The sequence below is a fragment of the Papaver somniferum genome, chromosome 3 (assembly GCF_003573695.1).
Source record: "Papaver somniferum cultivar HN1 chromosome 3, ASM357369v1, whole genome shotgun sequence".
Taxonomy (NCBI): domain Eukaryota; kingdom Viridiplantae; phylum Streptophyta; class Magnoliopsida; order Ranunculales; family Papaveraceae; genus Papaver; species Papaver somniferum.
This window is the reverse complement of record NC_039360.1, coordinates 99,111,970-99,184,058: the sequence shown is the minus strand read 5'-3', so window position 1 is coordinate 99,184,058 and position 72,089 is coordinate 99,111,970. Positions and strand designations below refer to the sequence as shown.

Below are 72,089 nucleotides of genomic sequence, written 5' to 3'. Positions count from 1 at the left end.
CGGAGATTAAATCTCGAGAAAATATTAGAGAAGATAGTACTCAATCATGATAGAAAACAGCAAGATCAGAACACGCAACTACAGAGAAAATAGTTGGGTCTGGCTTCACAATCCCAATGAAGTCTTCAAGTCGTTAACCTACAGGGTTTCGTGAAAAACCTAAGGTTAAAGGAGAATCGACTCTAGTCGCAACTACTATCACACATGAGGTGTGGGGATTATGTTTCCCAGCTGCTAGAGTTCTCCTTTATATAGTCTTCAAATCAGGGTTTGCAATCAATGTTACCTTTGTAACAAAGCATTCAATATTCATCGTTAGATGAAAATCTGATTAGAGTCAAGATAATATATTTCAACCGTTAGATCGAACTTAGCTTGTTACAAACAATTGAAAAGTGACTCCATTCAGATATGAGTAACCAAACCTAAATGTGTACACCTTTGTTGGATCAACAATAGTTAACCGAAGTTATCCATATGAACACTTTCATATCAACCATATTCATCTTAACCATAACTAGTTCAAATGACTCAAATGAAACTAGTTCTAGAGTTGTTCAATTGTTTATATTCTCATAGAAGTATACAAGACACAATTGAAGCAAAATCGATTTTGATTCACTTGAATCAAGTCATGAACATTATAGCCACGGTTTGCAAAAGATTGCATTACTTATTATATAAATGTATTAGTTCATGAACAAACCGATTTTAAAACATAACCTACTCAAGTATGCAAACGGGTCGACATACCTAAGTAGCCGGACTTAATTTGGGTTCGCCAGTATGTGAAAAGGTATGCATACCTTCCAAACTCAGCAGAAATTCCCGGACCTGAAGCTCAAGCCAGTACGTGTATCGGTATACGTACAAGTTTCCCGGACTTTCACTAAACCAACCAGTACGCATGCGGTTATGCATACTATGGTTCACGGACTTGGATTACATATATGCAAGTACGCATACTATGCTTTATCCAGTCATGGTTAAGTGTTCTGAACTCATCTTCAATCATTTAAACATTCTAAGAAGACGATAATAGATGTCTCACACAAACTATTAGCTTCAAAACAATTTTCATGTGATCGAATTATCAATACGAAACATTCCGAGTCTACATCAAATGACTGTCTCACACAAATCATGCAAGATGTTACAAGGCGATTTTCACATGATCATCTTTTGACTTTCGTCAAGAATATATGATGAACTTGGTTAAAGGGAAAGCTTATCAACACATATTTCGAGAAATATGTAAGCGAGTTAAACTCAACTCAAAATATCAAATGTGTATAATTGAAGTTTATATAGCTATACGACTTTTGTCTCAAAATAGGAGTGTTGATGGTGGTTTTTAGTTCAGGGTTAAAATTGTAAAACCTTGCATTTAATATGCCGTTACTCTGTAAAGAGACAGGCCCATGTAAATTGACGAGTGTTCAACCTCTCCACTGGCGCATTTATTGAGCAACTCAATATATTCACATGAAATTTATCCAGAATGGTGCATGTAGCAACAATCCAGATATCCTGTAAATTTTGGCACCTTGCCTGTATTATTCAGTTAATATAAGTTTCTTTAAATACTTTATGTGCTATGTTCCCCGGTTGAACCCTTAATGTTGATATGGCATGACAACTTGTGTTCACTCACATCAGAGTAACACGAATTTCCAAGTATCAAGGTTAAGGTCCTTGCATAAAAGTATTCAATCGGAAAGCATACTGCTTTCTGGAAATAAAAGAACTCTGTGTCAACACATAGAATTCAATCAATTTTGTGATAATTCGCAAGATTCAGATATTACCCTAACTAATTTGCAAAATTAGGATTTTGCGCCTTGCGCAGTATATTAGACCTCGCATGTCGAAATTAAGCCTAGGCGAACTAGGAAATTAATCCTCCATGGATTAGTAGGTGCAAAATCCTACCCACAATCATGAAACAAGGAATAAAATGAGCCGCGGAATAGGAGCAGCAACACAGGGAGGTGTGGTTAAGCCAGCCGGCGCCACTTGCAAGTGGCCACACCTCATGCTTCTCGAACCGGCCCCTATTTCCCGTCGACCAATCAGGTCGCCTTAAACCCGCCACACACACATGAGTTGTGGTTGGGCCCATACTTGACGGCCCTATTTCCCATCGACCAATCAGGTCGCTTTAAATCCGCCACACGCACACTAGAAGTGTGGCCACACCCATGCTTGACCGACCCCTCTTTTAATCGACCAATCAGGTCGCTCTAAACCTGTCACAGTATCAAAAGAGGCAAAGTTGCGCCAGATGGTCACAATGCCAAATTGGCTTTCCAAAGTCGCGCCAACACGCTAATTGGCATGCCAAACATGCCAAACGTGCCATTCCGCTCCGACATACTAGTGACATGTCGAACATGCCATGTCTCGCCAAAACGCTAATTGGCATGCCAAATGTGCCACTTCTCCGCAGTAGCATGCCGATCGTGGCAACATGCCATAAATAGCGCGCCAACGTGCTAACCCATTTCTTGTTCGTGGCCAAACGCCATAACATATTCCAAATAGGGTATTCTAAACACGGCTCTGCCTTAGTGGCATCAGTCGAAACCCTATTTTCCAGTCGTGGCCCAATTACACCACTTTGGCCCTACAACATACCACGAGCCATGTAGGACCCGCCAAACCCTAAAAACGTCACCATTCTATAATCACCAGTGGCCATCCTTGCGCCTGTGGTTATTCCCATATTATGGCCTGCCATAATTCCTTTAATTTGGCCATGACACCGATTGCATAAAGCGCTACTATGCCGCGGCCATGCCACACACGCTAATTAGGGTTTCGATATGCCAAACCCTAATTTGGCCAAAGTTTCCACGCCAACTAGGTCAAGTAATTCTCCTAAGGCCTTAAGTATGATATAGCAACATGGCCAATGTTGCCAGAGCCATATTTGGGTCTAACACCAATATGCCAAAATAGCTTCCATGGTTACGCAAGGCGCCACTATGCCACGGCTACGCCAGGCGCCACTGGCATGCCGTTATATGCCACTACACCATTGACATGTGCCAATAACGCCACTGTGCTACCATCAGGCGCCAACAGAATGTGTCCATAATCAATGGACACCCTTTCTCATGAGTTACGATCTCAGCCGTCCATATTCACCACAGAATTGACAGGCCCGTGGCAAGTTTTGGGAGACCAACTAAGACAAGCCAAATAGCATCACGTGTTATTCTCCTGTGGAAAGTCTCCTGACTTTGACTTGCCGCACGTAGCAACCTGCTACATTTTTCCATAAAAACACTCGAGACATCAAACATGCACAAACTGGGGGATGCTCATCAGGGTATTTGTCTAGCGGTTTACAGCGTGCGGCGTGAAACACACCCATTATAAGAAAGTGTCAGAAAGCAGGGCAGTTGGTGGCGGTAAGAAGTAGTGGGTCTAAACTAACCAGTTTCCTCCATGGTGGGAACGTGGTCTCTGGCATTTACACATAACCCCACTTCTCCATTACTCAATCACTCCCACTTTCTTCGAGATCAAGGTGTGTTCGATATGACTTGTATAAATAGGTTTTACCTATTTCAACAAAAGAACAAGTTTCGGTAAGAACAACAACACAATATCCATAAAAATACCAAAGAACTGATAGCTTTCATTCCGCAAGCCAGTTCCAAATTATGATGCAAGTCATAAAGTAACCACACCTTCAGAATTAACCATTCTGGTCTTAACACCTTCTTCGCTTCCCTCCCTAAGACCAGCCCTTCTCTTTCACTTTGTGACCGAAGCAAGATTGGAACGACCATTTCTTGGATTAGGACAAGATTGTACAGATTGATCTCTCGAATCTAAAGCACTCCCGTGCAGTGCATTTGTTTTAGGTTTAGATTTTTTTCTCATCCACACACCCAAATTTACCAAAACCAGCAGAAACAAATTTTACCCATAAACAAGGAGATATAGTAGATAGACTTTTGAGTGATAGATGAGTTCAAGTCTCCACATACCTTTTGTTGATGAAGTTCCACAAGCTCCCCTTAGTAGTTCTCCGTCTTCAATCAATGAGCGTCGTGAAGTCTAATACTCAACTACACTTTCTATCCTAATCCGAGACTTAGCTATAAGTAGACTAGAAATCAAGACTTATAGTTTTGACAACTAAACTTGACAAACAAGCTTGAGATAGCAACGCTTGCGAGTTCAACCGAGCAGTTCTCTAAAAATCTCCCCCTTTGTCAATTTTAGTGACAAAACTATCAATGCATATGGATTACAAAATAAATAAACTTTGTATATCTCAATCCAAATGCTTGATTTCCTTGGTTCTTCAACATTACTTGAAATCTTCGTCACTTCCAAGTACTCCAGTGATTCTAAACGTGTTCAACTCAGCATCATTGTTGTTGAAGATCTGTAGCTATAAAAATGAGAAACCAATAGCTCTCAATCATTGTTATACAATGTCATAGTATTATTACACAGCATCAAAGTCCAATTGTGTCACAACTTTGACAACAATACTATGGTGATATGTATCACTCCCCCTTAGTCAATACTTCATCTCACACGAAAACCACTCCCCCTTACATAATGATCTGTAAACCATATGTATTTGTAGTGTGAACTACACATTAATTCTCCCCCTTTTTGTCAATATAAATTGGCAAAGGTACGAAAACTAGTGGGATCCTAATGAAATTTCCATAGAGACACTTCATGACCAAAAGAGAACATATCAACTTTGTTTTGATGATTTCACATAGTCGAAACTAGTGTATTCATCAAGGAGTTATAAAGATACAATAAAACTCCTACAATATTCCACACCCGCATTCCCCACAAAGATTTGGAAATTAAGTACAAGCTCAATTAAGAACTCTCCCCCATAATATGTCATTCTCGAAGGAACAACAAGAGCGACCTTACTTTCACAAGAAAAAAAGAATTTCTTTGGACATTAACAAATCATGTGAAACATGAATTTGTATCCAAAATACTCAATTAAATTAACCACAAGAGAACCCATGAGTAATTTAATCGGAAATGCTCAACATAAGAGAACTTATGGATCCGCACAGTATTTACACAAAGTTGTGGATCAGGGAAAGACCAATATTGTGGAATATTCAAAGATTCATTCTATTTTTTATTAATATTTGCATAGAAACATGTAATAGACTTAATCTTTGTAGACAAAAGTTCATCCTATCTTCCATCAATATATGCATATTGACATAATATGCTTAACTTTTGTTGTCAAATGTTCATTCTATCTTTTATCAATAAAGACATATGATAGACTTAACTTTTGAGCAAATATGGGACAATCATAGTTCACGGGCGCAAACAAATAAAACCATAAAGATTAATACTGCAAAATTATCTTCCAAATAAACTTTAGAATTTAAATACATAAATCTAAAAACATTGCAAGATGGAAATCGTTGGAAATAGCTATGTGTACTCACAAATAATTGTTATTCCAAACCCTAGTTATCCTTCTTAAAACACAAGAATAAATTCTCATAAGAAGTTTCCTAGACACTAAGGCATCTAAAAAATTCTTTATCGTCCCCGAAATCTTTGTTGTCAGCAGCCATTGGAACATAAGGTTCATGAAGAAAGGAGTCATTTCCAACAAACCTTCTTGACTGATGCCGAACCAGGGCCTTCTGAATTTCGAGAGTCCTCAAAACAATAGCCTTTATTTGCTGAATCTCCTTTCTTATTTCCTTCAACTTTTCAAGAACCCCAGAAAAATTTTGTAGCTTAGAAGGAACATCTCTTGGTTTCCTCACATTCCTCCTTTTTCTTTTCAAAGTTGAAGGTACTTGAGATTTATCTTTTTCCTTCATGATTGATGGCTTAACAATCATATTAACATCTTTTTCATCAGAAGACATAATGCTTGGATTCTCCATACCAGTATGAGATTGTGAGAGAAATCACAAATCATACTCAACAAGCCATCTTGTGATAAAAAGAGTTTTCAAAGAAGGAAAAAGGAATGTAGGGTTACAGAACCTTTATATACTAAAGGATTCACGTACTTCACAACTCACAACCCTAAAGAAGGCAGAATTATCGATTTTAACCCTCTTTTATATATTGCTCAAACAGAATAAAGTCCTTTAAATATCAATTAGATATGAAAAGATGGAAGAATTCCAAAAAGGTGAAAACAAGACCAAAAAGAAGAAATATGAAAAATCATTTCTCTTTTCCTAAAGCCTGAAGTGTGCAAACCCTTGTCTCTTTTTGAACCAGGCACATGAGACAAGATACACAACCAACACATTTAAGTTGTGTTGGGGTGAACAATAATTTGTCCACCATAACCTTCTTGAATGGAATTCTTAGAACCCTGTTTCACAGACTGTTTAGACCGAATTCTTTTCTCTAGTGGTCTAATTTTTTCTTTGGAAATTAACTTCTTCGGGGAAGAGATGAGACTACATACCTCAGACGATTTCTGAACAAGTTTGATCTTGTTTGCTAATCGATTTGCTCTTCGTTGAAGTTTGTCGACATATCTTATCTTATGTTTGTACTTGAAACATTTGGAGAGTTCATGACCCTTGAGAGTACAATAATAACATGTCAATGTGGAGGATGGTTCATACGTCATGGTTGTGCAGGCTGCTAGACAAGTGGTAGAACCTAAAAGATTAGAAACAGAATTTCCAGTAGACAAAGAGAAGTCCATTTTATCCTCCAAGGTGGTTGAAGTTTCCCCTGGAAGAATATCGATATTGATGTACGTATTGCTACAACTATCAAAATCAATATTTTCATAGAGGAGTGCAACACTTGATTTTTCGTCTTCATAAGAATCATAGTGATCAGACATTTCATCAAGAGTTGCAGCAATACCTTTGTTTCCAGTGTATTTTCTACGATTTGGACACTCATTTGCAAAATTACCAAAACCTTTACACTTGAATCACTATGGCATATCCTCATCATCAGTATCATCAACATCCTTGTTTTTAGGAGGAACACGATTACGAGGTTTAACTGATGACTTAGGTTTATCTCAACTGAACCGTTTACTTCTTTTCAAAAGAAGATCTCTAAACTGTCTTGTGATCAAAGAGACTGACTTGTCAAGATCTTCATATGATGAATCAGTCTCAGAAGGATCATCTTCAGAGATGCCAACACTTTTACTTTATCAAGTAATTTAGTGTTCTTTTGTGCTTTGAAAGAAATATCCTTTCCAGATTTGGATACATCATGCTCATGATCAAAGATCTTTAACTTCCAAACGAGAGTATTTCTGGAAAGCACATCAAGGGTATTTCCTTCAAAGATGGCATGTGTTAGAGCACTACTTGGTCGAACTCGCAAGCGTTGCTATCTCAATCTTGTTTGTCAAGTTTAGTTGCCAAAACCATAAGTCTTGATTTCTAGTCTACTTATAGCTAAGTTTCCCATTAGGATAGCAAGTGCAGTTGAGCCTTAGACTCCACGGTGTTCATCGATTGAAGACGAAGAACTACTCAAGGGAACTTGTGGAACTTCATCAACAAAAGGTATGTGGAGACTTGAACTTATCTATCACTCAAAAGTATATCTATTTTATCTCCTATTTTGAGACAAAATTCGTATTGCTATATAGATTTCAATTATACACATTTGCTATTTCGAGCTGAGTTTATCTCGCTTATCTATTTCTCGAAATATGTGTTGGTAAGCTTTCGCTTTAGCCAAGTTCATCTTTGCTCGTGACGAAAGTGATGTTGATTGTTTCAATAACTTGAAAATCGCTTTGATGAAAATAGTTTGTGAATAACAACTATTTTAACATCCTCTAAGAAAGTTTCAATTCGAAATGAGAGTTTAGAACATGTAACCATCTTTGGATATAAACATAGTGTGTTATCACATTTGTGTAAAAGTCCAAATCCGGGAACCCAAAGTATGCGTACCCGTACGCGTACTGGCGGTTGTTGGAAATCCGGGTGAGTATGCGTACGGGTACGCATACTGGCGGAAAGTTCACGTCCTTGAATTTATGCTGGAGTTTGAAAATGAAAAACAAACTCAATCCGGTTACTTAAGTATGCGTACCCGTTTGCATACTTAGGTAGGTTACTTTCTAAAATCGGTTTGTTTATGAACTAAAACATTTATATAATAAGGAATGCAATCTTTGCAAACCGTGGCTATAATGTTCATGAATTGATTTGAGTGAATCAAAAACGATTTTGCTTCGATTGTGTCTTGTATACTTCTATAATATCTAAGCAATTGAACAAGTCTCTAACTAGTTCATTTGAGTCATTTGAACTAGTTATGGTTAAGATGAATAAGGTTGATATGAAAGTGTTCATATGGCTAACCACTGGTTAACTATTGTTGAAACAACTAAGTGTACACGTTTAGGTACGGTTACTCAAACCTAAATGAAGTTACATTTCATTTGTGTATAACAATCCAAGTTCGATCTAACGGTTGAAAGATATTATCTTGAATCTAATCAGGTTTTCATCTAACGGTGAATATTGAATGCTTTGCTACTAAGGTAACTTAGATTGCAAACCCTGAGTTGAAATCTATATAAAGGAGAACTCTAGAAACTGGAAATATAATCCACCACACCTCCTGTGTGATACTAGTTGTATAATCTAGAGTCCATTCTCATTTGACCTTAGGTTTCTCACGAAACGTTGTAGGTTAACAACTTAAAGACTTCATTGGGATTGTGAAGCCAGACCCAACTATTTCTCTGTAGTTGCGTGATCTGATCTTGTTGTTTCTCGTGATTGAGTACAATGGTAAGATTGGATTGAGATATATCTCTCCGATAGGCAAGATATAAAAGTAGTCACAAACACCTTCGTCTTATCGTTTGTGATTCCGCAATATCTTATTTCGTCAATCAATTAAGATTATTGTGAGGTGATTGATAATTCTAGGCTGTTCTTCGGGAATACAAGTCCGGGTTATCAATTAGTTCTTGTTCACCTTGATTTATCAAAATACGGAACAAAAACTCGTAGGTAAATCTGTGGAAGACAAATTTATATATTCAATAGACTTTTCTGTGTGATACAGATTTGTTTATCAAGTCTTCAACTTTGGGTCATAACAACTCTTAATTGTGGGTGAGATCAGCTAAGGGAATCAAGCGCGTAGTATCCTGCTGGGATCAGAGACGTAAGGAGCGCAACTGTACCTTGAATCAGTGTGATATTAATTAGGGTTCAACTACAGTCCAGACCGAAGTTAACTTTATAGGCTAGTGTCTGTAGCGGCTTAATACAGTGTGGTGTTCAGATCTGGACTAGGTTCGGGGTTTTTCTGCATTTGCGGTTTCCTCGTTAACAAAACTTCTGGTGTCTGTGTTATTTCTTTTCCGCATTATATTTTGTTATATAATTGAAAAATCACATGTTGTGCGTTGAATCGATCAATTGGTAAATCCAACCTGTGGTTGTTGATTGAAATTGATTGATCCTTGAACATTGGTCTTTGGTATTGTTTAAGTTATCTCTCTTATATTCAATCGGGCTCAGAAATTATTATTTGTTTGATTGCGGATTGAATTGAGAGATTGAGATATAACTCTTTGATATACTTCTTAAGATTGAGTCTAACTGTCTAGTTGATTCTCTTGTAAATATATTGGAGTTAGTCCATACAGATTGCTAAGCAAAATATTGAGTGAGGTTGTTAGACCCCCGCTTTTTCAATTGTTATCAGAGCAGGCAAACACGTTTAAGACCTCATAAGTCTGTGTTTGTAGCAATCTGATTATTATGGACGAGTCTATCTCTAATAACGTACAAGTTCAGAAATTACCAGATGATTCTAAAAGCTTGGATTCACCTGAGAGAACTGTCGCATCTAAGTCAATATCTAAACATTCTCTTGATGTAAAAACTGTTGATTGAGAAACACTCCTAGAAGAACAGTTGGATGAACTTTCTGATGAAGGTGTTTCCGATATTGATAGAGATGTTGATGAGGAAGTCTCAGTGTATGTTAAGTTTTTGGATTCGTTGAAAATGAAGAAGATTACAACTTCTCATGTCACACCTCTTCTGACTCCTCTATGTCGAGAAAACAATAAATTGAAAAGAATTTACGGAGGTCTTTATGGTCGGAATCGCTCTTGCGAATCGGTTCTCAAAGATACCGAGGAAAACCTGAGGAGAAAGTCACTTGAATGTGATCGTGTTTAGCAAAATTACTTCTTATTGGAAGAGTAACTTGCAGAAATTGAAGGAACAATTAACTCTCAGCAAGCAAGTTTTGATGACAGAGAAAGCGTTTTTCTCGCTCGAGAAAAACGCCTTGAGGCTGATTTAGCTGCTACTCTTGATAAAATCAAGATGTTTGAAGATGACTTGAAAAATTTCAATACTAGTTCAAGCAAATTAACCACTATGCCAGGAGAAAGTAAAAATTATCGTGATACACGAGGATTGGGCTATAAGGGAATAGATGCTCCAAGTATTAGCAAAGAGGTAAAATTTGTCAAGGCTAGTGATTCTTCTCAACAAAAGGTTTCCGCTTATGGAAAAAGTGAAATACCTTCACCGACAGTTAAGGTTCAAAAGAAAAAAGTATATCAACCTCCAAAGTCAGCACATGCAGATCGAGGTAAGAAATTTCCTTATGTTTGCCACTATTACGGAAATAAAGGTCACCTGGAAAGGAGATGTCGTTTCCGTATAAGGAATGAGAAACTTCATGATGTACTTGTTTGGGCATCACAAGAAGTTGTGAAACCAAGATCATATGTTAAGACTAATTCCCTTAACATTACAGGTTGTAACTGTCCAACCTTTAGGAAAATGAATCAGTGTTGTGATAAACCTAGTTTTGCCTATAAACGTCATACGAATATTTTTCACAATCGTAATGGTTATCAAAAGGATAACTTCGTAAAGACGAAGACAAGATCAGATGCTCCCAATTGGAGAAAGACTAACTTGAAAAAGAATTGTCAATCCAATTCTCTTCCGAGAATACTTGAAGAGAGTAAGGGGAAGAAGGTTCCGGTTGTTCCTAAACGCACTCAGAAGTTGATACCAAAGAAAGTCAATGATGTTTTGGGTGTTAAAAGGAATGATCTCCCAGAAAATTCCATGACTATATGGAGAAGGCAGTATCCATGATTTTGAAACTTAAAAATTTCTTTGGAAAGATGGGTTTGGACGTGAAAGGTTCTAAAAGCGATTTATTTCATGATAATCCAAAAGTCACCTGTGGTGAGCAAGACATTGTTCACCTCAACACAACTTGATTGTGTTGTAAGTGCATCCTCACTAAGGAATTCCCTTCTATGTATACGGTGAGGGAAGCACGAGAATTGGGGCACACAGATTATGTTCGGTAAGGCTGTAGAATTCGATTGGATTCTTCTAAATTGGTACGTCTATAAACTTGAGCAATATGTGTGTTTTTACTTTTTTAGAGTACTTATAATGATCCATGTACCTTGCTCATCGTTCATTTCTACTTAACTTGATCTGTGTGTAAGGTTCTTATATGTTTAGGTTTGAAAATAGTAGTTCGTGATGTTTGGACTTGATGGTACACATACCAGGTATGCATACCATCATTTAAAATCAAAATCCATGAATTTTAGTACGCATACCCGTTTGCATACTGCTCCAGGTCACGAAAATTCTTTTGCAAACCCGTATGCATACTGGCCTGTAGACGTCGATACTCGGTAAACTCGTTTTGGCCGCAACTTCTTCGTCCAAATTCAGAATGACCTCATTCTTTTTGCATTATCTTCCTCTTTGAATTCTCTGCAAAATCGTGATGAGAATTCTTGTATTTGGATGAGTTAAGATAGGTCTTTGTCTTTTCTCTTGTTTTTGAGTGTTGTGCTCCGTTTCGTCGCAGTTGTTCCACTTCTCTTGGGCTTGAGCACTTGGATTCTTGGAGTACTACTATTCTAAGCTCATTTGTAGCTTTTACAAGAATGTTGTTGGTAAATCACAAAGAAGGAAGCTCAAGGGAAGTAGTACGCATTTCTACGGGATGCGCACAAGCATCTTATGTGAACTATGATGCATAGTCTTTATTGACTTTGTATGTTCTTCTTTGTTAAGAAAATCTTTTTGTACGCCTTTGGTAGATATTCTTGGTGTAAATCCTTGTGAAAAAGATTGATTCTACCTTTTAAGGACAAAGATTGATTTTGCAGTATTAATCTTTATGGTTTTATATATTGCAACTTGTTATGGGATATGTTTGAGCATTGCTCGGTCGAACTCGCATGCGTTGCTATCTCATGCATATTTGTCAATGTTAGTGATCAAAACTATAAGTCTTGATTTCTAGCCTATATAGCTAAAGGTCTCGGACTAGGATAGAAAGTGTAGTTGAGCTCAAGACTCCATGGCAATCATCATACAAGATGAAGGACTACTCAAGGAACTGCTGGATCTTCATCGACTAAAAGGTATGTGGATACTTGAACTTATCTGTCACTTAAAAGTCTATCTACTTGTTTATGGGTGAAACTGTTTCTGCTGGTTTTGGTAAATTTGGGTGTGTGTGGATGAGAAACGAATCTAAACCCTAAACAAATGCACTGCACGGGAGTGATTTTGATTCGAGAGATCAATCTATACAATTCTGGCCTAAACCAAGAAATGGCCGTTCCAGACTTGCTTCGGTCACGAAGTGAAAGAGATGGGGTTGATCTTAGGGAGGGAAGCAAAGAAGGTGTTGAGATTGTGAAGGTGCTGGCTATTTATGACTTGTATCAGAATGATGAACTGGCTTGCACAAATGTAAGCTATCAGTTCTGGGTGTTTTCTGAATACTATGACAAAACTTGGTTTTTTTCTGCCTGTGTTGTTTGGAAATAGGTGAAAGACCTATTTATACAAGTCATTGAGTGCAAATCCTCATCTCGTAGGAAGTGGAGGAAGTGGAGTGATGGAGTAGTGGGGTTGTGTAGGTGATTACATGATCACGTCTTGGCCCACTTCCCTCATCACCTTAACCGTCCATGCCTTCTGGCACGTTCTTGTGAATGGGCGTGTTGCACGCTGGTAGGCTTCTAAAAGGTCCTAAAAATTATCCCCTGCCAAAAACTTGGTGGGCCCGGAGATATGTATAAAATTAAGCGCAGAAAAACGCGGGCCTACAGTAATACCGCAAGTGCACGGTCGTCAGTTGTAGCTCGTGCAAGTACGGGTCGATCCACAGAGACTGGGTGTGTTTTGGAATGTTTAGCTATTTGGGTTCTAAATTGTTGTTGTTGGGCTTTGGGTAGGAATGGATTTTGGTAACCAAAGGGTTATGATTGTGCTTTGGGCCTTTGAGTTCTTTGGGAATGAACTGGGCTTTAGCTTTAGCCTATCAGTACACTAGGCTTTGGCCTTAAACTTAGGCTTGGGCTGAACTGGGCCTCACAGGCTTTTGGGAGCTAGGCCTTTTCTTGTTCTGAACCTATTTCCGGGCCTTTGGTTGTGAACTAAACCTTGGGCTTTGTACCTTTGGAATTGCACTGGGCCTTGGGCTTTAAACCTTTGGTTTCAATGAACTGAATTGGGCTCAGCTTTTGAAGTGAGCTTTGGGCTCAATTGGCTTGGTTTAGCTAGGCCTTTGGGCTTAGTAAACTGTGGCTGGGCTTTGGAGAGGAAACAGCAGCAGCAGGGTAGCAGACAGCAGCAGCAATACTGCACAGTAGCTGCTCAAGCAGTGCAAGTAGTAGCAGCAGCAGAACAAGGAGAAGAGATGGCAGTGCAAGTAGTGGTGGCACTAAGCCAAGGTAACAGTGGCAGAACAAGGCAATGAAGAACAAAGGCAGTTAACAGGAAAGACAATGGAGAAAATTTACAAGACAATGACTAAACAGGCAGAGAACAATGCAAAATGAACCAAGGCCTAAGCCAAGGGCATGGGAGATGGGAAGCTAACAAAGCAAAGCTAAGGCATTCTTCTAGAGTGGGAAGAGAACTAGCTTGCTCATTGTCACTAGTGAGCACTAGTTTCTCCCAATGCTCAATCAAATCAGTGCAACCTAAGCATACAAAAATGGAATGGCAAGATAATCAGCTTGCTATGAGCACTGATTTCTTCCATTACTCAATCAATTCAGTGCTTCAAAGGCTTCTAGCCTAGCATTAACAGGAACATAACAGGAACATTAACAAAGGAACATTATCAAAGGAACTTATCAACGCAATGCATCAAAACAAGCACATTAACAGGGTAAACACTAACAGGATTAACATTAACAGGAACAACTTAGGATGGCAAAACAGGAACAACACATGTAAACAACACACATTAACAGGAACAACACACATTTAACACTACTAAACAGTGAATGAAAATTGCAAAACAAGAACCCTAAGAAATTAACAGTGAAATTGAAATTGGAATTAAATTAACCTAACCCAAATTGGGTGGAAACTTGGCTAGTCCAAGAACACCCCTAACAGTGATACCCAACCCTCAATTTATACCCAAACATTAAAATTAGGGTTTCCCCCAAATCCCAAAAATTAGGGTTTAACTTTCATTACCCAAAATCGAGGAATTGACTCTCTTATCTTCGACCCATTCCTCCTCTGATCTTCCTGCTTCCTCTGCTGTGTTCGATTGATGTCTAGAGCCTCATCTATTTTAGTGATTTCCAACCTAGGGTTTAGAATGGTGAGAAGTCACTAAAATAGATGGCTAGAGAGATAAAGGAACGGACTGGGGAGGTACTGATGATGTTGATGAAGAAGTGATGGTGTTGCAGAGGTGAGGTGGTGGCTGGAAATGGTCGGGGAAGGTGGTGGCAGAGAGGTGGCTCTGCAAATGTCGGGGAAGAAGGAGCTCAGTTGATTTTGGGAGAAGGGATGCGTTTGTTTAGGGTGTAGGTGTTCGGTCGCTAGGGTGTGAGGCGGGATCATCTGAAGTTGATGCGCAGCGAGGAGATACGTTGGATAATCAGTTACTAATTGAATCGATCGACACGATGTAAAAAAGCTCTGAGCGACCGTTGGATTAGGTGATACAACGAAGCTGACGGCTCCAGATGGGGTTAGGTGCTGTAATGTAAGGCGGAGATATCAAACTTTGATGAACAGCAAGGGAGAAACCGTTGGATTCAACTACCATCTAATCTGAAGGCTTGGAATTTCAGCGCTGTGGTGCTTGGCAGAGACTTCCGATTTTGATGCTCTATGAAGGAGCGACCATCGGATGCTTCTGAGAACTGATCTGATGGCTGAGAACGGAGGCGTTTTTGTGTGTAGAAAATGAGGTCGTGCGCACCATTCTTCGCGGCTTCCTTGCGTGATTTCTCCCAGCTTTTCACTACTTTTCTGCTCTTTTCCGCTCCGCAAGTCATCCAGACTTTATTTATTACCTAAAAATGCAAAATTAAGTAAGAAAAATATTTATTCTTGAAAACAATGAAAATACAGAATATGGGATAAAATGTAGAATTAATGATCAAAAGATGAGTTAAATGCCAACAAAAAGGGATAAATATATACAATATTTGGCACTCATCAAATACCCCCAAACCTGAATTTTACTTGTCCTCAAGTAAAACAAAACTAAGGAAATCCTAACTATACCACTGTCGCTGGTCTCTCGAATGCATTTAGCGTATGCACTAAGCCTTTTAAACCACTAAGTGTCCCTAGTGGACGAGTTGAAGTCTCGTGAAGGTTTACCAGAGGTGTACCTACAAAACCTAGGTCAAAATATAAGCTCAGATTCCATCAAATGTGACATGTGCAAGTCAGTTAAGCTCACAGCAAAATGGAGATGTCAATCTAGCTATCGAAGGCACAATCCTAACACTGATAACAAAAAAAGACATGTGATAAGAGTGTAAAGTGTATCTACACATGTGTAAAGAAAGATCTGAAGTTATGACTACTAATCACCAAGAGATAGTTTCTCAGGCTAAGAACCAAGGTCGAAATCTAGCTAGCTGTCCGGACTTTACGAGAATTGTGAATGAGTTGGAGGTATTTCACAATTACTCGCGTTGTACATCAATGGCATACACCCTCCTTGCTTATTACAATGAAACAACAAAAAACTCTTTACATGACTCTTATTTACATTGACTATCTCTTTTTATTTTTGGAACAAGAGATGATGGAATTGATAAATACTTGATTTTTTGTATTTTTCTGATATTTTTTTTTTTTTTTTTTTATATACTCGTTTTTTTTTTTTTTTTTTTTTTTTTTTTTTTTTTTTTTTAGGAAACACTTTTGATACATACAAAAAAAACAAAGATTACATGACACTTTGCAAGAGGTAGCCCTTTTTGATGCACCCAGTTAAATTCGATGGTTGTCTTTCTTAATGTAACCTCCACCTTCTATCCCAACCAACCAAAGAACAAGCTAGTCAAGTTTCGTTCAGTATTCTAAAGTGATTGGCAATCGTAACTTCCTATCAAACACCTTGAAGATCGAGGCCATACATGTATTGGTAGATCGTGCGCGTGCAAATTTCTTATCACTATGTGAATTGTGCTAGAATCAGGGTGCCTAAATATCTAGACTAAGACTCCTAATAAATACATATTTGCACAAGAGTCAACATTTCAAGGTAAATGAGCTCCATTTTTATGATTTTTCAATTTTTTATTTTTGATTTTGATTTTTTTTTTTTTTTTGGAATTTTTCAATTTTTTCAAAAAGAAGAAGGAGTTCGTTTTCAATTATGCAAATTATCATGGTATCTACTCTATACCCCCAAACCTAAACTAAACATTGTCCTCAATGTTTCAAAATATGGAAAGAATTATAAAACATATATGAAGAGGACATGCTGAGTAGAGTAAAAGGAGAGAGAATACCCGATTTCGGCGAAAGCAGAATTAAACTCCGTTATTCAAGGCAAAAATCCAACATATTTCAGCCGAGATCATATTGGATTAGCAAAATATATACAAAAGGAAAAAAGTTTTTAAAAATTTATCTACTGATTATATACAAAAAATTCACCATACACCAATCTAAAGAGTTGAGGATCAACCCAAAAGAAAAAGTGTAGAGACATAGAAAGTTTCAAAACACTAAAATTGGACTTAAATGGGAGTGAGAGTGAAAAACCGAATGAATCACCCCTAAACCAAATTTTTCAACAGGTTTACTTTTAAGCACAAAATCTTTAATTTTAGGGGTTCAGGATTCAAAAGGTCTAACTCATAATGGACTGTTTTCGGGATGGGCAAAGAAATGCATTCCAACTGTGGCTCTTTAAAAGTGTTATATTTTGAAGCAAAATAGTCCAAGAGGACTTGGGAAGCACACAGTTCCAATCCTAGATTAGGAATTTTCAGAAAAATCGGTTTGACAATATGGGTACAAACCAAATCTAGGTTGGGTGGAAGGCCATCAGATTGTGACTTAGGTAGAAGAATAGGCATATCATTATCAATCAAATCAAAATCTCTAACTCATCTACACATGTCACATCATGCTCACAATCATCAATCAAATTGGCAAGATCACAATCAGAATTATCAACATCATCAACAGATTTATTCTCGTGTATCGGCACATCAGGGGAAACATCACATGGAATACTAGAAGAAATATCATGCATTAAGGTCGGGGCAGAGAAGCCTAATGTATTTGAACCCAAAGGTTCCATAACATTTTCAGTATAGACATGTTCTTCTAACATAACATCATAATCATCATCATCATCATGATAGGGATTTTGCAATCTAGGATAATTTTCAATCCTAAGGTCGGAGCTATTACAAGAATAAAACTCTAATTCATGGGGGTGACTCATATCATGTGGTGTTGTTCCTGTTTCCCTAACGGATTCCCATTGATGGGTTTTCTCTGCAATCTCGGCTAAAAAATTCCATGCATCATCCACAGATTTATCAATAAACTCACCATTACACATAGACTCAACCATGGTTCGAGATTTAAAGTCTAGTCCCTCATAGAGGATGACGACAAGTCTCCACTTCTCAATTCCATGGTGCGGACATTCACTCAACAAATCATTAAAACGTTCAAAATAGTGAAAAACAGTTTCCTCATCCAATTGGACAAAACAATTGATACTTTGACGAATAGCGATGGTCCTATGATGTGGAAAGAATTTTTTGAAAAATAGATCTGTGAGTTGGTCCCAAGTGTGATTGATTGTGGTCTCAAACCGTAAAACCATGTTTTGGCCCTTTCCTTTAAAGAAAATGTAAACAAACGCAATTTCAGAGAGTCTTCGGACATATGATCAGGTTGCATAGTCCGACAAATTTGTTCAAACTCTCTTACATGAGTATAGGGGTTCTCAGAATCGAACCCTCGAAATATAGGAAGTATTTGTATCATGCTTGCATTTATTTTAAAAGGGTTATTGGTTTGAGGTAATACAATACATGATAATGGAATTTTTATTGACGGATACATGTATTCATGGAGAGCATGAGGTTGGCCCATTTTGAAATGACACAAAGCCCACTATTTGGTTTTAATGGGTTTTCAAAAATTTGGTTTTTTTATGGGAAAATTTTGGTTTTGATGGGATAATTTGAAAAAGAAATTTGGTTTTAAAATGGGAGCAAAGAATTTTTGGTTTAAAATGGGAGCAAGTAAAATTTGGTTTTTTGAATGGGAGAAAAGTAAAATTTGGTTTTTTTTTTTTTTTTTTTTTTTTTTTTTTTTTTTTTTTTTGGAAAAAGGAAAAAGTAACGTAAATTTTTTTTTCTTTTTTTTTCTTTTTTTTTTTTAACAAAGAAAATAAAATTTGGTTTTTGAATGGGAGCAAGCCCACTGTTTGTTTTGCGTTTGCTTTGGCTCCGCTTGGTTGAAAACTTTTGGTGGAACTGAGTCCAAAATCTCGGCCTAGAATTTGGGTACTCGGCCCACTAACGAGTTCAATTAGCGTGATCGGTTACAAGCTCAGCTGGGTTTAAAAACCCAGAATACAAAATACAAGTCCAAATTAAACAAGCCCACAAAAATTAAATACAAGCCCACAAATTAAACAAACAAGCCCACAAATAAATTATTACAAACCCAACAGAAAATAAAAGAAGCCCAAAAATTGGCTTTAATATTACATGCCCACAATTAAAAAATTGGAAGCCCACAATTCGGGTTCTCTTAAATGGGTTACCTTTTAAGCACAGCCCAGCTGCTCTGATATTGTTGCAAAAACCCAGTTGGGTTTTGGTTCTTTTCCTTGGTGGCGTCCCAGCAGAGGAAAAACAGGTTCAGAACAGCAGGTCCAACAGCAAATGAAGTGAAGCAGATGCAAATGCTATGCAGTGAAATGCAAAATAGCTAAGAAAAACACAAGAAAAACACAACACCAATCCCCGGCAGCGGCGCCAAAAACTTGGTAGGCTTCTAAAAGGTCCTAAAAATTATCCCCGGCCAAAAACTTGGTGGGCCCGGAGATATGTATAAAATTAAGCGCAGAAAAACGCGGGCCTACAGTAATACCGCAAGTGCACGGTCATCAGTTGTAGCTCGTGCAAGTACGGGTCGATCCACAGAGACTGGGTGTGTTTTGGAATGTTTAGCTATTTGGGTTCTAAATTGTTGTTGTTGGGCTTTGGGTAGGAATGGATTTTGGTAACCAAAGGGTTATGATTGTGCTTTGGGCCTTTGAGTTCTTTGGGAATGAACTGGGCTTTAGCTTTAGCCTATCAGTACACTAGGCTTTGGCCTTAAACTTAGGCTTGGGTTGAACTGGGCCTCACAGGCTTTTGGGAGCTAGGCCTTTTCTTGTTCTGAACCTATTTCTGGGCCTTTGGTTGTGAACTAAACCTTGGGCTTTGTACCTTTGGAATTGCACTGGGCCTTGGGCTTTAAACCTTTGGTTTCAATGAACTGAATTGGGCTCAGCTTTTGAAGTGAGCTTTGGGCTCAGTTGGCTTGGTTTAGCTAGGCCTTTGGGCTTAGTGAACTGTGGCTGGGCTTTGGAGAGGAAACAACAGCAGCAGGGTAGCAGACAGCAGCAGCAATACTGCACAGTAGCTGCTCAAGCAGTGCAAGTAGTAGCAGCAGCAGAACAAGGAGAAGAGATGGCAGTGCAAGTAGTGGTGGCACTAAGCCAAGGTAACAGTGGCAGAACAAGGCAATGAAGAACAAAGGCAGTTAACAGGAAAGACAATGGAGAAAATTTACAAGACAATGACTAAACAGGCAGAGAACAATGCAAAATGAACCAAGGCCTAAGCCAAGGGCATGGGAGATGGGAAGCTAACAAAGCAAAGCTAAGGCATTCTTCTAGAGTGGGAAGAGAACTAGCTTGCTCATTGTCACTAGTGAGCACTAGTTTCTCCCAATGCTCAATCAAATCAGTGCAACCTAAGCATACAAAAATGGAATGGCAAGATAATCAGCTTGCTATGAGCAATGATTTCTTCCATTACTCAATCAATTCAGTGCTTCAAAGGCTTCTAGCCTAGCATTAACAGGAACATAACAGGAACATTAACAAAGGAACATTATCAAAGGAACTTATCAACACAATGCATCAAAACAAGCACATTAACAGGGTAAACACTAACAGGATTAACATTAACAGGAACAACTTAGGATGGCAAAACAGGAACAACACATGTAAACAACACACATTAACAGGAACAACACACATTTAACACTACTAAACAGTGAATGAAAATTGCAAAACAAGAACCCTAAGAAATTAACAGTGAAATTGAAATTGGAATTAAATTAACCTAACCCAAATTGGGTGGAAACTTGGCTAGTCCAAGAACACCCCTAACAGTGATACCCAACCCTCAATTTATACCCAAACATTAAAATTAGGGTTTCCCCCAAATCCCAAAAATTAGGGTTTAACTTTCATTACCCAAAATCGAGGAATTGACTCTCTTATCTTCGACCCATTTCTCCTCTGATCTTCCTGCTTCCTCTGCTGTGTTCGATTGATGTCTAGAGCCTCATCTATTTTAGTGATTTCCAACCTAGGGTTTAGAATGGTGAGAAGTCACTAAAATAGATGGCTAGAGAGATAAAGGAACGGACTGGGGAGGTACTGATGATGTTGGTGAAGAAGTGATGGTGTTGCAGAGGTGAGGTGGTGGCTGGAAATGGTCGGGGAAGGTGGTGGCAGAGAGGTGGCTCTGCAAATGTCGGGGAAGAAGGAGCTCAGTTGATTTTGGGAGAAGGGATGCGTTTGTTTAGGGTGTAGGTGTTCGGTCGCTAGGGTGTGAGGCGGGATCATCTGAAGTTGATGCGCAGCGAGGAGATACGTTGGATAATCAGTTACTAATTGAATCGAACGGCACGATGTAAAAAATCTCTGAGCGACCGTTGGATTAGGTGATACAACGAAGCTGACGGCTCCAGATGGGGTTAGGTGCTGTAATGTAAGGCGGAGATATCAAACTTTGATGAACAGCAAGGGAGAAACCGTTGGATTCAACTACCATCTAATCTGAAGGCTTGGAATTTCAGCGCTGTGGTGCTTGGCAGAGACTTCCGATTTTGATGCTCTATGAAGGAGCGACCATCGGATGCTTCTGAGAACTGATCTGATGGCTGAGAACGGAGGCGTTTTTGTGTGTAGAAAATGAGGTCGTGCGCACCATTCTTCGCGGCTTCCTTGCGTGATTTCTCCCGGCTTTTCACTACTTTTCTGCTCTTTTCCGCTCCGCAAGTCATCCAGACTTTATTTATTACCTAAAAATGCAAAATTAAGTAAGAAAAATATTTATTCTTGAAAACAATGAAAATACAGAATATGGGATAAAATGTAGAATTAATGATCAAAAGATGAGTTAAATGCCAACAAAAAGGGATAAATATATACAATATTTGGCACTCATCACACGCCGCATGCTGTAAACCGCCAGACCAATACCCCAGTAAGTATCCCCCAGTTTGTGACATGCTTGATGTCTCAAATGAGTGGATCGTGGGACCCACAGTAAATAGCATACGGTGCTAAGTTAAATAACAAGTTATTTAAGAAATTGATATTCACGAAATATCGTGTATGCTCGATGCATGTAATGCATTGAAAACAATCAATATGTATGAAGCATCACTGTTTTAAAGCTTAATGGAGTAAGTCGCGGATTAAGCGTCTTAAAATAGCAGCATGTTCAAAACATCTTCAAGGGATCGTTCGAAGGCCGCATGGGCGGGCCATCCCTTGGTCGATCACTCCCTATGGTAGAGTGTCGTACGGTGATCACCAAGGTACCTCATTGGTTGTTTAACTCTTAGCTTAGGCTGTCTGACCAAGCTGGCAAAGTTGGACGGGCGAGATGATCTACGACACATATTTGCGACCGTTGATGGATTTTTAGGGTTTTAAAGAGGTGCGCAAACATCACTCTTTAGCTTGACCGAAATCAAGCGTGGACAACGTTTTTGGTGGGATCGACCGGGTATGCGTGTAGACGGCCTGCCGGTGTGCATGTCCATACCACTTTGGCTAATGAAGGTGCGATCAAGGCCACTCAAGTCGACTTGCAAAGATGAGTGGCCGTGATCGATTTGCGATAGAAATCCTTTGACGCAAAGGATTTGGGAACCGCGTGACATGCCTCCTTTGGGTGTGCGTTTCGAGGTGCTCGACCATGGTTGGCCTAGGCCGATCGGCCACACGCATAGGTAGGCCCATGGTGACCACGTTGATACTCTTAGTACCTCTTAAGTCTATATCTACACCCTCTGTTTAGGCTGGCGAAGATGGATGGACGTGATCGAACTGGAACAGTTATGCAGCGCCGCAAACCCTAACTAGGGTTTTAAAACAGTCACGCACGCGTGACTTTGGCTAAGCGGTTTGGCAGGATATGATTCTCCTTTGGGGAGACCGACCGTGTGGGGCCCATGTTGGGCCGACGGTGAACACATGTGTACCTGTATGATGGTCCTAGGCGCGATCTAAGACATCCAAATATGCTGGCTAAGTTGGATGGTTGAGATCAATTTAAAACGCTAGTGTGATGACCCTCGAAAAGCCTCACGCCCATCGTGTTTTGGGCAAACGTTCATGACTTTATGGCCATGTCCTGAGCAAGCCGATCATGTAGGGATAGAGTGGCCCGCCAGTGTTTGCATTGGCGCTTCAATGATCATTCGCGGGATGATCTAAGCCGTCCAACCAGGCTGGTGAAGTTGGACGGTCGTGATGATTTTAAGACTGCCTTGAACAGTCTAAGCTCGTCGAGCTTCTTCGAAAGCAGCGCAACCACCCTATTTTAGGGCTGGCATTTGACGTGCTGGGAGGAGTTCGTGTGATGTTCGACCGGCTAGGGCATAAACGGGCCCATCGGTGGTCATCACGATGATCACCTACTCTTTCCAGGGTTTGGCTAGGCTTGTTAAATTGCGCGGCCAACTTGTGTGGCCGTGATCGTTTCTGAGACTGATATGGACAGTCCAGATTTTCTTTAAGAAAATTAAATGCGTTCGATCGAGCTGAAAGTGCATCGACTCTAAATTCTCTTTGTCAGAGAGTAGCCTGTACGGGTATGTGGAGACTTGAACTTATCTGTCACTCAAAGTCTATCTACTCTATCTCCTACTCTTGAGGCAAAAGTCATTTTGATATATAGACTTTCATTATATACATTTGCTATTTCGAGCCGAGTGTAACTCGCCTATCTATTTCTCGAAATATGTGTTGGTAAGATTTCGCTTTTACCAAATTCATCTTTACCTAGTGACAAATGTCATGTTATGTTTCAATCACTTTGGAAATTGCTCTGACGAAAAATGGTCTGTGAATAACGGCTATATAACGTCCTCTGAGAATGTTTCAATGATTGAAATGAGAGTTTAGATTACATAACCATTGGTAGGATATAAGCATTGTTGTGGAAACACATATATGTATAAGTCCTTATTCCTTGAACCAAAGTTTGCGAACTTTGTTGATCAAGAGAAACGGAATGTAGCGTGAGCCAAGTCCGCGAACTGGCGGAAGTTCTCGACCCGAGAATTTCTGCTGGAGTTTGTGAACTCCTTCTGTGAGCTTAAGTCCGCGAACCCAGTCCGCGACTTGAGCAGGTCATCTCTAAAATCGGTTGTTCTTGAACTCATGTTCATATAAACTAAGGAATTCTTTTGCAAACCGTGGATATAAAGTTCACGAACCGATTCGAGTGAATCAAACCGTTTTTGCTTCGATTGTGTCTTATGTAGTTACATAAGATCTAAGCAATTGAAAAACTCTCTAACTAGTTCATTTGAGTCATTTGAACTATTTATGGTGAAGAAAAATATGGTGGATATGAAAGTGATCATATGGCTAACCATTTGGTTAACTATTGTTGAACCAACAATGTTAATGTTTGGGAACGGCTACATAAACCCAAAATTGGACATTTCATTTATGTGTAACAAGCGAAGTGTTTGATCCAACGGTTGAGAAATATTAGCTTGAATCTAATCAGGTTTTCATCTAACGGTGAATATTGAATGCTTTGTCACCAAGCTAACATTGATTGCAAACCCTGATTTGAAAGACTATATAAAGGAAAACTCTAGCAATTGGGAAACCTAATCCCCACACCTTACGTGTGATACTAGTTGCATAGCTAGGGTTGATTCTCCTTTAACCTTTGGTTTCTTCTTCTAAAACCAGGTTAACGAATTAAAGAGTTCATTGGGATTGTGAAGCCAGACCGATACTACTTTTCTTGTAGTTGTGTGATCTTATCTTGCATCTTCTACCGTTACGAGTACAATTGTAATAATTGGCTCGAGATTTATATCTCCGATAGGCAAGATAGAAAAGTAATCAAAAACACTTCGTCTCATCATTTGTGATTCCACAATATCTTTTTTCGCTGCATCGATTAGGATTATTGTGAGGTGATTGATAATACTAGGTTGTTCTTCGGGAATATAAGTCTAGTTTATCAATTGGTTCCTATTCACCTTGATTTATCAAAAGACGGAAAAAAACTCGTAGGTATATTCGTGGGAGACGGATTTATATATTACCGTAGACTTTTTTTGTGTGATACAAATTTGTTTATTAAAGTCTTCGACTTTGGGTCGTAGCAACTCTTAGTTGTGGGTGAGATAAACTAAGGGAATCAAGTACGTAGCATCCTGATGGGATCAGAGACGTAGGAGCATAGATGTACCTTGGATAAGTGTGAGATTGATTGGGGTTCAACTACAGTCCAGACCGAAGTTAGTTTGGAGTAGGTTAGTGTAGCGGCTTAATACAGTGTGTGTTCAATCTGGACTAGGTCCCGGGGTTTTTCTGCATTTGCGGTTTCCTCGTTAACAAAATTCTGGTGTCTGTGTTATTTCTTTTCCGCATTATATTTTGTTATATAATTGAAATATCACAGGTTATGCGTTGTTCAATCAATTAGAATATCCGACCTTTTGGTTGTTGATTTAAATTGATTGACACTTGGATATTGGTATTTGGTGCCATCCAAGTTATCTCTCTTGTATTTGATAAAGACTCGCAGATTTCTATTTGCTTGAGTATATATATCAGATCGAGAGATTGAGATATAAACTCTTTGATATACTTTTTGTCTAGATTGAGTTTGACTGTCTAGTTGATTCTCTAGAAAGTATATTGGAGTTTGTCCATACAGATTGCTAAGCGAAATACTGGGTGTGGTTGTTGTACCCCCACTTTTTCAATTGGTATCAGAGCAGGCAAACACGTTTAAGACCTCATAAGTATGTGTTTGTAGCGATCTGATTATGGACGAGTCTATCTCTAATAACGTACATGCTCATAAATTACCAGATGATTTTCAAATCTTGGATTCACCGGAGAGGACTGTCACATCTAGGTCAGTATCTAAACATTCTCTTAATGTAAAACCTGTTGAAGTCTGGTAAACACGCCTAGAAGAACAGTTGGATGAACTTTCTGATGAAGGTGATTCAGATATTGACAGAGATGTTGATGAGGAAGTCTCTGAGTATGTGAAGGTTTTGAATTCGTTAGAAAAGAAGAAGATGAAAACTTCTCATGTCACTCCTCTTCTGACTTCTCTCTGTCGAGAAAACAAGAAATTGAGAAGATGTTACACAGGTGTTTATGTTTCGAATCGTTCTAACGAATCGATCCTCAAGGATTCTGAGGAAAACCTACGTATGAAGTCACTTGAATGTGATAATCTTTATCAAAAGTACTTTCTGTTGGAAAAGAAACTTGCAGAATCTGAAGCAAAGTTTAACTCTCAACAAATTAGTTTTGATGACAGAGAAAGTGCTCGTCTCGCACGAGAAAAACGCCTTGAGGCTGATTTAGCTACTGCTCTTGATAAAATCAAGATGCTGGAAGATGACTTGAAAAAGTTCAATACTAGTTCAAGCAAATTAACCATTATGCTAGGAGCAAGTAAAAATCATTGTGATACACGGGGATTCGGCTATAAGGGAATAGATGCTCCAAGTATTAGCAAAGAGGTAAAATTTGTCAAGGCTAGTGATTCTTCTCAACAAAAGGTTTCCACTGATGGCAAAAGTGAAATACCTTCATCGGTAGTTAAGGTTCGAAAGAGCAAAGTATATCAACCTCCAAAGTCAGCACATACAGATCGAGGTAAGAACATTCCTTATGTTTGCCACTATTTCGGAAATAAAGGTCACCTGGAAAGGAAATGTCGTTTCCGTATAAGGAATGAGAAACTTCATGATGTTCTTTTTTGGGCATCACAAGAAGTTGTGAAACCAAGATCATACGTTAAGACTAATCCTCTTAACGTTAACTGTCCAACCTTTAGGAAAAGGAATCAGGGCTGTGATAAGCAAAAATTGGCCTATAAACGTCATACGAATCCTTTTCACAATCGTAATGGTTATCAAAAGGATAACTTCGTAAAGACGAAGACAAGATATGATGCTTCTAATTGAATAAGACTAACTTGTAAAAGAATAGTCAATCCAATTCTCTTCCGGAAAATCTTGAAGAGAGTAATGGGAAGAAGGTTTCGGTCGTTCCTAAACGCACTCAAAAGTGGATACCAAAAAAATTCAATGATGTTTTGAGTGTAAAAAGTAATGATCTCCCAGAAAGTTCCATGACTATGGATAAAGCAGTATCCATGATGCTGGAACTTAAAGAGTTCTTTGGGAAGATGGATTTGGATGTGAAAGGTTCTAAAAGCGATCTCTTTCATGATAATCCAAAAGTCACTTGTGGTGAGCAAGAAATTGTTCACCTCAACACAACTTGAGTGTGTTGTAAGTGTATCCTCACCAAGGAATGCCATGTTATGTATATGGTGAGGGAAGCACGAAAATTGGGGCGCACAGATTATGTTTGGTAAGGTTGTAGAATTCAACTGGATTCATCTAAAAATGTATGTCTATAAACTTGAGCAAGATTTGTGCTTTTTTCTTAGAGAACTTATAATAATTCACATACCTTTCTTATCGTTCTTTTATACCTAACTTGATCTGTGTTTAAGGTTCTTAAATATTTAGGTTTGAAAATAATAGTTCGGGATGTTTGGACTTCTTGGTACACATACTTGCCTGTAGACGTCGATATTCGGTAAAACATTTTTGGCCGTAATGTCTTCGTCCGAACTCGGAATGACCTCATTCTTTTTGAATTCTCTTCCTCTTTGATTTATCCTCAAAATGGAGATGAGAATTTCTGAATTTGAATGAGTTAAGATTGGTATTTGTCCCGTCTCTTGTTTTTGAGTGTTTTGCTCCGTTTTGTTGCACTAGTTCCACTTCTCTTGGACTTGGGCACTTGTATTCTTGTAGTACTACTCTTCTAAGCTCATTTGATTCTTTTACAAGAATGTTGTTGGTGAATCACAAAGAAGGAAGTTCAAGAATGGGAAGTAACACGCATTACTATGGGATTCTTGAATATTCACGATAATTTTTTGTGAACTATGGTGCATGGTCGTTAATGACTTTGTATGTTCTTCTTTGTTGAGAAAATCTTTTTATACGCCTTTGGTAGCTATTCTTGGTGTAAATCCGGGCGGAAAACATTGATTCTATCCTCTAAGGACAAATCATCTTATATGTGCATTACGCGTTTGTCTTGATGCCTAGGAAACTTCTTATGAGAATTTATTCTTGTTTTTGAAGAATTACTAGAGTTTGGAATAGCAATTTTTGTGATTTCACATAGCTATGTCCAACGTTTTCATCTTCATGTTTTTAGATTTATTGGTTTAAATTCTAAATTGTTTGGAAGATGATTTTTGCAGTATTAATCCTTATGGTTTTATATATTGCAATATTTTTATGGGATATGTGTGTTTACATCCGTGAACTATGATTGTCCCATACCTTGTCAAAAGTAAAGTCTTTCGTATGTCGATATGCATGTATTGATAAAAGAATGAATAGACTTTTGACAAATACAAAAGTTAAGCCTATCATGTCAATTATTGATGGAAGATAGGTTAAAATCTTTTATTTGCAAGGATTATGTCTATTAAATATCGTTATGCCAATAGTGATGGAAAATAGAATGAATCCTTGTGTATTCCGCAGTAATTGATCTTCCCTGATCCATATTTTATGTATTATTGTGAGGCTCCGTAAAGTGTCTTATGTTGAGCGTTGAACGACCAAGTTGATTATTTTCATGATTAGCTATGTTGTTCCATAAGGTACTTTATATCGAGCATATTCAACTAAATTAATCATCTTGTTTGGTTATTTAGTTGTTGCTCCGTAAGTTTTCTTATGTCGAGCACGACCAATTGAATTGATTACTTTTGTGGTTAGTTTGATTGTGTATTTCGATTAGATTAATTATGGGTTCTCTTGTGATTAATCTAATTGTATATTTTGAATCTCCATAAGTTCACTTATGTTGAGCATTTGTCGATTAAATTAATCATGGGTTCTCTTGTGGTTAGTTTAATTGAATTTTTTTGGATTCAAATTCATACTTGTATGTGATTTGTTATGTCCAAAGAAATCCTTCTTTTCCTTCGAAATTAAGGTCGCTCTTGTTGTTCTCTCGGGAATGACATTTTATGGGGGAGAGTTCTTTTGAACTTGTGCTTAATTGGAAAATCTTTGTGGGGAGTGCGGCTGTGGAATATTTTAGGGGTTATCTTGTATCTTTACAAACTCCTTGATGAATGCATTTAGCTTCGGCTTTATGATTGCATCTAAATAAGATGATATACTTTTGCTTTCTTTTGGTCAAGAAATGTCTCTTTTTCTGAAATTTCATTAGGATCCCGTTCTTGTAGCTTTGCCAATTTTATTGACAGAAAAGGGGGAGAATTAATATGTAGTTCACACTACAAATACATATAGTTTTCGGATCATTATGTAAGGGGGAGTGGTTTCCATGTGAGATGGAGTATTGACTAAGGGGGAGTAATACATATCACCATAGTATTATCGTTGAAGTTGTGATACAATTGGACTTTGACGCTGTGTAATGATACTATGACACTGTATAACAATGATTGAGAACTATTGTTTTCTTGTTGTTATAACTACGGATTTTCAACAACGATGATACTAAACTTACAACCTTTGGGATCATTGGAGTACTTGGAAGTGACGAAGATTTCGAATAATGTTGAAGATTAGGCATGTGGAATAGGAGCTACAAAAGTTAATTTATTTATTTTTTGTATTCCATATGTATTAATAGTTTTGTCACTAAAATTGAAAAAGGGGGAGATTGTTAGAGCATTGCTCGGTCGAACTCGCATGCGTTGCTAGAGCATTAATATATATATATATATATCAAATCGATAGATTGAGATATAAACTATTTCTCTGTAGTTGCGTGATCTGATCTTGTTGTTTCTATCGTGATTGAGTACAATCGTAATATTGGCTTGAGATTTATATCTCCGATAGGCAAGATAGAATAGTAGTCACAAACACTTTCGTCTCATCATTTGTGATTCCACAATATCTTGTTTCGTTAATCGATTAAGATTATTGTGGGTGATTGATAATTCTAGGATGTTCTTCGGAAATATAAGTCTGGGTTATCAATTGGTTCATGTTCACTGATGAGTGCTAAATAGTGCATATTTATATATATTTTTGTTGGCATTTAACTCATCTTTTGTGCATTAATTCTACATTTTATCCCATATTCTGTATTTTCATTGTTTTCAAGAATAAATATTTTTCTTACTTAATTTTTCATTTTTAGGTAACAAATAAAATCTGGATGAAGTGAGGAGCAAAAAGAGCAGAAAAGTAGTGAAAAGCCGGGAGGAATTACGCAAGGAAGCCGCGAAGAATGTTGTGCACAAGACCAAGAGGGTAGAAATGGGCTCAAGAAGGAGGAATTGTTCTTAAAGAAGTTATGGGCCTGGCATACCCAAGGCCCAAAACCCTTTCTCAAACCCATTTCCACTACCCAAGCCCGTATCGGATTTCAGCCGTCAGATTGAAGCATCTCAGCATCCTACGGTCGCTCCATCATCGCACATCAAACTCCGAAGCTCCCGCTTTACATCGCAACGCCGATCTCCATCTTGGGCCGTCCTTTTCGTTGCATTCCTCCATCCGACGGTCGCTACCCACAGCCTCCCATCTCATCGTTGGATCCACCTACCATCGTCACATCCTACGGATCAGCTCGCCAAACATCGAATCAGATGTTCCCGCTTCACACCCTAGCACCGATGCCTATACTACCACCCAAACACCTCCTTCTTCCCAAAACTTCATCTCCTTCTCCCGACAGTTGCAGAGCTCTGCAACTCCACCACCTCCCCTCTCTGCCGCTGTCACTTCCGTCACCACCACCAGTTCCATCACTGCCACTACTATCTCTTCACCGACAACACCCCCATATCCCTAGCCTAGTTATTTTCTTCATCTCACAACCTCTGAAACCCTAGGTTTTGGGGTGAGTAAAATAACTCGAAATTAGGGGACAATAGGAGCAGAGGAAGAGCATCAAGGACTAGAGGAGGCATGGGTCGAGCAGATTTTGGGAGTTTGTAAGTTAAATTTTGGGTAATAATTTAAACCCTAATTGTACTGTTGAGTGAGGACATTTGGGGAAAATGGGGTGTAAACCCTAATTTGATAATTTGGGTATAAAAGGGAAGTGATGTAGGATGTTAAAACTTGTTCTTGGACTAGCCAAGTTTCCACCCAATTTGGGTTAGGTTAATTCCAATTTTAAATTGCACTGTTAATGTTTAATGTGTATGCTCTGTTAATGTGTATGTTCTCTGTTAATGTGTATGTTCTGTTATGTCTTGTAATGTTCTCATGTTGTTCATGTCATTCTTAGATGTGTGAAATGTTCTAGGATAGAATTGAATCAAGGTAAACCACATTTTACTCTCACAGTGCATATCATGTATGCTTTGTAGTTAGGATAAAACTATGTGATATTACCACAACTCATACCTTATTGACATTGTCAAATTCTCTGACTAATTGTGCTTTAGTCAGACATTTAGTGCTTAGGATTGACACTTTAGTTGTGATTCAACTGTCCATTGGTGAAACACCTTAGGTAAAAGGCAGGCTTGAACCTTTACCTTTACCTGCTTTAAGGAAGAATTGGCATGATCATTTGAGTTCATCCTCTTGTCTTCACTGTTTTGTTTTTATTTGTTTTTTTTTCATGTTTAGACTCATTCCATTGTTTACTGTTTTCTTTCTTCATTTGCTATTTTCTTCACATCACTGCCCTTGGCTTAGGCCTTGGTATGCAACTGTTTCTTTATCACTCTTGTTCCTGTTCTTTGTGTCTTTAGTTTCTTTTCTGTTTTGCATTTTCTTCACTGCTTGAGCAGCTGCAGTACTGCTGCTGTAACCCTTGCTGCATTGCTGTTGCTTCTTCTGTTGCTGCTGTTGCCACTTCTCTGCACTTTTTTCTGCAGCTGCTGCTGCCTCCTGCCTCAGCTGCTGTTGTTGCTGCCAAACTGCTGCAGCTCAAGCTACACTGCTGCTGCCTTCCTTTTCCTGCCTGCTGCTGCTTCCTCCCCTAGACCACAGTTCACTCAGTCCATCCAAAGCTCACTTCACTCCTGAGCCCAAGTCCAATTCAGTGAAACCAAAGGCTAAAGGCCCAACCAACTGAGCCCAAAGCTCAGTTCAATCCCAAAAGCCTCTGAGGCCCAGTTAAGGCCAAAGCCTAGTAAACTGTTAAGCCCAATTCACAGTTGAACTGTTGAGCCCAAAGCTCAAATCAGTTCACTGAAACCAAAGCCCATATTCCACACTTCTGAGCCCAAGCTCAGTTCAATCCAATTCAAAATCATTCAAAGACCAAACTGAGCCCAAGCTCAGTTCATTTTCTTGTGAACAAACCCATTAGCACTCAAGCCCAAATTTAAACCAAAAGGCTTCTAAGCCCAAAGCAAAACTAGGAACCCAATTAGCTAAAACGCTTCCAAAACACACCCGATCTCCGTGGATCGACCCGTACTTGCACGAGCTACAACTGACGACCGTGCACTTGCGGTATTACTGTAGGCCCGTTTTTATCGCATCATTTTTATACACTCTTCCGGACCTGCCAAGTTTTTGGCGCCGCTGCCGGGGATAATTTTTAGGACTTTCCGGGGCCCAACAAGTTTTTGGCGCCGCTGCCGGGGATTGGTGCTGTGTTTTTCTTGTGTTTTTCTTAGCTATTTTGCATTTCACTGCATAGCATTTGCATCTGCATCTGCTTCACTTCATTTGCTGTTGGACCTGCTGTTCTGAACCTGTTCTTCCTCTGCTGGGACGCCACCAAGGAAAAGAACCAAAACCCAACTGGGTTTTTGCAACAATATCAGAGCAGCTGGGCTGTGCTAAAAAGGTAAGCCTAAACCCATTTCATTGAGAGAACCCAACCTGTGGGCTTCCAATTTTTTTTATTTGTGGGCTTGTAATAATTAACCCAATTTTTTGGGCTTTTTATTTTTCTATTTTGGGTTTGTAATAATTTATGTGTGGGCTTGTTGTTTAATTTGTGGGCTTGTATTTATTTTGTGTGGGCTTGTTTAAATTTTTCCATTGGACTTGTATTTTGGACTCTGGGTTTAAACCCAGCTGATAACCGATTGTGGGCCGCAGCCTTCCTTCCATTTCATTAGAGGCTTGCACAGTGGGCTTGCTCCCATTCAAAAACCAAATTTTATTTTTTAATTTTATTTTTCTTTAAAAAAAAAAAAAAAAAAAAAAAAAATATTTCTACTTTGCTCCCAATTTTAAAACCAAATTTTTACTTGCTCCCATCTTAAACCAAATTTTTATTTTTACTCCCATTTTAAACCAAATTTTCAAATGTCTCCCACCAAAACCAAATTTTTCCCAAAAATCCAAACCCTTTAAAAACCAAATTTTCCCAAAAATCCAAACCCTTTAAAAACCAAATTCTGAGCTTTGTAACATAGTTACTTAGCTTTTGAGCCAATCATGTCTGGATATTGGTCTGCTCCTGGAGATGGAAATAAAACTCTTAGAGAACTTGCTTATGGGCATCTGCCACGTTATGAACCTTCCACGGACCATGATGTCAATAGTCATAGGAATTATTATGGACATTTTCAAAGTCCCCGAGCCGCAATACATGAACCCTAATGACTATTCATACATGCATCATTCGCCACAACGTGAAAATGAACACTTTGCTAGTGCCTCACTCACCCAATCATCACTTATGGATCAAATAGAAGCTCGAATCACAGCTTTAGAAATGCAATCACATGAGGAATCTGTCACATCTAATTTTCTTAGGCAACCTGAAATCTATGCATGTCCCGCATGTGGTAGTTTAGACCACCCTGTTGAGAATTGTCATATTTTGCATAATTTTAGGCAATCTAGAGAAAATCCAAGGTATGAAATGCCCATAAATTGTGAGAATGGTAGTCATTGGGACCATAATCAATCCTTTGAGGGTTGCGATCAATCTTTTATAAACCCTAATGACCATGCACACATGTACCAATCACCACAATTTGAACATGAAGAATTTTGTACTCCCATGAATTTAGACTCCACCACAGAAGCTTTCAGACTCAGTGAGCAAAACTTCGATAGATCTACATCACGAATTAAGGCATATTTAGATCAGATTTTGCTTCACCTACAAAAGGAGGAAATTCATGAGGAAATGTATGTTGTCCCTAATGAAGTGTCTAGTCCCATTCATGTAAATGATGATTATGAACCTAATTTAGAGGAACATGAATCGACTAATGACACCACCACTTTTAATGAGGACCAATATGCATGCTACCATGATGATGATTATGATGATATGATGATATGTTAGAAGAACATGAAAATATTGTGGAACCTGTTGGTTCAATAACATACGGCTTCTCGCCCTCGACCTTCATGAATATTGTTTTTTCTAATACTCATTGTAATTCATATGATTTTGATATTGACATGGGATTCGTACAATTATTCTGTGAAGATGAGCATGACATAGGAATAGTTGAATCTTCTGTAGACACTAATATGCATGAAAATATATTTGATGTGTCTGATTCTCTACCTAGGTCACATTGTGATATTTCTCCTGATTTGCCGATGCATGAGAATAAATTTGTTGATGATGTTGATGATTCTAAGTGTGAACCTGCCAATGTGATTGATGATTGTGAGCATGATGTGACATGTGTAGATGAGTTAGAAGATTTTGATTTGATTGATAATGATATGCCTATTCTTCTACCTAAGTCACAATCTGATGGCCTTCCACCCAACCTAGATTTGGTTTGTACCAATATTATAAAACCAATTTCTCTGAGAATGCCCAACCTAGGTTTGGAACTGTGTGCTTCCCAAGTCCTCTTGGACTATTTTGCTTCCAAATATAATACATTTGAGGAACCACAGTTGGAAATAGCATGTTTGCCCGTCCCTAGCACAGTTCATTTTGAGCTAGACCTTTGCATGATGAACCCCCAAAACTGCGCGATTTTGTTTTCAAATTATATCTTCTGTAAAATCCAGGTTTGGGGGTAGCTCATTTTGTTTCACAGTTTCACTTGCGTTTCTTTCCTGTTATTATTGTGTGAAGCTGTTGAAATGTCTACACTTCGTCTTTTGGGTTGATCCTCAACTCTTTAGATTGTTAGTGTATGGTGAATTTTTTGTATATAATCCAGTAGATAAAATTTTAAAAACCATTTTGTTCATTTTGTATATATTTTTCTAATCCAATATGATCTCGGCTGAAATATGTTGGATTTTTGCCTTGAATAAACGGAGTTTTAATTCTGCTTTCGCCGAAATCGGGTATTCTCTCTCCTTTTACTCTACTCAGCATGTCCCTTTCCATATGTTGCATTTTAATTCTTTCCATATTTTGAAACATTGAGGACAATGTTTAGTTTAGGTTTGGGGGTATAGAGTAGATACCACGATAATATGCTATAATTAAAAACGAACTCCTTCTTCTTTTTGAAAAAAGTGAAAAATTCCAAAAAAATTTAAAATTCAAAATTCAAAAAAAAAAAAAAAAAATCATAAAAAATGGAGCTCATTTACCTTGAAATGTTGACTCTTGTGCAAATATGTATTTTTATTAGGAGTCTTAGTCTAGATATTTAGGCACCCTGATTCTAGCACAATTCACATGTGTGATAAGAAATTTGCACGCCACGATCTACCAATACATGTATGGCCTCGATCTTCAAGGTGTTGGATAGGAAGTTACGATTGCCAATCACTTTAGAATACTGAACGAAACTGGACTAGCTTGTTCTTTGGTTGGTTGGGATAGAAGGTGGAGGTTACATTAAGAAAGACAACCATCGAATTTAACTGGGTGCATCAAAAAGGGCTACCTCTTGCAAAGTGTCATGTAATTTTTTGTTTCTTCTTGTTATGTATCAAAAGTGTTCCTTGTTCAAAAAAAAAAAAAAAAAAAAAAAAAAAAAAAAAAAAAAAAAAAAAAAAAAAAAAAACAAAAAAAAAAAACGATGTATATATTCAGAAAAAAAAATATCAGAAAAAAAAAAAAAAAAAAATACCAAAAAAATCAAGTATTTATCAATTCCATCCTCTCTTGTTCCAAAAATAAAAAGAGAGTAGTCAATGTAAATAAGAGTCATGTAAATAGTCATCTTTTGTTGTTTCATTGTAATAAGCAAGGAGGGTGTATGCCATTGATGTACAACGCGAGTAATTGTGAAATACCTCCAACTCATTCACAATTCTCGTAAAGTCCGGACAGCTAGCTAGATTTCGACCTCAGTTCTTAGCCTGAGAAACTATCTCTTGGTGATTAGTAGTCATAACTTCAGATCTTTCTTTACACATGTGTAGATACACTTTACACTCTTATCACATGTCTTTATTTGTTATCAGTGCTAGGATTGTGCCTTTGATAGCTAGATTGACATCTCCATTTTGCTGTGAGCTTAAACTGTTTTGCACATGTCACATTTGACGGAATATGAGCTTATATTTTGTCCTTAGGTTTTGTAGGCACACCTCTGGTAAACCTTCACGAGACTTCAACTCGTCCACTAGGGACACTTAGTGGTTTAAAAGGCTTAGTGCATACGCTAAATGCATTCGAGAGACCAGCGACAGTGGTATAGTTAGGATTTCCTTAGTCTTGTTTTACTTGAGGACAAGTAAAATTCAGGTTTGGGGGTATTTGATGAGTGCTAAATAGTGCATATTTATATATATTTTTGTTGGCATTTAACTCATCTTTTGTGCATTAATTCTACATTTTATCCCATATTCTGTATTTTCATTGTTTTCAAGAATAAATATTTTTCTTACTTAATTTTTCATTTTTAGGTAACAAATAAAATCTGGATGAAGTGAGGAGCAAAAAGAGCAGAAAAGTAGTGAAAAGCCGGGAGGAATTACGCAAGGAAGCCGCGAAGAATGTTGTGCACAAGACCAAGAGGGTAGAAATGGGCTCAAGAAGGAAGAATTGTTCTTAAAGAAGTTATGGGCCTGGCATACCCAAAACCCAAAATCCTTCCTCAAACCCATTTCCATTACCCAAGCCCGTATCGGATTTCAGCCGTCAGATTGAAGCATCTCAGCATCCTACGGTCGCTCCATCATCGCACATCAAACTCCGAAGCTCCCGCTTTACATCGCAACGCCGATCTCCATCTTGGGCCGTCCTTTTCGTTGCATTCCTCCATCCGACGGTCGCTACCCACAGCCTCCCATCTCATCGTTGGATCCACCTACCATCGTCACATCCTACGGATCAGCTCGCCAAACATCGAATCAGATGTTCCCGCTTCACACCCTAGCACCGATGCCTATACTACCACCCAAACACCTCCTTCTTCCCAAAACTTCATCTCCTTCACCCGACAGTTGCAGAGCTCTGCAACTCCACCACCTCCCCTCTCTGCCGCTGTCACTTCCGTCACCACCACCAGTTCCATCACTGCCACTACTATCTCTTCACCGACAACACCCCCATATCCCTAGCCTAGTTATTTTCTTCTCCTCACAACCTCTGAAACCCTAGGTTTTGGGGTGAGTAAAATAACTCGAAATTAGGGGACAATAGGAGCAGAGGAAGAGCATCAAGGACTAGAGGAGGCATGAGTCGAGCAAATTTTGGAGTTTGGAAGCTAAATTTTGGGTAATAATTTAAACCCTAATTGTACTGTTGAGTGAGGACATTTGGGGAAAATGGGTGTAAACCCTAATTTGATAATTTGGGTATAAAAGGGAAGTGATGTAGGATGTTAAAACTTGTTCTTGGACTAGCCAAGTTTCCACCCAATTTGGGTTAGGTTAATTCCAATTTTAAATTGCACTGTTAATGTTTAATGTGTATGCTCTCTGTTAATGTGTATGTTCTCTGTTAATGTGTATGTTCTGTTATGTCTTGTAATGTTCTCATGTTGTTCATGTCATTCTTAGATGTGTGAAATGTTCTAGGATAGAATTGAATCAAGGTAAACCACATTTTACTCTCACAGTGCATATCATGTATGCTTTGTAGTTAGGATAAAACTATGTGATATTACCACAACTCATACCTTATTGACATTGTCAAATTCTCTGACTAATTGTGCTTTAGTCAGACATTTAGTGCTTAGGATTGACACTTTAGTTGTGATTCAACTGTCCATTGGTGAAACACCTTAGGTAAAAGGCAGGCTTGAACCTTTACCTTTACCTGCTTTAAGGAAGAATTGGCATGATCATTTGAGTTCATCCTCTTGTCTTCACTGTTTTGTTTTTATTTTGTTTTTTTTTTCATGTTTAGACTCATTCCATTGTTTACTGTTTTCTTTCTTTCATTTGCTATTTTCTTCACATCACTGCCCTTGGCTTAGGCCTTGGTATGCAACTGTTTCTTTATCACTCTTGTTCCTGTTCTTTGTGTCTTTAGTTTCTTTTCTGTTTTGCATTTTCTTCACTGCTTGAGCAGCTGCAGTACTGCTGCTGTAACCCTTGCTGCATTGCTGTTGCTTCTTCTGTTGCTGCTGTTGCCACTTCTGCTGCACTTTTTTCTGCAGCTGCTGCTGCCTCCTGCCTCAGCTGTTGTTGTTGCTGCCAAACTGCTGCAGCTCAAGCTACACTGCTGCTGCCTTCCTTTTCCTGCCTGCTGCTGCTTCCTCCCCTAGACCACAGTTCACTCAGTCCATCCAAAGCTCACTTCACTCCTGAGCCCAAGTCCAATTCAGTGAAACCAAAGGCTAAAGGCCCAACCAACTGAGCCCAAAGCTCAGTTCAATCCCAAAAGCCTCTGAGGCCCAGTTAAGGCCAAAGCCTAGTAAACTGTTAAGCCCAATTCACAGTTGAACTGTTGAGCCCAAAGCTCAAATCAGTTCACTGAAACCAAAGCCCATATTCCACACTTCTGAGCCCAAGCTCAGTTCAATCCAATTCAAAATCATTCAAAGACCAAACTGAGCCCAAGCTCAGTTCATTTTATTGTGAACAAACCCATTAGCACTCAAGCCCAAATTTAAACCAAAAGGCTTCTAAGCCCAAAGCAAAACTAGGAACCCAATTAGCTAAAACGCTTCCAAAACACACCCGATCTCCGTGGATCGACCCGTACTTGCACGAGCTACAACTGACGACCGTGCACTTGCGGTATTACTGTAGGCCCGTTTTTATCGCATCATTTTTATACACTCTTCCGGACCTGCCAAGATTGAGATATAAACTATTTCTCTGTAGTTGCGTGATCTGATCTTGTTGTTTCTATCGTGATTGAGTACAATCGTAATATTGGCTTGAGATTTATATCTCCGATAGGCAAGATAGAATAGTAGTCACAAACACTTTCGTCTCATCATTTGTGATTCCACAATATCTTGTTTCGTTAATCGATTAAGATTATTGTGGGTGATTGATAATTCTAGGATGTTCTTCGGAAATATAAGTCTGGGTTATCAATTGGTTCATGTTCACCTTGATTTATCAAAAGACAGAACAAAAACTCGTAGGTATATCTGTGGGAGACAGATTTATCTATTCAATAGACTTTTCTGTGTGATATAGATTTGTTTATCAAGTCTTCGACTTTTGGTCATAGCAACTCTTAGTTGTGGGTGAGATCATCTAAGACAATCAAGTGTGTAGTATCATGTCGGGATCAGAGACGTAAGGAGCGCAACTGTACCTTGAATTAGTGTGAGATTGATTAGGGTTAAACTACAGTCCAAACCGAAATTAGCTTTTTAGTAGGCTAGTGTCTGTAGCGGCTTAATACGGTGTGGTGTTCAAATCTGGAATAAGTCCCGGGGTTTTTCTGCATTTGCGGTTTCCTCGTTAACAAAAATTCTGGTGTCTGTGTTATTTCTTTTATGCATTATATTTTTTTATATAATTGAAATATCACAGATTGTGCTTTGTATCGATCAATTGGTAAATCCAACCTTTGGTTGTTGATTGAAATTGATTGATCCTTGAACATTGGTCTTTGGTACCGTTCAAGTTATCTCTCTTATATTCAATCGGGCTCAGAAATTATTATTTGTTTGATTGCGGATTGAATTGGGAGATTGATATATAACTCTTTGATATACTTCTTAAGATTGAGTCTAATTGTCTAGTTGATTCTATTGTAAGTATATTGGAGTTAGTCCATACAGATTGCTAAGCGAAATATTGGGTGAGGTTGTTAGACCCCCGCTTTTTCAGCATGTTTCTTAGAATTGTATCTAGATGGCAATGATCTGAGAATTTTCATCACAATGTCCTTTTCAGGAATAGTCTTACCCAACGCAAAAGATGCATTAACAATTTCAGACACTTTGTGATTAAACTCATCAAATGAATCCTCATCTGCCATACGAAGGTTTTCCCAATCATAATTTAGGTTTGAATCCTAGCTTCTTTTTCACAGGTATTCCATTCAAATACGGTTTCTAAGATATGCCAAGAATATTTAGACCGACTGCACGTAGTCACATGGTGCTGAAGATCTTGGGTAATGGCATGGATGATTGCATTCAATCCGTTAGAATTTTGCTTTGCAGCAAGAATCTCGACAGTATCATAATCACCAATATCCTTTGGAACAGTTACAATGCCTGTTGTAACAACCGGAGGATCATAGCCATTAACATCGTAAACCCATGATTGAAAATCACATACTTGAAGAAAGGCACGCATAACAATTTTACACCACAAATAATTCGAGCCATCGAAGACTGGCGATACGTTTATAAAGATAGCACTTCTGTCCATAGAGTCATATCGCTACAAACACAAACTTATAAGGTCTTGAACGTGTTTGCCTGCTCTGATACCAATTGAAAAAGCGGGGGTCTAACAACCACACCCAATATTTCGCTTAACAATCTATATGGACTAACTCCAATATACTTTCAAGATAATCAACTAGACAGTCAGACTCAATCTTAAGAAAAATATATCAAATAGTTATATATCTATTTCTCAATTCAATCTGCAATCAAACAAATAGGAATTTGCGAGCCCGATTGAATATAATACTAGTAGAAATATGGCTTTTGGTAACAGTTAAGAATTGTTACCGTATAATTTCTGTAACAGTTTTACTTTTTTCTGCGGTGTTACTAAAGCTCATGTTACGAAAAGTTTATAAAAACTGATACGAAATCGTTACAAAGAAATGTTGCATAAATTTTGAAAATGTCATTGTTAGTAGTTTTCAGTATCAGTTTATACAAATTTATGTTGTTGAATAGTTACAACGGTGATTGTTTTTAGAAAAACTGTTGCGATTGACAGATTATTATAAAACATTTGAGAACAAACAGTTATTGTTTTCAGAGTAATTATAACATATCAATTCTTAAACTGTTACGATACTCCCATATAATGACATTTTTTGGCAGAACCCGTTACTATATGGATGCTTAAAATGACATTTTAATTTATAAGGTGTTATGGTAGAGGATCGGCCGACTGGACAGGGGATTGGGCTAGGTCTGTTCAGGGGAAGGCTCACTGATCAGTTATAAATTGATGGATACGGGCAAGAAAGGTGAGCCCAGTGGGCGTACAGTGTAAATATATTTAGGAACTGGGACAATGGTTCAGGTCTGGCCCCTCAAATGTACTGGACAAAATAAAATAGTGCACAAACATAAATAAGTGAATGCATTCAGGATATCTCAAAATTCTTCATAAAATCAAACATCTTAAATGTCAATATCCTTATAAAAAGAAAAAAATAAATAAGTAGTCACAATTATTTAAGAAGAAAAAATAGAAACAACAAGCTTTAGATTAACCATTATTTGAACAGAGCGTCTTCTGCGTAATCAATCCATATCTCCCACTATATCTTTTCCTTTCAAATTATCAATCCATATCTGCCACTCAATCGTTCTCTCTTAAATATGGTTTGATGTGATCGATCTGTTCTTTGCGGACTTCCATCATATCTCCCTCGTCGTAATTTTTCTTTGGAAAATACTGAAAATAAGTAAGAACTAGTTATTATTGCTAGTTGAATATTATACTATGCATGTAGAATATAACTTACCATTAATTGCAGGCTCAGAGCTTTGTCTCTCCACAAGTTCTTTCATGTACCTCATAATATAAAATCCAGATTCACTTGTATGCGTTAATACTATTCAAATTCACAAGTTATTAACACTAGGTTAGCTTGTTCACCTTCTCTTCATAAAATAAAAGATTGAGTTTCCTTTTCCTACTTGTGGACAACCTTTCAAAGCCCAGGATGCATATGAAAATATTTTTAATATATTGGATAAAATACTTGATGAGACTGAAGTTCATATGTAAACAGAAAAATAAATTAACCTCTTGATAATGTTATCAAATTCAGAGGTTGTTGTTTTGCCACCAGCTGGATCTAGCCACAATGCCTTCCGAACACTAAAGTTAATAACCAATGAGACCCAATGATGTTGCCTGCAATAAACAAACACTAACTTTGAAACTTGAAAGATAAACATTTCACACCTAAATCACATCAAGACAAATGAGATGATCCAGTATATATATAAACATGCACCCTTAATTCTTAATCTAAGGAAACATAACACACTCTGCATTTGCTTTGTTAAGCCAGGTGATGAGATCTAGAGTGAGTTTTTTCGAATTTGATGCCTTCGATTGTAGCGCTGCTGGATCCACAAAAGCAAATTTATTTTGGTTCTTTGATGAAAGAAGTTTCTCATGCAAAATCCTGGATAATAAGTCATGCAAAGGTATAAGACTCATGGATGAGCTGATTATAATACAATTGAAGACAGTGAATACCATCTCCTGATGTATACAACAACATTGGTAAGAGATGCATATCGTCCTCGTTTGCAGACACACGAGATATCATCCACTGATATGTTCAACGTGTTGTTGGTTACTGAGTTGAAAACACCACAATCAATAGTCATCAAAATATCTCCGTCTAATTCAGATAGACGATTACTTACATCATTCAGAAAATCTCTAGAAAATATGATGAAGATGCCGTGTCTTCACCACCCTATAGAGTAAGACAGGAAATAAATAAAATGAATACAACAATACACATACCTTATTTTTCTTAGGCCATTGCACAAACGTCCCTACAACATCTTTGACAATCTCTATATCAATTTTAGGGACCGGGACGAGGGCTGCAGGTTTCTTAGCATATTTAACCAAAACACGATAATTGTCTTTGTTCAAATCTTCATTATGTACTTTCACCACCTCCCCAGGGTCAAAATAGAAGACAATTCCCGTTGCTACGACATCAGAGTCTATCATCAACTCACACGGATCGCCCAATATAGAACATACCAATTAATAAAGTAAAAATAAAAATAAAGAGAACATAATACAACTTTAGTATGAAAATGTCAGAAATTATCATCCCAAGTCCAGGAGTTTGAGGAAAGTGATTCACAACCGGATTGCAAACCTATCATATGACGGATTCAACATCCATAGTGTCAACTATTAAGATCAGTTTGCTAAATAACTAACAAACTAATAGCTAGAGCCGCACTCTTGACGAGATTATTACCTTCTTATGCATGGAATTTTCTGTCATACTATTCCCTGATCTCTTCCTTTTGGGTACACTTTGTTTTGGCGGAGAATTAGCCGTCATCTGAAAGCGTCATTTCAGAATTAGCCATTATCTGAAATCCCATATAACTATGCAGCTTTGCTTGGTTCTTCACCCAAGGAAAACCGTGATTATTCAAAAGTATAACTTGTTTGTCAGGATTATTGTCTTTCACCAGAGCTGGTAGCCTTGAAACGCTCCGTTTTTTTTTTCTTCTTAGCTATCACAAATAAACCTATACTCAAATCACTACTATACACATATAAACTGATAGCATGACAGCGGCATATATGGGAACAAAAATAAAAGGTTATGCAACAAACTAAAGGGAAAAAAATAAAAAATAAACTAATATTTTATTACCCATTGGACTGCGACCAGGTTGGAGTTGTGAAGCATCCACTCCTAGAAAAGAAGAGACTTCTGGACTGGATGCAAATATAAGAAGAGAGAGTGGAAATCAATTGCAAGGATTACAGAGCAAACATAAAGACTATACATATCGACAAAAATAGACAATAGTCAGATTCAACATGACTGTGAATAGATGCAACCGCAGAAATAAACATTCAATTCTTATAGAATTTTAACAAATACCTAATTGTATCAAATATCCCTAAAACCAAAAGAGCAGAAAAAAGTCTTACATCAAAACCACTGTAGGGTTTTGCACCATAAAACAGATTCCATGAACTAAGGTTTAGTATAATGATTTGCAAACCTGCAATGGTGTTAAGGTCGATACAAAGCAGTCAACAAATGAAAAAAATCGAGATGGTTAAGAGAAAAATAGGGCAAAAGAATATCGGATTTGTTATATAAGAGATTTTATCCATGAAAATACCAAAACAGATAGCCATTAGGCACCGGATATAATGGAAAATTTGAGTGACCAACATTTTGAGGGAGGGAATGAAAGAATTAGCGGGATAAATAGTTTTCATTGGGATTTTATTCTTTCTTCTGTGTTTTGGATAGAGTCGAGATGAATATGTAATTTCCTCGGGGTCGACTGAGTTTCCAAGGATTTAAGAAGAGACTAGGGTTGCACATGGGAGGGTTTGGGCGGGTATTAGTTAAAACTAGCCTCGCACCCATAGACTGCGGGTTTTTATTTTCATAACTAATCCCGCACCCACAAACAACGGGCGGGTTTTAATACCCGCCCGCTACGGGTTGGGTGGGTTTGGGTTTAAACCCGCTGAAGCCCGCTTTATATTTAATAATCATTCACACACATGTTTTAAAGTTTAAATAAACTACTTACTCAAGTTCTTGATAACTTATAAAAACAAACTATAAACATAACTACATAAGTCTTCATTGTTAAGCTTAAACAAGTACTAGTGTACATAGTACACGACTACTTCCAATAAAAACAAGTTTAAACATTACGACTACTTTAAAGTTCAGATTAAAACTTAAACAATAAAAGTTTCCAGACCAACAGTAAGTGACTCATGTCTCTTCTATCATCTTCAAGTCTCTCCTCCTAGCATCCTCAAGGATCAAGGACTTCTGATACTGTCTTTTTAAATAACTCTGCAACCACTAGGGTTTTGATAACGGACGGCTAGGATTAGTTTTATCAATGGTGTATTTAGCGGGTTTTTCGGGCGGGTTTGGGCGGGTATTAGCTAAAACCAACCTCGCACCCATAAACAACGGGTTTTTATTTTCATAACCAACCCTGCACCCACAACGGGCGGGTTCAGATTAAAAACCCAGGGATTTAGCGGGTACGGGCGGGTTTGGGTATGATGGGCGGGTCTTGTGCAGACCTAGAAGAGACCGACTGAAAGAGGAGCCAAATCGAGAAGAAACAAAGAAGTGTGTGAACTCTACAGCCGGTGGTCCAGCATAACTGGCTGCCCTGCTGGTAGCCATGAGCAAAAAACCTCGTATGCTTCCGCAATTTCTGAACTGGCTGCCTTCAGGACTATCTATGGATGCCAATAACTCAGTTATATGGTGACAGTTCGCCGAAATAAATGTTACTATAATATCAACTATGGTGACACGTTGAAACTGTTACATAACATAGGTATACAGTCACTGTTATTCTAAAACTGTTACAATATATAACTTAGATGACAGGTAAAACTGTTACTGTATAATTCTAGCTTCATGTAACAGTTCTTACAGAAAACTGTTACAATTATTCAATAGCTAAATATTCAGTAACAGGTATTCCCTGAACTGTCACCTTAAAAAAGCATGAACTATTACCAAAAGCCATATTTCTACTAATGTAAGAAATAACTTGGACGGTATCAAAAACCAATATCCAAGTGTCAATCAATTTAATCAACAACTAAAGGTTGGATTCACAATTGATTGAACTTACGCACAACCTGTGATATTTCAACTATATAAATAAATATAATACGGAAAAGAAATAACACAGACACCACAAGTTTTGTTAACGAGGAAACCGCAAATGCAGAAAAACCCCGGGACCTAGTCCATATTTGAACGCCATACTGTATTAAGCCGCTACAGACACTAGCCTACTCCAAGTTAACTTCGGACTGGAATGTAGCTGAGCCCTAACCAACCTCACACTGATCAAAGTACAGTTGCGCACCTTACATCTCTAAATCCCAACAGGATTCTATACACTTGATTTCCTTAGTTGATCTCACCCACAACTAAGAGTTGTTACGCCCCAAAGTCGAAGACTTGATAAACCAATCTGTCTCACACAGAAAAGTCTATTGAATAGATAAATTTGTCTCCCACAGATAAACCTATGAGTTTTGTTCCGTCTTTTGATAAATCAAGGTGAACAAGAGCCAATTGATATACCGGACTTATATTCCCGAAGAACAACCTAGAAATATCAATCACCTCATAATAATCTTAATCGTATGGTAGTGAAATAAGATATTGTGGAATCAAAAACGATGAGACGAAGATTTTTGTGACTACTTTTTATCTTGCCTATCGGAGATTAAATCTCGAGCAAATCTTAGAGAAGATAGTACTCAATCACGATAGAAAACAACAAGATTAGAACACGCAACTATAGAGAAAATAGTTGGGTCTGGCTTCACAATCCCAATGAAGTCTTCAAGTCGTTAACCTACAGGGTTTCGTGAAAAACCTAAGGTTAAAGGAGAATCGACTCTAGTCGCAACTAGTATCACACATGAGGTGTAGGGATTAGGTTTCCCAGTTGCTAGGGTTCTCCCTTATATAGTCTTCAAATCAGGGTTTGCAATCAATGCTACCTTGGTAACAAAGCATTCAATATTCATTGTTAGATGAAAACCTGATTAGACTCAAGCTAATATCTTTCAACCGTTAGATCGAACTTAGCTTGTTACACACAAATGAAAAGTGACTTCATATAGATATCCGTAACCGTACCTAAACGTGTACACCTTTGTTGGCTCAACAATAGTTAACGAAGTTATCCATATGAACACTTTCATATCAAGCATATTCATCTTAACCATAACTAGTTCAAATGACTCAAATGAAACTAGTTCTAGAGTTTTTGAATTTTTTATATTCTCATAGAAGTATACAAGACACAATTGAAGCAAAATCTATTTTGATTCACTTGAATTAAGTCATGAACATTATAGCCACGGTTTGCAAAAGATTGCATTCCTTATTATATAAATGTATTAGTTTATGAACAAACCGATTTTAAAACATAACCTACTCAAGTATGCAAAAGGGTACGCATACCTAAGTAGCCGGACTTAGTTTGGGTTCGCCAGTATGCGAACGGGCAAGCATACCTTCCAAACTTAGCAGAAATTTCCGGACCTGAACCTCACGCCGGTACGCGTACCGGTTTGCGTACAAGGTTCCCGGACTTTCACTAAACCAACCAGTACGCGTACGGGTATGCATACTATGGTTCCCGGAGTTGGATTACATATATGCAAGTACGCATACTATGCTTTATCCAATCATGGTTAAGTGTTCTAAACTCCATTTAAATCATTGAAACATTCTCGGAAGACGAAAATAGTTGTCTCACACAAACTATTAGCTTCAAAGAAATTTTCAAGTGATCGAATGATCAATACGAAACATTCCGAGTCTATGTCAAATGACTGTCTCACACAAATCATGTAAGATGTTACAAGGCGATTTTCACATGATCATCTTTTGATTTTCGTCAAGAATATAAGATGAACTTGGTTAAAGCGAAAGCTTACCAACACATATTTCGAGAAATATGTAAGCGAGTTAAACTCAGCTCGAAATATCAAATGTGTATAATTGAAGTCTATATAGTTGTACGACTTTTTTCTCAAATAGGATATAGAGTAGATAGACTTTTGAGTGATATATGAGTTCAAGTCTCCACATATCTTTTGTTGATGAAGTTCCACAAGCTCCCCTTAGTAGTTATTCATCTTCAATCGATGAGCGCCGTGAAGTCTAATGCTCAACTACACTTTCTATCCTAATCTGAAACTTAACTATAAGTAGACTAGAAATCAAGACTTATAGTTTTGACAACTAAACTTGACAAACAAGTTTGAGATAACAACGCTTGCGAGTTCGACCGAGCAGTGCTCTAACACTGATGTCCCTGTTTGGACAAGTCGTGACCGTCTCAATAATGAGCCATCTAAGGTACGCTTGAAGCGTGGACATCCCATTGGTTCGAATGATTTTTCTCATAGAAAAAGGAAAATCCAACCAGAATCGACAAAAGATGGTGCTCATATGGAGACCTTAGATGAATTATCTTCATTTCCAAACTTACTACCTCTACTAGAGGATAACTCCCCTTAAAGGGAATTGGTACTAGGAAATAAAGAATTTCCATAAATTTTGCATGCAAGAAAGAATTATGGGATTGTAACAAAGTACTTGCCGACGATAACTTTTTGTTTACAGTAGCCACTGAGATTACTAAGGATAAAGATGGCTGTAAGCCATAGTATACAGAAGCACGTCGTGAAAGACATGATTGGACAAAATAGTAGGACACCATTAAAGTAGAATTAGTCTCTTCACTAACCACAATATTTGTGAACATGTAGTTCAAACAACAAAAAATGTGAACCCATGTTGGTTGTAATGACTGTTCGCAAGAAAACATAATAAGATAAATGAGTTTTTTTTGCCATAAAGAGAGACTTGTAGCAAAAGGTTTCTCGCAGAGAACTGGGATTGATTATGAAGAAACATGTTTCCCTGATATGGATGTTATTACTTTACAATACTTGATTAGTATGGTAGTTTCTGAAGGAATTAATATGGAAAATTGGATACAGATATACATATGAAAATTCCAAGAATATCTCAAAACAAATCACGTCGTATGTGTTCGCTCAAACTTAACAGAACTTTATATGGATTAAAGTAATACGGACAAACGTGATATAATCGTCTAAGTTAATATTTGATAACTAAAGGATATGTAATGATCCTATTTGTCCTTGAGTCTTCATAAAGAAGACCACTATAAGATTTGATATCATAGTTGTACATGTTGATGATATCAAACTAGTTGGAACTTTTGAAAAACTCTTAAAGGAAAACAAATGATTAAAGGGCGAATTGAGATTAAGGAACACATAGAAACTTTTAAAATATTTTATTATGGATAAAGTTTGTCCTCTTGACACTTCTATGTTGTGAGATTTTTTTACCCTAAAATGACCCTTTTCGTCCAAGAAGGAGAAATGAACTATTATTGGTTTAGTGCAATTGGTGCAATATTGTATCTTGCACAATATATTAAATCTGACGTTTCTTTTCCAGTTAATTTGTTAGCATGTTTCATCACTACTCCAAAAAAAGAGGCATTGGGAAGGTGTAAAACATATCTTTCGGTATCTTCGGGGTACTATAGACATGGGATTATTTTTCTCAAAGAATGTATCTCATTCTTTGCAACTAAAGGGATATACAGATGCAGGTTATTTTTCCAATCTACACAAAGTCGTTTCTCAAACTGGTATGTGTTTACAAGTGGAGATACTCCAATATCATGGAGATCGTATAAATAGAGCTTTCCGGCCATCTCTTCCAACCACTCTGAGATTATATCCCTTCATGAGGCTAGCATATAATATGTATAGCTAAAAGCTCATGTGATTTACCTTCTATAACAGAAGTACTGAGCATCATCTACGAAGATAATGCAGCACGTATCTCACAGATCAAGAAAAGTTACATCAGGGAGAGTTATTTTTGGATTTTCGTGTGTTGTATTTTTTTTTTTCGTCAAGGTTTTTATCCTTTGGAATGTTTTCCTGTCAAGATTTTAACGAGGCCCTTATGCGGAAGCGCTTCTTGTCATTCTATTCTTTTTCTTTTAGGTTTTTGAGGCTTATTTAACGAGATAATTTAAGGAAGATAATGAATATCTAAAAGGGAGTATTCTACGATGAAGTAACTATCCACTCATGACACAAGTGTCATTTGACCATGAGGTATTGAACTATTGATAAGTTTTATTTCATCTTATCATTACACTAGTGGCGTGCATGAAATTGGTAAAACTATACTGACTCCAAAAATTTGTGAGTATTATTTTGTTTATCCATGCATAAGATAAGAGCTAATCATTGTCATTGGGAAATATAAAAATTAATAAACAATTGAAGAGTTGGTGTGAACTTGCATTGAAGAATGCAAATTTTACATTTATGAAGAGAGAATTTCCAAGAATTCACAATTTTTTACCTTCTCCAATGCAAGTTTACACCGTCTCTCCAGTTATTTATTGTTTTTTGCACTTTCCAGTGCCAATAATTGATCCATGCACAAAATAGCAAAACCCGAGTATTGAAATCACTGTAAATAATTGTCGGGTTAATAGCTTTAGGATAACCATTTCTTAAAGTTTATAAGAAATCTTTCATACTCTCTGTTATTAATTACTTGAGATTATTAGTTAGTATTTTTTTATATTCTCTGCTATTAGTACTTGAAATCATTGTTAGGCCGACCGAGCGAAGCGAGGGAGGACTCTATATATGGTGACTTTGTGTCAATATGAAGCGTGACATTTTTTCCAATTTAACACAAAAAGATTGGATTTGGTTCAACAATGAAAGAACGATATTGCCCCTCTAAATCAAAATTTTCTTTTTTTTCTTTAGACATTTTGGTAAATAAACCGAAAAGGAAGGCAAATAGGTATTAGACATTTTCGTAAATAAAGCAAAAAGGAAGGACAATAAGGTATTAGACATTTTTGTATAAACCAAAGAGGAAGGACAATAAGGTGTATAAGTATAACAGCCAAATCATATTATAATTCCTTATGTATTCTACTTTTTAGGGGTATAATTGGTAACCAAACTTTAATATAACATATCTAAAAATCCGTGCCTTGGAATTTTATAAATTTTATCTCGTTGGAAAGGTTTTAAAAACATCTACGCAATGAGTACAAACAACAATATAAAATTTAGAATTTTTACGAAAAATTCGAAGGCATTTATCTTCTTAGGCACAATTTTTCGAAAATAAATGTATGTTCATTATGCAAACTACCACAAAGGATACATAAATTTTGTGTAACCATATTTTGGTTTATGCATCAACTAATTTTCCTTTGTAACTAATAAAACGATGTACTCCCTCCGTTTCAAGAAAAGTGATACTTTTACTGTAAGCATAAATTTTCTTTTACAGTCCGATTGTAGCAGTGTTTCCTTTTTTTTTTCGGTCGGCCTCCCCATCATGGCAGCGGTCATCTAGTTAGTGTTTAAATATTTTACATGAGTAATTTAGTTATTTTACACGAGTATCATTTTTGGATTTGTCATCTGTCTACAAACAACAAGCGTTACGATTCACGAAGCTGAACGTTCAAGCGCGTGAACTTAATAAAAATTTGGCGCACACGAGAGTAGGATATTATCCGCCATTTTCTTCCTGGGTTTAGCAGGAATTCGCTCAAACAAACTTGATAACATCTTACCCGCCATTTTCATTTTTCTGCTTAAAATGTCTACCACATTTGCTCAAACCTTTTCAAGATCAAAGGATCCACAAAAAGTTTCACAAAACAGAGAAATAAATAAAGCAGATAAGAGCCGAAATGTTCTTCCAATCAAGCAAAGGTTATCAAAATCAACTACTATTAATTCAAGTCAAGTAAAGATAAAGAAAACTGTTACGAAAAGATATGATACTTATCTTACCCGTAGTTTATGTTCTTATGTTGATTCAGGGCTTATGAATGAAGCTCTATCTTTGTTTGAATCTATGCAGAATTTAGATACTTTTCATTGGAATTTGATGATTAAAGGGTATACAAATAGTGGGTTGTATGAAGAAGCTATTGATTTTTATCTGTTAATGCAATATCAAGGAGTGAAACCTGATAATTTTACTTACCCATTTGTGATTAAGTCATGTGCTGGATTGTTGTCGTTGATTGAAGGATTGAAGATTCATGCAAGGTTGATCAAAACTGGGTTAGATTCAGATTTGTTTATTTGCAATTCTCTAATTGTCATGTATGGTAAAGTTGGGTGCCTAGAGCTTGCTGAAGAAGTGTTTGGGAAAATGACTAACAGAGATTTGGTTTCTTGGAATTCCATAATTACTGGGTATGTTTTGGCTGGTGATGAGTGGAAGTTGTTCTCGTGCTTTAGAGAAATGCAAGCTTTTGGACTGAAACCAGATAGGTTTGGGATCATTAGTGCTCTAGCAGGTTGTTCTCTCACAAATTATGAGCGACTAGGGAGGGAAACTCACTGCTATGTGATTAGAGGTGGACATGAATCAAATCTCATGGTTCAAACTTCCCTGATTGACATGTACTGCAAGTGTGGGAATTTGGATTATGCCGTAGATTTGTTTGATAAGGTTTCTTGTTTGAATACTGTAGTTCACAATGCGATGATAGGTGGATATGCTCGAAATGGTTGTCCTCTTGATGCTTTTGGCTGCTTGGTGGAGATGCAACAGAGTGGAAATGCAAACCCTGATGCGATCACCATGGTGAACTTGCTCCCAGCTTGTGCACAGTTAAGAGATCTCTTCCTTGGAAAGTCTATCCATGGATTTGCCATTAGAAATGGGTTTCTTCCTCATTTGGTTTTGGAAACTGCTTTAGTTGATATGTATGGAAAATGTGAAGAACCAAAGCTAGCTGAGAGGGTATTTTATTCGATGAACAAGAGATGCTTAATATCGTGTAATGCCATGTTAGCTGCATACGTGCAGAATGAGTGGAAAAGAAAAGCTATCAACCTATTTCTTGATATACATGAAGAAGGGTCTATCAGATTAGATGCCATGACAATTTCGAGTGTCCTACCAGCCTACGCAGAATTGGCTTCATTGAGGGAGGGGATTCAAATTCATTCGTGCATAACTAAACTAGGTTTTAATGTGAATACTTTTGTATCTAATTCACTCGTCGACATGTATGCGAAGCATGGTAATCTTCAAGAAGCTCGTAAGATTTTTGATAGACTGCCATCTAAAGATGTTGTTTCGTGGAACACAATAATTATGGCTTATGGAATCCATGGTTGTGGAAAAATTGCCATTGATTTGTTCTCGGAGATGCAGGAGAAAGGCATTAAACCGAATTCAAGTACATTTGTCTCTGTTCTATCTTCTTGCAGCATCTCTGGTTTGATCGATCAAGGATGGGAACATTTTAGCTCAATGAAAACTGATTATGGTATTGATCCTGGAATTGAACACTATGGATGCATGCTTGATCTTCTCGGTCGCAGTGGAAATCTTGACCTTGCCAGAAATTTCGTAAATGAAATGCCGTTGGTTCCGACAGCAAGGATATGGGGATCTCTGTTGGCCGCTAGTCGAAATAATGGTGATATTGTGCTGGCAGAGGAGGTTGCTGAACAAATTTTCTCCTTGGAACATGATAACACTGGTTCTTACATTCTGCTCTCTAACATGTATGCTGAAGCTGGGAGATGGGAGGACGTGGAAAGAATTAGATGTTTAATGAACATAAAAGGATTAGAGCAGACAATTGGAATCAGTTTGATCGAGCTTAATACCAAGACTTGCAGTTTTACCAATGGTGATCGATCCCATTCTGAATCCTACATGATTTACAATGTGCTGGAAATCATATTGGGCCAGATAGGGGAAACCATGAACTCCCCTAGTTTCCCGAGGTTTAGACCACGAGAATTGATAAGGAAAAGATCAGAGTTACCACTTACTCACAGTGTAAGATTAGCACTTTGTTTCGGTTTGATATCTACAACAGTTGGATCTTCGATCCTCATTAGAAAGAATGTAAGAATATGTGAAGCTTGTCACAATGCAATTAAAAAGATATCCAAGGTTACTGAAAGAGAGATTATAGTCGGGGATACAAAGATATATCATCATTTCAGGCATGGTTTTTGTTCCTGCGGAGACTACTGGTGAACTTGGTATTCCAACGGGGGCTTAAATCGTAATTGAATCAGAAGTTGGAAAGTTTCTTGCTTTTTCCTACAGTGTTGGTAAAGTAAGCAATTTGGACGGAAACAATAGTTCACGGTAACTGTGTTTAAAGAAACTGAGTTTTATCAGCATACATACAAGTGTAAAGTAACAATTTTTGTAAAACTCTGTAGGAAGCAAATCATATGGGTTCTTAAATGTAAAATCATTCTGGGGTCAAACTTGAATCTGCGTTTATTTATAATATTCATAATGAACAGCGATATTTGATTTATTGTTTTCCTCGAATACAGGAACAGCGAAACTCCAAGATCAGAACATCTTACTGAACATCCTTGTCAGGTTGCCCATCAAGTCAACCTTACAGTTCAGGTGTGTATGGAAAGCTTGGTGCATATTGTTGAAAGACCCTGATTTTGTTAACAAACACCTAAACCGTGTAACTGAAATGAATATATATAGTGCAAGGAAACAATGATGATGGATATCTTGTGAAGTTCAGGTATTTACATTAAAATCTAATTCATGGAGAAGGCTTGAGAACACGAATTAACACAGCTGCCTGACAGACAGAATATATGCTTCTTTTTGTTGGTCGACAAACGCTTAAGCCCAGCAAATTATGTTGAAAGTGGCTCAAAACACACTATATACCCACACAGTACACCATTGGAGATTGATTGTGGAGTAGGCTGCTAGCCTCTATCTGCTGGTGCTGCTACATAAGTTGCATATATGAAGCACCTCAGTAGACCCCACTGAAATTTTTTGGCTTCTTCAAATTGTAGTAATATCAGTACTAAAGAGGTTCGTTCTCTTTTGTAGAATTCTGACGATTGTATATTGTTGACATGGAAAGGAATAATGTGTCATACACCCCAACAGTGGTAGTCTCAGTGCCTCTGTATGAAATACACAGCATAAGAACACTGTCAAGGAATGATCCTAATTCCTAATGAAGTCCAGTGGTTATACTATATAGCATGCGGTTGACGCGCTAGAATGTCACTCGATCCCTTCCTCGATATTTCTTCTCTTTATCTTAGTTACAACATGTCAACTTTATCAGAGGAGATGTATCTATCAGGTGGAAGAAGAAGTGTAGAACATCTGCACTGCTGATTTTGTATACAGTTAGGTACCCCTTATCATTAAGGTTGTATGTTATAATCAAATAACGTATTAGGCGGCGAATGTTGTAGACTTGTAGTAGCTCAGGGACGTGTTGGCCAAGGGACTGATGAGCCCATGCTAAAGCCACCTACCCATCCTAAATTCCCGGCCGCTGCCGGACCTAATAAAAAACCCTGAAGCTGGCTTTCTGCTCTGTATTTTTCTCTTCTTTTCTCTCTGTTGAGGAAATTTCTTGGGATTTCAAAAATGGGTAGCCCTTGCAGAAAACCAAATCAAAACCCACTCTTAGATTTCCGGTCAATTCACGATGATGCTTGGTACACAGTTGATACGCTGGTTCTTAGCAACCAAGACACTTCCCTAACTGTAAGATTCAATGAATTTGATGAAGATAATGACGAGGAGTTCAATGTCCAAAATTTCAAAACTGCCAAAGAATTAGATGATTTTATAAAGAGGTTTCGTCCGGCTTGTGTTCAGCTACAGGATGAAGAGTGTAAGAATGTGAAACGTTTTTGGTTCGTCTGTGCACTGCTTCAACATGGGGAAGACGATCATAAGTTCTACAATGCCTTCATTGAATCGGTGAGTTACCGTTTCATTTCGTTTCTTCTGTATGTATGTGAACTAATTTAGGGTTTAAAGTTCTGGTGGTGGTGAATATGCTCTAATTCAGGGTTTTAGGGTTTGACTTTTAGTTGAATGTTTTATCTGCCCAGTGGTTTGTGCCAATTGTTTTTTCAGCTTCTTTGTCTGTGTTTAGATTTTGGGTTTTAGGATATGGTGCTCCTGGTGGTGGTGGTGGTGGTGGGTTGTGTTGGGCGGTGAGGTCATAGAAAACATTTACTACATTGTACTTAATAAATGCTGTTTGACTTCGTTGAATGTACATGGTGTTATTATTAACAGATAAACCATGAACCTCACACTCGCAAAGGAGGAGAAGAGAGTTGTTCTTGTGCATTTGTGGTTTGTTGGTTGGAAGGCCCAAAGGCTGGGGAAACTGAACAGATGTGGCTTGAACGTATTTGTAAAGTTCAACTAGGATCCCCAGTATTTGATCACGCGCTGGCATGTTTCGTCAAGATGTCACGAGCACAGCTTGAATTGGTTTCTACGCCAGTCAAAAAGGTAAAATGCTGTATAGTTCTACCAGCAATTTCTTCCTATTTACGAATTTGAATTTCCATATCTTATTAAATATATGGTGGCTGCTATCAGACATTAGGTTGCAGTTTTAGTCAAATTTTGAAGATTATGTATACCATTTGTATGTAAATACATAAATTCTTAACTTCAATCAGGTCGACTATCAGTTGTAGAATAGTGTTAGACTAATCTTCAGATAAGTTTGGTTTTCTTACTTTTTACAAATAACTACTAACAAATAATCATAAGTTGGTTTCAATTTATATATCAGGGACAAGGTGGAGCCAATTAAGGGCAAGTGAGGGCAGTTGCCCCAACTTATCTTCAATCCTGGCTCCACCAAAATTATGTGTTAGCTGTCTAGTGCAGAACTTGATTTGGGAATTTGGAAATGCAGGAATGCGAAGCTACAAAATCGGAGAATCTTACTAAACATCCTTGTTAGACTGCCCGTGAAGTCGATCTTGCAGTTCAGGTGTGTATCGAAAGCCTGGTGCAAGTTATGGAAGCACCCTCGTTTATCATGTTACTGAAATGAACAATATTCATACAATGAGAAACACTTACCCTCTTCCTAATAGCACATTGCCTATAACTTGTGATTTATCATATACATGGAATACCCATTTTGATTTCATCTATCCTTTGGGGTTAAGAAGTGATGGCATTATGTTTGGGGTAACTATAATGGTTTTATTTGTAGCCCCGGAGAGGATGATGGTGTTGTTCTTTGTTAAAGAGCATACGGAGGTACCAAGTGTCTGATTGAGTCACGCAATGATATTAGTTACTTCAAGTATGGGTTTGGTTATGGTCTTGAGACTCATGAATTTGAGGTGCTACACAATGCAGGGTTTGAGGATGAATTTTGTTGCAAAGTTCAGGTATACACATTAGAATCTAAATCCTGGAGAAGAATTGAGAATATAACCTTAGTATCTTGATCAAGGACAACATGGTATGGCTCTAGTGAATGTCAATTACGTAACTATGCAGCAACTGGCCCTTTGGCATCTGAACTCCACGAAGTTATACTTTCTTTTGATTTTAAGGATGAGAGAGATTCAATGAACGGCCGCTACCCAGCTTTTGCGATGAATATGCGCAGACAAGTTTATGTGCATTGGGAGGGTCCCTTTGCTTACTTGGTAACACGAGTGTAGAAGTCGTGGCTGCATAGATGTATGGGAGATGAAAGTGTACAGAGTGATAGAATCTTGGGATAAACTTTTCGCCATTTTGCACAGAACTATTCGTAAGTTCTCTGGATACTTCTTCCTGTTTCACACTCCCCAGGATTTCAAGATTTTATTAGGATATGTCACTGGTGACAATGTCGAATTTCATCTAGATCTATATGACCCAGAGAACACAACCTACTTTTCTCAAATAAGCAGTTTCAAACTTGGTGTTCCTGAAGAATCTTTCATTAATTCTTATGGTTTAATGTAGGTTTTGAATCTGACTAATGACAATTTAATGTCTATGGCATTTTGCATTTGTGTGTATGTACGTGCGAATTATGGATATGTAAGTTTCTTAATTTTAGTCTATCAGAGACCATTGGTATGAAGAATCATATTGGTTTTAAGTTAACAAAATTTTTAAGAGTAAATAATTCTTATGACCTTATATATTATGGGCAAAGTAGTTAATATCGTGAATCAGTATCTATCGGCCGGGTCCGATATACCTATACAAAAGACCGATATACCTATACAAAAGATTATATCGGTGATACATCATATGATGATGCATTCTTTCTCAAGATCAAAAGCTTCACAATACAAATTCAGTTACATTCCACCATCATTAAAAGAAATAAAATAATTGGAACCGAATCGGATTGAGTTTTCAAGGATATTGAGGAAAAATATAGGAAGAGTTATGTTTACAATTTTTCATATCTAAATAATTTACTCTACCAAATTACCCTTGCCGATATTATCAGTGTACCGGTTAACCTGATATATTGGTTTGTACCGGCCGATATGAGCGTTTTTATCGTTTAATTCTTGTATCGCTGATATTTTAGATATCGTACAGATTTTTCCCGATACACGATAAAAACCTATAATACCGGCCGATACAACCGATATTAACTATCTTGATTATGGGTCTTATTCTCTTGTTGAAGGTATCCAAGTTATCCACCAAATGGCAATATACGTCGTTTATTGCATCTCTATGCTGGAAGCCCAAAAGCAAAACGTGCACAAAAACGAGAAGTGTCAACCTAGCGTTCTCATCGTCAGTGCAGGTGGTCAAATCTCCCGTTTCGAAGCGTGCATGACTTCAATTACTGCTACCTTCTTTTTCCCAGGAAAATGAGTTTTCATGATTGGTGAATCCACGATGATTTTAGGTTAATTACATCTTCCTTTGCTACCGTATCAACTTGAAATTAAGTCATGTAGCAAGTGCGAATTATTTCATCCCAAACCTCAAGATATGGCCTCCAACCCCAAAGTTCATACAAAATGGATCACCATCATCTTGTCTCACAATTTCTCGTGAGAGTAGATAATGCAAAATTGCACCACTGTTTTTGGTATAAGGCATATCTAGAGGGTAGCCAACTGTCGTTGAAGCAAATACTGCGTAAGCCTCATCGCTCAAACGACCCCTGATCGTGGACATTAGTAGCATGCCTGAGTGATTTGTTACTTTCGGGTAGTTATCCCGATACTTTTGTAGGTGAACAAACTTGTTGTACACATGAGATGCTTTAAGTCAGTTTCTTCCGGATATGCAACAACTACAATATTCAGTTTCTTTCGGATATGCAGCAACTACAATATTTTGAAACGGAGGAGAATTCTTTGACATGGCTATTCTCAAACCATCTCACAATTTCAACACCAATCTAGTTATAAAACCCAAATATTAATGAACCTAAAAGACCAAAACTAATTCATGGTAATATGCTCATCTTACAACGATCTACATTACTATTAAAATTTCTGCATCTCCAAGTGGTAGATGGTGGTGTTATACGTCTCTGGTTTTTCTTATTTTTGGTAGTATTACAGAGCACTACAGGAAGAACACATTACCAACAAAGTAATTTCAAATTCATTACCGTTTAGTATTTATAATACCAAGTCAGAATAACCATATCAACTGATCTTCCCTCTTAAAACTTTATTTATAAACAATGATCCATGAGAAAAGAATTTCTGAGAACGAATAAAACAAACTTACTACGGTTCGGTTCCTGATGAATTCAACAGATGCAGAAGTTGTCTCTAACGATTTTTTAGACCTGACATCATCTTGGATGTCAATATCTCCTGCACCTCCCGTTGTAGTAGCAGACATCTTTTCCTAACACAATGGATAAACAATCAATTTACCATCATATCAATTCACTCTCTACACGGCATAACAACACGGCATAACAAATCCGGTCCAAAGTTTCAGTGGGTTTATTGTGAGAAATATACATACTTAAGTTTGCAAAGAATTAAACAGGGTTAAATGTCAAGGACTAAAAATATGTATTTAAGATGTATGGTTTTATAGGGTCAGTATATGAAAGGATAAACAATTTTCTTTTTTTCAAGATGACGGACTAAACCATATTCTAGACAAAACAAAGTAAATTCAGTGATAAACACACAAACAAGTATAAAACAACGAAATAACAAGTAATGTATTATTTTCAGAATTGAAATAACCATGAAAAACCCATGGATTCAGATATTGGGCGAGTGTGAAAATAAGTTTACCAGTGCTGAAAACCCAAAACCCCAGACACAATCCAAACAAAAAGCAAAAGTTAGGAAAACAGCCAAATTCATTGAATTATTCGAGTTGCAGTTAAGGTAGGGATGTAATTTAGCTTACGTTTAATGAATTTGATGGCGAAAGCACTAGTGCAGGTATATCTTGCACCAAAAGAACTAGGGTTTGAAGGTGACGAAGGGAGATACTCGCCCAATATCTGAAGAGAGAGAAACGGTATGGTAAAATGGAGTACTGTTCTCATTTATATGGCCTACAAACAGCGACATAGTTGCGACAGATTGTTTGGGACACATCCGGAATTCGCTGATTAGATAATACCCGGCTCCGGTATATTGGAAAGCTCGTGGTAGTTTATGCAACTATTTGCAAGCCGTGGTATTGGGCATAAATATACCTCCGGATGTTCCTTCCAAACATAATTTAAACTTTTGTTGATTTAAACCTTCACTTGTACATAGTTGATTTAAATGATACTTTCTACACATATTAAAAATTGAATTTTGATTTTACAGGAGCATAAAAATTTGGAAAATCAAAACCTAACAACAACAAACGTATAAAAATTAACCAAGATTTTTTTTTAAAAACTATTAATCCTTTTTTACCCAGTCAATAGGAGAGTTCTTACATAGCAGGCAAGCGAGCAACAAGCTGGATCATCTGAAAATCAACTAAAAGGAAATTGAAGTAGGAAGTCATATGAAGAAAACACTAATTTCTCTGAATCCGATGAAAAACAAACTGGATTGTCTTAATTAGATGAAGAACAAACTGAATCATCTGAAAATCAACTAAAAAGAGGTATAAGTTTTTGTTGATTTATATCTTCGAATTTGTATTTCTGCAAAATTTGTATATTCAAATTTGAATTTTTAGATACCTTTCCTAGGTTTCATGTAATGTTCATATTTCTGCAGATTAAAAAATGTGTGAGTAATATCTCCACAAAATAAAGTGCGGATATTATCTTCACAACTTAATTTTTAGTTAATTGTACTTATTGTTCAATTGGTAGTTGTTGTGCAGATACATGTGTTTTAGCTCATATGTTGCTTTAATTATTGTTACTTATAATCTGTGTTTTTTTTTGTAGGAGCCATTAATATCAAGAAGACTGGTAAACGTAACAACAATAAAAATTGAATCCGATGATGAAGAAGGTACTAAATGTTAGGTGTATATGTATTGCATAACATAGATACTTAGGCTTCAAAATATGTTTGTGGATTTAATGCTAGGTGTTTTATCAGTAATTACTTCAAAGATAGATGTTTTTTATTTTCACTACTCAATATTTTCATTAAATATCAGAGTAACATGCTAAAAAAGTCGTATTTGTTTTTCTGTAGAAGCATATGGAACAAGACCGAAAAGTAAGAATTCTAAGAAAGATACTAGCAAAAAAAAAATAAAGAAGTTGATTTGGTTGCTGGATCATCTAAGAAAGGTATTAAAAAAAATAGAGAGAAACAATATGTACCTTACCTGGCAAGCCCTAGACCAAGAGAGTAAGAAAGATGGAAGAGAGGGTCAAACACTTAATTCCTATAATTTTAAATTGAATTTTTGAATGGTTAGTCTTCTTTAAAAAATGGGGGGTATAACAACCACACCCAATATTTTGTTTAGGCAATCTGTATGGACTAACTCCAATATAATTCCAAGAAAATCAACTAGACAGTCAGACTCAATCAAGGAAAATATATCCAAGAGTTATGTCTCAATTTCTCAAATCAATATGCATTCGAACAGATAAAAATCTTTGAGCCGTATCAATATGAGAAATAACTTGGATGTACCAAAGACCAATATCCAAGCGTCAATCAATTTCAATCAACAACCAAAGGTTGGATTCACCAATTGATTGAACTACGCATAACCTGTGATTTTTTAATTATGTAGAAAATATAATGCGGAAAAGAAATAACACAGAAACCAGAAGTTTTGTTAAAGAGGAGACCACAAATTAGGGTTGTCAATGGGTACCCATTACCCGGAACCGGAACCGTATCCGTATCCGGTAGACTTGGGTCCGGTTCCGGGTCCTAAAGTTGGACCCATTAGCTACTTAGGACCCGACGGGTAATTACCCGATTGGACCCGAATCTAAACGGGTCCAAACGGGTAATACCCATTGGGTACCCGTTTATTCATACTTTTATTCATGTTTTTGCTAGTTTTAACTTTGATATTTTACTCGTTTTAAATTTTTCTCTTACAATTAATCTTTATTTAGTACATTAATAAGAAATAATAATAAATTTTATAAAAGTTATTTAAATCCAAGCCAAAAAAAGACAAATATTAAGTTTTTGAGGTTTTTTTAATAGTTTTCTTAAGACCCAATGGGTACCCGGGACCGGCGGGTACCCGGGTATTTAAACGAGTCCGGTTCTGGGTCCACAAGTGTAGGAATCGGACCCGGAACCGTTAGGACCCGGATCCGACCTTTATAAGTAGGATCCGGGTCCGGGTCTAGTGATACCCGGTAGGACCCGGACCCGTTGACACCCCTACCGCAAATGCAGAAAAACACCGGGACCTAGTCCAGATTTGAACACCACATTGTATTAAGCCGCTATAAATTCTAGCCTACTACAAGTCAACTTCAGACTGGAATGTAGTTGAGCCCTAACCAATCTCACACTGATTAAGGTACAGTCGCGTTCCTTACGTCTCTGAATCCCAGCAGGACTCTACGCACTTGATTCCGTTAGATGATCTCACCCACAACTAAGAGTTGCTACGTCCCAAAGTCGAAGACTTGATAAATAAATCTGTCTCATACATAAAAGTATATTAAATAGATAAATCTGTCTCCCATAGAAATTCCTACGAGTCTTTGTTCCGTCTTTTGATAAATCAAGGTGAAAAAGAACCAATTGATACACCGGACTTATATTCCCGAAGAACAGCCTAGTAATATCAATCACCTTACAATAATCTTAACTGTATGGTAGCCGAACAAGATATTGTGGAATCACAAAGAATGAGACGAAGAGATTTGTGATTACTTTTTATCTTAGCTATAGGAGATTAAATCTCGATCAAATCTTAGAGAAGATAGTACTCAATACGATAGAACAATGTAAGCTCAGAACATGCAACTACAGAGAAAATAGTTGGGTCTGGCTTCAGAATCCCAATGAAGTCTGTAAGTTGTTAACCTATAATGGCTTTAGAAAAAACCTAGGTTAAAGAAGAATCGACTCTAGTCGCAACTAGTATCACACGGGAGGTGTAGGGATTAGGTTTCCCAGTTGCTAGAGTTCTCCCTTATATAGTCTTCAAATCAGGGTTTGCAATCAATGCTACCTTGGTAACAAAGCATCCAATATATACCGTTAGATGAAAACCTAATTAGATTCAAGCTAATATCTTTCAACCGTAAGATTGTCTAAGCTTGTTACACACAAATAAAATGTACCTTTATTTAGATATGGGTAACCGTACCTAAACGTGTACACATAGTTGGCTCAACAATAGTTAACCGAAGTTAGCCATATGAACACTTTCATATCAACCTTGTTCATCTTGATCACAACTAATTCATATGACTCAAATGAAACTAGTTATAGAATTGTTCAATTGTTTATATTCTCATAGAAGTATACAAGACACAATTGAAACAAAATCGGTTTTGATTCACTCGATCAATTCATGAACATTATAGCCACGGTTTGCAAATATTGTACTCCACATTAAATAAATGTATTTGTTCATGAGTATGTAAACATAATTAACCGATTTTAGAACTTAACCCACTCAGGTATGCAAACGAGTATGTATACCTAAGTTCCCGGACTTGGTCTTGTTCGCTAGTATGCAAACGGGTACGCATATTTTCGTTCACGACCGAACTCAGTTGAAATCAGTACGCATACGGGTATGCATACTATGGTTAATTCCCGGACTTCAACTGTTGAATCAGTACGCATACGAGTATGCGTACTAATTTCCCGGACTTGGAATACACTTGCAACAGTTAGCATACAAGTACACTTGTTGTGCCATATCCAATCAATGGTTAATTGTTCTAAACTCCCATTTTAATCATTTAAACATTCTTAGAAGACGATAATAGCTATCTCACACAAACTATTAGCTTCAAAGCAATTTTCAAGTGATCAAATGATCAATACGAAACATTCCGAGTCTACATAAAATGACTGTCTCACACAAATCATGTAAGATGTTACCAGACGATTTTCACATGATCATCTTTTGACTTTCGTCAAGAATGAAAAATGAACTTGGTTAAAGCGAAATCTTACCAACACATATTTCGTAAAATATGTAAGCGAGTTAAACTCAGCTCGAAATATCAAATGTGTATAATGTAAAGTCTATATAGCTATAAGACTTTTCTCTCAATATGAGATAGAATAGAAATAGACTTCTGAGTGATAGATGAGTTCAAGTCTCCACATACCATTTGTTGATGAAGTTCCACAAGCTCCCCTTAGTAGTTCTTCGTGTTCAATCGATGAACGTCGTGAAGTCTAAAGCTCAACTACACATTATATCCTAATCCGAGACATAGCTATAAGTATACTAGAAATCAAGACTTATAGTTTTGAAAACTAAACTTGACAAACAAACTTGTGATAGCAATGCTTGGGAGTTCGACCGAGCAGTGCTCTAACAATCTCCCCCTTTGTCAATTTTAGTGACAAAACTATCTATATATATGATTACAAAATAAATAAACTTTGTATCTTCTCATCCAAATGCTTGATTTCCTTGGTTCTTCAATATTACTCGAAATCTTCGTCATTTCCAAGTACTCCATTGATTCTGAACGTTTTCAACTCAACATCATAGTTGTTGAAGATCCGTAGCCATAACAATAAGAAAACAATTGTTCTCAATTATTGTTATACAATGTCATAATATTATTACACGACATCAAAGTTCAATTGTATCACAACTTTGACAATAATACTACGATGATATGTATCACTCCCCATTAGTCAATATTTTATCTCACAATGAAAACCACTCCCTCTTACATAATGATCCGTAAACCATATGTATTTGTAGTGTGAACTACAAAATAATTCTCCTCCTTTTAGTCAATATAAATTGGAAAAGGTACGAAAACTAGTGGGATCATAATGAAATTCTCAAAGAGATACTTTATGACTAAAAGAGAACATATCAACTTTGTTTCGATGATTTCACATATTCGAAACTTAGTGTATTCATCAAGAGTTTATAAAGATACAAGAAAACTCCTACAATATTCCACAGCCGCACTCTCCATAAAGGTTTGGCAATTAAGCACAAGTTCAATTACGAACTCTACCCCATAAAATGTCATTCCCGAAAGAACAACAAGAGCGACCTTACTTTTGCAAGAAAAGAAGGATTTCTTTGGACATTAACAAATAACATGAAACATGAACTTGTATCCAGAAAACTCAATTAAATTAACCACAAAGGAACCTCAATGATTAATTTAATCGGAAAATCTCAACATATGAAAACTTACGAAGTCGTACAATACTTTCACATAGAAGTGGATCAGGGAAAGATTTATATTGCGGAATATTCAAAGATTCATTTTATTTTTCATCAATATTTGCATAATGATACCATAGACAATCTTTTACATCAAAAGTTCATTCTATTTTCAATCAATATTTGCATAATGACACAATAGACTTAACTTTTGACCTATATGTAGCTAAACTTCTTATGGATTTAACATATTTAGTTATTTATTGAAAGATAAAATCATTCAAGGCTAAAATACCATTAAAGTTATTACAACCATTGGAGTAACAATTTAATAAGTTAGACATAAGAAGTTCAACAGAAAATACCATAAGAAAAATCTGAAAATGACATAAACAACATGAAGAAAAGAACACTAATCCAGATTGCGATAGTAATCCTCCGCAATCTTGGATATTGGTTCAGCTAGATCTGGATGAACCGTCACAACATAAGTCAACTGTCTCTCCAAGCACTCATTCCTTTGTATAATAAGAGCAACTTCAGGATTGGCAGGTTTCTTCATCTTGTTAATGTCTGTATGGCTCAAGGGAGATGGAGTACCAACACAAGTTCCAAGCTGAGCAATATTAAATTGACAACAGATTCGGATGATGGGGGATGGAAAACCAGGGGTTTTCTTTTGTGAAACCATGTGAATCATTTGACGAAAAAATTAATCTACAAAAATCAACCTCTTCACCAGAAACAAGATGGTAAACCAATTCATCCAGAGTTCTACTCCAGAGATTTTTGTCCAGCGTACTGGGAATTAAGTTAGCCACAACCAGCTTACCAAAAATCTTCAAATAAAAGCTTATATTGTCCACGGGAAGTTTGCTTTCTATCCATGGCACATTCTTTCCTAAGAGCAGTTTAGACAACTGATTCTTATTTGGTCTTTGACCTTCTGGTTGAGGAACAAGAAATGAATGATGGAGAGGAAAGTTTAATAATTCAGCTATTACGCTACGGTGAACTTCAAACATTATTCATTTGACCATAGTCTTAAAACAGAAGTTGGTCTTGTTGGGTGGATGTAAGTTTACATAAAATTCGCAAGTTATTTCACGATATGATTCCCCCAAACCCTTATGAATATCGCCCCACTCAAACTGGTTCATGAACATGTGAAAGTTTGGTTCCTGAAATGATCCATCATATGCCCTTTCCATCACAAAATGACCACTATAGAGTTTATTATATTTATCCCTGGCAGAAATGTTTATAAAGCTAATTCGACGGCTATCATCAAAATACGGTTGGCGAACATCTACACCGATATCATCATCATGATATTCATCGTCACTATTAACAACTCTCCTACTTGAAATTGCACCACTGTTATATTTCCTTTTAGACATGCTGGAAAAAAACTATTAGAGAACTTAGTTGGGTAACCGAACAGTTGCCAATGGTGAAGTTCGAAAACGGTGACAAACCCAAAATCCGTTTTTAACTCGTAGCAAAAAAAGCTTCTCCAGATTTCAATGAACCAAACTAAACACAAAAAGGTTAAGAAACGAGAGAGAGGAAGATGATGGAATGCGAACCTTGGGTTTTTCTCATGCGTTCTCGAACTGTTTGAGAAGAAGAAGAGGTGAAGAGAACGAAGAGAGTTACTCCTCTTTTTATGTGTCAACCGGTGGTACACGAACCGACTAAGAATGTTCTGGAACGCGGTTCAAACAAGTAATGGTTACGAGTTCAGAGTACGCGAACCGTACATGTGCATTCAAGGGATCGTTTGTTTTAAGCTTCATCGAATTTTGATAAGCAACAAACATTTTGTTGAGAATTTCTTTGTATAGACTAGACAAGATAATACAAAGAGAGTTTGTACACCGTGACACCAATAGAGAGTTTCTTTAGAACTACTCTTGCATCTTACAGTATTGAGAAATACCCCAAGGAACTGTTATTACAAGTTTTTCAAAGAACTTTAAAGAGACACAAGAGAATTTGTGTTCCTGATTTCTTCGTTTGCAACTTATAAGAAACATTCTCTGCAGATAATATTCAGTACTGCACAGGGAAACTCTTTTGATAAGAAGAGACATCCTGACTTTCTCACAAAAGATGGAAATACAATTATCTTGAGAGGGTGTATCAGGATTTGACTGATGAAATGATTCATGCTCTGAAATGATACAGTCTAATAGCTGAGAATTAAGCTTCTCTTGTAATTCGTTCAGTTTGTTACCGCCAATTGGATCACATAGAGAAGGAGCATTGCTTTCACAAATTAGCAGACCAATATCGACCTCAACATGAATATTATTCATCATGACTTGATTTAGCTTATTAAGAGAATCTTGCTCTTTCTGGAGATATAACTCAACATCAAGAGATAATCTTTCAAGTTTCTTTTCAAGCCCTGAAAATACTTCAAGGGATTTTAAACCTAGTGAAGGTTTAGACAAAATTTCTTCTACAAATTTTATTAAATCAATCATGGAAGAGAACTCTGAAATCCCTGGATCTGGTGGTACATTTATTGAGATGACACTTCTGTCCAAAGAGTCAGATTGCCCAAACATAGATTTATAAGGTCTTAAACGTGTTTTCTTGCTCTGATACCAATTGAAAAAGCGGGGGTCTAACAACCTGATATAATCACCGTTCTCTTCTTGCCCGCCTTAGGAAAACGACACCAAACGCGAACATAAGCCTAAAATTTTGACTAGAACGAGACTGATAGGGTAACGAGTTTAATAGGAAAGTCATTCGAAAAATATTGGTTACTCTTTTAAGCATACTTCGAAGTTCTTGACGGCTTCTGTAAGTTGAATGCGTGACTGCGCCGCCTTGTAATACCGGTGAGGCCTTGGGTATCAAAGCTTCACCGAGCTTCCCTCGCCTCTATTCAACTTACTTTAACTCGGATTGATTCCATAGGGGTTTGCTTAAATTGTAACGAATTCCCTTCCGAAGGATTAGAAGCTGGTCTAGAAACAATCTAAGTGGAGCCATCATGCTTTTTTTTTTTTAGAAATCAATAGGTTTGTTGTGGTGGAGTCAGCCTTGTTTGTGTTTGCATAGAACTTCCCTTCCTTTTTAGAACTTTTCTTTTTAATTTTGTTTTTATAGTGTATGCCCGAGGTTAGAAAACGGGCTTGGAAAAGAAACACTCTAGGTCGTTTGATTAGTGACAAGCCTAGTAGTTCTTCTAGTGAAGGCGGGGAGCTCGAAGACTCTTCTTTTGAGAGTCCTGTCTTTGGAGATTTCAGCTTTGAAAATTTGACAATTGGTGAAGAAAGTACTCCTAGTCCTTTGGTAGTGCCAGAAATGGTAACTTTGAAAGCTTTGTTAAACCCAACTAGGACCTCTCGTCCGTCTTGTATCAAGTTAGCTGAAACCGAGGCAAATTATGAGCTGAAACCTGGGACTTTACAGATGCTCCCAATGTTTTTAAGAAAAGAGAATGAGAACTCCTATTTTCATGTTAGGGAATTTGAGGAAGTTTGTAGCACTCTGAAAATTAAAAACCTAAGTGATGATGCCTTGAAACTTAGGCTATTCCCTTTTTCCTTAAAAGATAAAGCCAAATCTTGGCTGTATAGTTTGGCCTCTGAGTCAAATGAAACCTATGACCAACTTACTTCTGCCTTTATACATAAGTTTTTCCCAAGGAATAAAACATTGTCTATTAGGACACAAATCTGTACTTTTGCCCAACAAGAGGGAGAATATTTATATAGGTACTTAAAAAGGTTCAATGACTTGATATCTCAATGTCCTCATCATGGTTTGGAGAAGGTTAGGTTAGTTCAGATCCTCTACGAGGGTTTAGATTATTCAACAACAACCATGGTTGAGTCCTTATGTACAGGTGGGTTTGAGAATAAAACTGTTGATGAAGCGATGACATTTTTAAATGAAATCGCCGATAAGACCCAACAATGGGAAAATAGTAGGGAACCCCAGAAAACAATTCTTCTAAGTAGAGGAAATGTTAATAGGGTAGAAGGAAGTTATGAGTCAGATGCCAAAATAGCAGCTATAGCCAAAAGGTTAGAAGCCTTAGAATTAGGTCATTCTAGTGGTAGTAGTGGAAGAAATGAGCCTTTTTGGGAAGGCCTTGATGTTGAAGAGAAAGCCAATGCTCTTTATAACAACACTAGGTTTCATAACCGACAGAAGTTTGACCCATATTCAGAAACCTATAACCCTGGCTGGAGAAACCATTCAAACCTTTCTTGGTCCAAGGGCCAGAATCAAGGTCAGTCTAGTAATGCTCAGGTTCCCCCCAGGTTTTGGCTATACTAAGAATCCTTCAGCTCCGGCACAGTTTCAGAACCCTTCGGATAAGAAGATTATGAGTTTAGAAGAGTCTCTTGCTTTGTTAACTCGTAACACTGTGCAGTTTCAGCAATCTGTTGCTCAAGGTTTAGAAGAAAATAAGAGAATAGGTCAGGCTAACTCTCAGGCTATTTCCGAGTTGAAAACCAGGTTAGTCAGATAAATGAGTCTTTAAGAGAAAAGGTAAGTTTCCTAGTCAGACTCAACCCAACCCTAGAGGAATTAATGAAATAGGTGAAAGACCATCTGATCATGTGAATGCTATTAAAACCCTTAGGAGTGGTAGAGTGATAGACAACAAGGTTTATGCCTGATAGTGAACATGTTGTAGTTCACCCTTCTGAACCAGAAACTGAGGGACTGATAGAGTCTCTAAAGAGACCAATGAGGGTCATATTGAGCCCGGCTTTGTCCCTAGAGCCCCATTCCCACAGTGCTAGTTCCAACTAAGAGGGAGTCCAATTTTAATGATATATTGGAGGTTTTTAAGCAGGTAACTATCAACCTTCCACTACTAGATGCAATTAAGCAGATTCCCTCTTATGCCAAGTTTCTCAAGGATATGTGTACGCGAAAGCGAAAGCTTAATGTCCAGAAGAAAGCCTTTCTAGCTAGTCACGTGAGTTCTATTATTCAGAATACCACTACTCCTAAGTATAAAGACCCAGGGTCCCTACCATTTCTTGCACAATAGGTAAATACCGTGTTGAGAAAGCGTTGCTTGACTTAGGAGCTAGTGTGAACTTACTGCCATATCATGTGTACCTTAAGCTAGGACTTGGTGAGATGAAACCTACCCAGATGACACTTCAGTTAGCTGATAGGTCCGTTAAAATTCCTCGTGGTGTGATCGAGGATGTTCTCATAGAGGTTGACAAGTTTATTTATCCAGTGGATTTTGTTATCCTAGATACCAACCTGTCCCTGACCCAGAGAACCAGATACCGGTAATTTTAGGTCGCCCGTTTTTAGCTACATCCAATGCGATCATTAACTGTCGAAATGGTATTATGAAATTGTCTTTTGGTAATATGACTATTAAGCTGAACATTTTTAATATTAGTAAGCTACCCTCTGAACTAGATGACTCGAACATAGAAGAGGTGAACATGATAGGAACATTAGTCGAGGAGTCATTACCAAACACTTTGTTAGAAAATCCATTAGAGAAATGTCTAGATCACTTTGGGATTGATTTTGATGATGATAATGTGATTAATGAGGTGAATGCTTTGTTAGATTCAACCCCTTTGTTGGACACTAGTAATGTATGGAAACCTAAGTTTGAACCACTACCAGTTTCTAAGTCTACCCTAGTTCCTTCGTTAGAAGAGCTTCCTAAGTTGGACCTAAAACCATTGCCTTTGTATGCATCAGATCTACTTAGAGAGTGATACCAAACCTTCTAGGGAGATGCAACGTCGACTAAACCCTAATATGAAAGAGGTAGTTCGAAACGAGGTCCTTAAGTTGTTAGATGCAGGCATTATCTACCCCATTTCAGACAATAAGTGGGTCAGCCCCGTTCAGGTTGTTCCCAAGAAATCTGGTATTACTGTAGTCCAGAATGATAACAATGAGTTAATCCCGACCTGAGTGACCACGGGTTGGCGTGTTTGTATTGACTATAGTAAATTGAACAAGGTCACTAGGAAGGACCACTTTCCCCTTCCCTTCATCGACCAGATGCTAGAGAGATTAGCTAGACATAGTCACTACTGCTTTTTAGATGGCTACTCTGGATATAATCAGATCGTTATTGCCCAATAAGACCAGGAGAAAACCACTTTTACTTGTCCCTTTGGTACCTTTGCATATAGACGCATGCCTTTCGGGCTTTGTAACGCCCCAGCGACTTTTCAGCGTTGCATGATGAGTATATTTTCTGACATGATAGAACGGTTCTTAGAGGTCTTTATGGATGATTTTTCATATTTTGTTCGTCTTTCGATGAGTGCTTGAATCATTTGTCACTAGTGTTGACTAGGTGTAAGGAAAAGAATTTAGAGCTTAATTGGGAGAAATGTCTTTTCATGGTTCGTTCAGGAATTGTTTTAGGGCATATCGTATCTTCTAAGGGTATAGAGGTAGATAAATCCAAAGTTGACCTTATTAAGACTTTACAGGTCCCAAAAACCGTAAGAAATATTAGGTCATTCTTAGGGCATGCAGGTTTTTATCGTCGATTCATTAAGGATTTTAGCCTAATTTCTAGACCTCTTTGAAATTTGCTTGCAAAAGATGTTAAGTTTGTCTTTGATGATGCTTGTTTAGATGCTTTTGATAAGCTTAAGAATTTACTCACTACCGCTCCCATAGTCCAGGCACCCAACTGGAACCTACCCTTTGAGATCATGTGTGATGCTTCAGATTATGCTATTGGTGTTGTGCTAGGTCAGCGAGAAAACAAATTACTTCATGTGATTTACTATGCTAGCAAAACTCTGAATGATGCCCAGTTAAACTATACCACTACCGAGAAGGAACTGTTAGCCATTTTGTTTGCCTTATACAAGTTTAGACCCTATCTCTTAGGTTCTAAGATCGTC

General features: G+C 37.5%; 2 protein-coding genes across 4 annotated transcripts; both read left to right on the top strand.

Moving 5' to 3' along the window:
- Positions 1 to 51,203: 51,203 nt before the first annotated feature.
- On the top strand, positions 51,204 to 53,962 carry LOC113356946 (pentatricopeptide repeat-containing protein At4g35130, chloroplastic-like). The gene has a single exon (XM_026600183.1). It carries the CDS (start codon positions 51,271 to 51,273, stop codon positions 53,686 to 53,688), a length of 2,418 nt encoding a protein of 805 aa, XP_026455968.1. The 5' UTR covers positions 51,204 to 51,270; the 3' UTR covers positions 53,689 to 53,962.
- A 1,111-nt stretch (positions 53,963 to 55,073) lies between these two features.
- Positions 55,074 to 57,545, top strand: LOC113361513. 3 transcript variants are annotated; one of them, XM_026604741.1, is made up of 4 exons: positions 55,074 to 55,425; positions 55,750 to 55,971; positions 56,387 to 56,464; positions 56,842 to 57,545. In XM_026604741.1, exons 1-3 carry the CDS (start codon positions 55,087 to 55,089, stop codon positions 56,432 to 56,434), a joined length of 609 nt encoding a protein of 202 aa, XP_026460526.1. In that variant the 5' UTR covers positions 55,074 to 55,086; the 3' UTR covers positions 56,435 to 56,464; positions 56,842 to 57,545. The 3 variants fall into 3 exon arrangements, with proteins under 3 accessions (XP_026460526.1, XP_026460525.1, XP_026460524.1); XM_026604740.1 differs by having other exon boundaries at positions 56,693 to 57,545; XM_026604739.1 differs by having other exon boundaries at positions 56,387 to 57,545.
- Positions 57,546 to 72,089: the final 14,544 nt, after the last annotated feature.

Bases quoted from the DNA above. Each gene is read 5' to 3' on its own strand.
- LOC113356946 (XM_026600183.1), top strand. From the start codon at position 51,271: ATGTCTACCACATTTGCTCAAACCTTTTCAAGATCAAAGGATCCACAA.
- LOC113361513 (XM_026604741.1), top strand. From the start codon at position 55,087: ATGGGTAGCCCTTGCAGAAAACCAAATCAAAACCCACTCTTAGATTTC. The intron at 55,426-55,749 runs GTGAGTTACCGT...TATTATTAACAG, and splicing joins ACAATGCCTTCATTGAATCG to ATAAACCATGAACCTCACAC. The intron at 55,972-56,386 runs GTAAAATGCTGT...TTGGAAATGCAG, and splicing joins TTTCTACGCCAGTCAAAAAG to GAATGCGAAGCTACAAAATC.